A 72,089-nucleotide genomic window follows, 5' to 3' on the forward strand; every position below is an offset into this window, starting at 1 on the left:
GTTTTAAGCCTCATAAAGCATTTAAATAATTATGTTTAAAACAAGAATAACAAACTGCAAATGTGATCAGAAACATAAACGAGAATTGATATTTAGATTTTTTTTTTTATTATTATTTCTTTCCCAAAATATAATACTGTTTAAGCATTTTATTTACAGTGTACTTTTTTTTTTTTTTTTTTGCACTGCTAATAAAAATGGTTGTCAGATGTTATAAGAATGACACATTTGCCATGTGCCATTTGGGGTAAAAACACTAAAATGGATAATAACAATAATAATTTTATTTATAAAATAAATTTATCTTGATTTTAGGATGTTTAGGTTTTTCATCAGGACAATGATGTTTTTATTTTTTTTATTTAGATTTTTTTTATATATTGGGTTACATACACTGTGCACTGCAAATAAAAATTTGACCAAATTGTACTTTTAAATTATACAGCTGGCTTTTTTGCAACCAACCAAAAAAAACTTGCCATTGCAAAAAGTAATTATAAAAAAAAAAAAAAAAAAAAAAAAAAAAAAATGCAATATGAAAAATATAAGTCAGTTGCTAAACCATATGCATTTATAATAATAATAATAATAATAATAATAATAATAATAATAATAAATGCCAGTTGGGGATTTACACCTGGTTAAAAAATAATTAATAATAATAATAATAATAATAATAATAATAATAATGATTAAAAAAAAGGAAAATAAGACTTTATTGGTATGTCTTTCTAATGAAAAATAGTTGCTAAATTGTTTTCAAATGCTGCTTGTTTACATGGCTTATTAAACAGGTAAAAAAACATGTTCTAAATTCAGAAACATATAAGATATTTTAATATTTTCTTTAAGTTTTTATTTATTTATTTTTTCAGGAGAAAGAAAAAAACATTTTTATTTAGAATTTACTTTTTTTTATGTTTTTTTTTTTTAATTAATGAAGAATGTTGTTAAAATTGTTTCAAACTTTATGAGGTGGTGGACTTGTGTGGCAAAACAACATTTCCCACAATTCTCAGTGGCAGCTTGAAATTGCTAAAATAAACAGATTACATTTTAATTACACAACATAATGCATGCTAAAAAGCTATCAGGTAGAAAAACTGATGAAATTGTGAAAGGAATATAACTTTTCCCAATGCATTCAGCCAACATTACTGGAATGCACATACATTTCGGAACATCCCATAAGAACTGGATTGCAGCAACATGCAGCAGAATGATTTTATTGTGTTCTGCAGTCCATGTGTCCAATTAAATCAGCGTTTGTTTGATAGTGAAACCACTTGTGATTGCAGTCCCATAATCCATCTGGCAGACCATCCCACAACACACCGCAAATCAGATACACGTGCATCGATCACTGACAAACAAACATCCCATCATGCCTTACCTGAAGAAAAAAAAAAAAGAGAAACATTACAGAAATAGCTCCCAAATGATTATACTGCAAATCACTCTGTAATGGCTCATGTTTTCATCAGCGAAAGAGCAAAATTAGCTAGGCTTGGAGGATTTCATTAGAAAAACAAAATGTCAAGCCATCCATTATCAGAGGTAATTCAAGCACGTATCATTCAGAAGGCTTGCTACAAGAATGGGGAAAATGTAAGATTTCAGGCACCCCATTTCACATGAATTGAATCAATAGCTCGGATAATAAAGTCGTAAAAGATGATGTGAAATTAGAGTTTTTCTTTTATTGTACTGTAGAGAGGATGTGGAAGTTGATCATTCTTGTATGGCGACAAGAATGAGAGAAAACAATTCATCACTGCTGACAATTAGATATTTAATCATACGTAACGCTACAAACAACTTGCAGATGCGCACAGCATTTACAATTATACGCATTTCGAGAAATTTATTTTTGACAGTCAGATAAAGTGTGTTCAATTTCTAATTGACCATGTGGAGTATGGGGCCATTTGTATGCTGAAGAAATTAATGTAATGTTAATGTATAAACTGAGTGAATCTCAAGAAATAAGTCAAGAAAATATCTGTCTATTTCACTAGTTTGACTAGTTTTGATTTTCACTAACTTAACATGCTATTCTACAAAAAAAAACACATTAGGAAAAAAAAAAAGTTTGCAATGGAACGTATATATTCTTATTTTTGTTGCATTACAATTTTCTATAATTCAATATTGATGAAAGTAAAGAACATTTTCCCTCAGATTCTCAGTACTGCTGTGTGTGTGTGTATATGTGTGTGTGTGTATATGTGTGTACATATGTACATACATATGTACATAAATATATTCATATTGACATCTTGACTAATGATTAATGTTAATTTTAATGTTAAACACAAGTTCAGTTTGGAGTGCTACAAGGTTCAGTACTAGGACCTTTGCTTGTTGCCCTGTTTATGCTTTCTTTGGTAGACTTTATCAGTAAACTTTCAGTTAGCTTTTTATATAAATATATTTATTTTATATATATTTAAGGACAACAGCCAGCTTACTATAGTGTGTGCTTTCATGCCACTGGATTTGCCAATTTAAATTCACTTTTGTGTGATCATATGCTTAGCGTGTTTATTTTGCCAACAGCACACATTTAGTGGATGATGAGCAACATCAGATGTTAACATATACGGTTACGCTGATTATTTCTGTCATTTTCTTTCATTCCACTTTGTCATATCCCACTTATGCTAATTTCTGTCTCAATCGCCACTACACGAAATCCCCCAAAACTCTATATTTATACTAAAGAGCTCATTAGATAGGAAATGACATTTAGAGGGCTTTATGAGAGAGTGACAAGAGGACGCAAGGATTTATGTGACCTGGTAATGAAAAAGATTGCTGAAGTGTCATCCAGTCCGCTACAGCAATGATCCAATAATATGCGTCAAGCAGTCCCAGCAAGAAAGCTGGCATTAACAGCAATGATCACAATTAAAGGGACATTGTGCATGTATCAGGCCTTCATTCATTCTCCCCACCACTGGCAAGATTTACGTTATTGTTTCAACCAGCAAGAGAGGTTTTCTATGAAATCCACATTAAAGACGGAAGCTGGATTTGCTAAACTATTTTGATTAGTGGGACAATGACAGAAAATCGATTGACTAAATACTAATTGACTAATGACTAATAATTTCTTAAAGCAATTGCTTTTAACTTGACCATGTGTCTCAGAAGATTAAGGCCAATTGCTGATAAATTGTACAGCCAATTTCCGTAATAATAATAATAATAATAATAATAATAATAATAATAATAATAATAATAATAATAATAATAATAATAAACTAGGTCGAATGACACATTTATTTGAATGACAATTGATTTATAAAATAACCATTTATTAATTTTATATATATATCTATCTATCTATCTATATATATATATATATATATATATATATATATATATATATATATATATATATATATATATATATATATATATATTCTGATTCATTAATTAATTGCCAAAATAAAAGTATTTGAATGTTTTAAAAATATTCTTAAAAAAACATAAATAAACACATTTATGAATTTAGATATATTTATTTTCATTTTCTTTTGTTTTAAATCACAATTCACAATTCAAAACTTTTTTTTCCATTGAAAAAAAATAAACATCAAATGGGTTTGGAGCAACTTGAGGGTCAAGTGGTAAATAATGAGGAAAACTATCCCTTTAATGTTATAATAATCCCATTACAGTATCTGAATAAAATTTCTTGGATACAAGCAGATTTCAATCACTCGCCATGCATACATGGACATACACGCTAGTAACAAAACGGGGCACTTTGCCCCAAACCTCAATTTGCTTCTCAAGATTAAAAAATGAAGGCTAGCATGAAGCAAATGTGCATCTGTGGTCACATAACAATCCCTTATGGCTAACTAATGGGCCTGAAATAACGGCTTCCACTCAACAAGTACAAAGTAATGAGTTCTAGCTAGCTGGCCAACAAGAGAGGATGGGAGGGAGGGAGCTCGAGAGAGGCCAAATCTCATCATGCATAATAGATTGTGCCAACAGCCTGCGTGGAGCTCTTGAGGCCCAGTGCTTCATCATTCCTGGAACGGCGCAACGAGAGGGGACACCTGGGTTACTGAGGACGAATCTGAATGTGCTCGCAAGAGCGGGAGTGGAGAAGAACATACTCATCTGATGTCCTCTGCTCTTTTATCTTCAAGTCCATCCAAGCTGACCATCTTTTTTCTGGTATAACAACATCTGATCTGCGTTAAAAATAGTGTTCTTAAAGGGATAGTTCACTGCAAAACAAGGTTTTGTTAGAGTTTACTCTCCTTACCTACCTTATGAAACACAAAAGGAGTTAGTTAGTAGAATGCCAGAGCTTCTGTTTTCCATACAGTACACTGACACCATATGTGAACAATTCTTTAGGTCACGGTGTCAAGTTGCATGAAATGCATGATCAAAAAAAAAAAAAAAAAGTTCTGTTACTCCCAAACCTCATTTGTGGGTAAATTTATAGCATGCAACAATCAATCAAAGGTGTCTTCGCCTGGAAAATAGAGGTGTGAAGTCAGAAACATCCTACATCCAATATTTTCTACTTTAATACGCTATGTAGCTTTTTTTAGCACTATTCAGAATTCAGAATTATTTCTGGGTGTATCACCATATGGAGTATTTTTCGCAAGTATTTTATGAATTGGCGACTTCGTATGAATTTGTATGATTTGATTCTAAGAAAGGAAAGAAAATGTATCCAAAAACTTCACCCTCAATGGACTGTAAAAAGATGGTACAAAAATGTAAATGAGATTGTCAACAATTTGCCAAAACGTAAAATACTTTTGCCAAATTGCCACGAGAGAACTTTAAGTTAAATGAGTCAAAAAGTGAATAAATGTGCGTACAATTTGAAACCTTTAGGATGCTTATTAGAGAACATGTTTATAAATTGTGTTATTCTCCTCACACAAAGCTATATTATGGCTTTAGAATATGGTGGCCAAATGATAAGAGCTACTTTTATGGTGGTTTTTGGAGATTGGCAGCATTTATGTTTTTAGAAAATATAATTTAAGACATTCTCTAACAAGTCCCTCCACAGAATACATGGCCTCATACAAATATAAAAAAAATAAAAGTCAGGTGTCCTCCGGCTTTGTAAGGCTGTTGTTTTAAGATTTGTAATCTGAGATATGGCATCAATGGAGGTTTCTCCTCAGATGCTGAGAAATTGCTTGTCATTCTTAATTCTCAAAACAAAAAGAAAGAAAAGGGGGTTAGTTCACCCAAAAAAAAAAAAAAAAAAAAAAACATCTGTCATTAATAACTCACCCTCATGTCGTTCTAAGCCTGTAAGACATTAATTCATCTTCGGAACACAAATTAAGATATGTTTGATGAATTCAGAGAGCTCTCAGACCCTCCATAGACAGCAATGTAATTACCACAATCAAGGTCCAGAAACATAGCAGGAGATCGGTATAAAATAATCCATGTGACATACCGTAATTTTATGAAGCTACAATAATATTTTTGTATGCAAAGAAAACAGACACAGAATAGAATATGTGTGTGTTCGGTGAAAACTCTCCAAAATGGTACCAGGTTGATGCAGAGGAGACAAATTGTTCAATAAAGCCATTATTTTTGTTTTCTTTGCATACAAAAATATTCTCATAGCTTCGTAAAATTACGGTTTAACCCTTGATGTCATATGGATTCTTTTACTGATCTCTTTGCTGTTTTTAGACCTACATTGCTGTCTATCGAGGGTATGAGAGCTCTCAGAAATCATTTAAAATATCTTATGGTCTTATGGGTTTAGAACGACATGAAGGTGAGTAATTAATGACAAAATGTTCATTTTTTTTCGGTGAACTATGCCTTTAAGTAACAGTGGGAAAGAAAAGTTTAAAGCATTTCCCACTGATTAAAGAAGGCAGTCATCTTTCAGAATTCACATATCAAAGAGATAAATGGAAGAGCCTGTTAACTCTACTGGCGTTCCCCGCTCATATGGTGAAGTCCCGAACAGAGAATGTGTTCTGCAAGCAAACAGCCTTGACTTGAAGCAGCTCATGTGGGTTTAAATCACACGTCTGCTCTAAATTGACAACAGACTTGGGTAATTTCTGTCTACGTGGTCCTTGAGATAAGCTCTCCATCACAGTGCATGTCTGATTAGAATTTGCATAGATTTACTTCATGAATATTTCTAACTCATAATGATTTGTCCCTTTAGGTCTAGCAGTACTGTTTTTTTTTTACCAGTGAATATAAAAAATGAAATGGGCAAAAAATTCAAAATTGCGTTTATGCAAGCTGACAACTAATAACAATACTGTAGTATACATTAATGCTAATGAGACAGTTTCATATTCAGAATAATAATTATGATATTTACATGACAATATTAAAGTAGTTCACAGAATATCATGGTATTAACATGATACTAGTACAAAAACAGTAACATTACAGTTTGTTCAAAAACATGACGATATCATAGGAGTTTCAATGGTACTTCACAAAGTTCATTATGGTACTCCAAAAAGACTTGGGGATAACATTTACTTCTATATATATTATTGAAATAAATGATTTTGCATGGTACATCAACAAATACCATGACATTACCACAACCCTTAACAAAATACTGCAGTGGCAATACATATGACAATTCAAATATATAAGGATATCATAAAAGTTAGAAAAAAAAATGTTTACTAACTGATTAAAACATCCATATACTATATTTTTAAAATGGAACTTCATGTAAAAAAAATAAATAAATAAAAAATAAAAAATACTGTATGTTCAAAATGCATGGTATTGTCATGCACTTTTGGTATTTATTATGGTAATTGATTTTGAATGGTACATAAAAAATATATAATGATAGTACCATGGTACTTAAAAAAATGTAGTATGTCTTGGTTATGTATGGTAATCCTTGTTCCATGAAGGAGGGAATGGAGATGTCATGTAGGATGACCAACGAATTGGGATCTCGCTTAGATAGACCAACCTACTTTGAGTGCAATCTAAATGAGCCAATGTACATTGATATATGATTATTGCATCCAGCTGCCTCTGACCAAAGAGTGAGTATAAGTAGACAGAAGGTGCAGTGCATATTCAGGTTTTTGCTGAGGAGCCTTCAGTGGTGGTATAGGAGCTGTGGCAATGGGGAGTGACGTCTCCGTTCCCTCGTTCAGGATATACCATACGCAACTGAGACATTTCCTTTTAGTCGGTCACTTTCAACGTCATTTCGGATGACCAACAAATTGGGATCCCTACCAACAGGCCACAGATACTGCCCCTTCCAGTGTCCTATGAAGTGAAGTGACATACAGCCAAGTATGGTGACCCATACTTGCTCTGCTTGTAACCCATCCAAAGTGCACACACACCGTGAACAAACACCCGGAGCAGTGGGCAGCCATTTATGCTGCTGCCCCCGGGGAGCAGTTGGGGGTTCTGTGCCTTGCTCAAGGGCACCTTAGTCATGGTATTGAGGGTGGGAAGAGCACTGTGGGAGCCTCCTGCACCCCTACTATGGCACTACCCTCTGAGTAAAACTGGGATAACACTGGGAAAACATACCCATTCAATTAGTGCCTGGTTCTGAATGCTCCGCCACATCTGGCTGCAGAGGCGATGGAGGAGCTAATCAGGGTCTACTTTATGGACCCAACCTGAAGCTGGTTCCTCTCAGTGCTTCTACTTGTTTGAGGTGAAAACACAGGAGGATCCACACGAAATGCTATAGAACCTAACGAACATGACAGGGGTCATCCAGCCCACAGCTCCACAGTGAGGTGCCACAAGCCAGTGCCCAGGATGATGCAACACTCCTAGTAGAGTGACCTCGCAACCTGAGTGGGCAGGGCACACCCTGTGACTGAAAAGCCACGGTGATGACATCCACTATCCAGTGGGCCATCCTCAGCTTAGAGATGGCATTCCCCTTATGCTGGCCTCTGTGACAGATAAAGAGCTGGTCTTAAGACCGTAAGCCTTGTGTCCAGTCTACATAGCATCTCAATGCTCAAATGGGACAGAGCAAAGCTAGGGCTGGGTCTGCCTCCTCCGGGGCCAGCGCTTGCTGGCTCACCATCTTATCCCTGAAGGGAATAGTGGGAACCATGGGTACATAATAAGGCCTCAGAATTACCTGAGAGTTAGCCCAAACTCCAGGCATGAATCATTGACCAAAAATGCTTGCAGGTCCCCTACCCTCTTGATGGAGGCCAATGCAAGCAGGAGCAGTATTTTCATTGACAGAAACTTCAGCTAGACTGTCTGCAAAGGCTCAAATGTGACCTGCTGTAGTGCTCTGAGCACTAGAGTCAGGTCCCAAGAGGGTATAGAGGGGGCCGTGGATGATTTAGCCTTCTTGCCCACCTAAGGAATCTGATGATCAGGTCATGCTTCCACAGCAACTTCCCGTCTATGGGGTCGTGGTTAGGAACAATCACAGCCACATAGGCTTTAAGGGTGGAAGGGGAAATCGCGCAGCAGTAGGACATGCTTTTACATCAGTGAAAGGTGAGGTACAGATGTAACTGTGTTAAAAAAAGATGTGCTGTTCTGATCAAGAAGTGCTCTTCATTAACTGCAAGCCGTTCTATACGCCGCGGGAGTATTACTTGTTCATTCTTGTGAGTGTTTACATACCTCCTCAAGCACACTTGAGCTCAGCTTTACAGAAACTCGCTTATCAGATCAACGAGGCAGAACAACAACACCTGGACTCTGTTTCAACTATTCTTGGGGACTAAAGCCCCCCATTACCCCCACTCACCATCATAGACAGAACTGTGGTGGTGGTGGTGGAGTTATTCAGATTCCTGAGAACCACCATCTCTCAAGACATGAAGTGGGACAATCACATTGACACTGCAAAGCCCATCGATCGTGACCCCCCCAACCGGTGGTAGAGACCTGGCCTAGGGCCACTCCTGCCTGGAGAACCCAAAGGTCTGACCATGGGGTGAAGATCTCGTGGCAGGCCGGTGTAACTTGGACCCGGTGAGTGCCACGTTGCCACGCCTACCTCGGGACTCGGCCATAGAGCCAGTGCTGAAGTGGTGTCATATGAAGCAGCTCCAGTGGTGTGACTGCCGCTGCAGCTGCCATATGCCCCAGGAGCCTCTGAAACTGTTTCAGTGGGACCGCCATCTTGCTTTTGAATGTATTGAAACAGTTCAACACTGACTGAGAATGCCTGCATGATGTGAGCAGTCTGTTAGACCGAGTCCAGCTCCAAACCGAAAAAAGAGATCCTCCACATCAGGGGGAGTTTGTTCTTTTCCCAGTTGACCCAAAAGCCCCACTGGCTGAGGTGTGAAAGTACCAAGCCCCTGTGTGCACATAACTGATCCTGAGACTGGGCTAGTATGAGCCAGTCGAATTCTAATAATCTGTTCTCTCAGAGGAACAAGGGGTGCCTCCACAACTTACGTAAAGACAATATTGCACATATAGTGGTTTTAAATGTTACAGTAAAAATACATTATGATACTATGTGTCCAAAAATATGCTGCTTCATCTGATTCTTTTCTGTAAAACAAATGTTTAATGTGTTCAGAAAAGTTATCATAGTTTAGTGACACTGACACAAATTATAAACCAAGTATGAAAACCCACCAACTCTTAATGAATGGTTTTCTTCTGAAGCATCGGCCTTCATTTGAACCTTCTGTAATAGTTGCATATGAGTCCTTCAGTTGTCCTCATTGTGAAAATATGGATCTCAAAATCATACAGTCACTGGAAAACCAAAGAATGTGCGGGAGCTGGGGGATTTTTCTGAAGAACAATGGGCAATTGAACTGCTCAGAACCAATGCAGGACTCATGAACAACTATATCAAAACAGAAAAACAGCCATGGATCATAAAGGAAATGACAGACAGAATTAAGATTCTTTATTAATTAAGGTATGCAAACTTTTGAAAAGGGTCATTTTTATAAATTCAGTTATTGTTTTTTTAGTTGTGGAGTATATATGAACATCTTTTATGTGTAATAGCTTATTCAGGACAGTAAAAAAAAAAAAAAAAAAAAAAAAAAATACATGCAATTTTCATGAGCTCTCTTATTTTGTTAAAATTATTAATATATTTGCATGTTCTGTAAGAAGTATGTAAACTTATTAGCACAACTGTATATACATGTAAAAGATCATCAATGACTTTCCATGCATTAAAGGATGTGGAGGCCAAGAACCAACTGATTATCGGGAGAGCGAGGGAGAGAGAGAGAGAGAGAGAGAGAGAGAGAGAGAGAGAGAATGACAGTTGCGTGTGCTTTACCCGTGTCTCTCTACAAACAATTAATTACTTCAAAAACAGTGATTTTTACGACCTAGCTGTTGAGAAATATCATGTAGCGATCTATTATGTAGGCTATATTATTACTAAAAATCACTGTGAAGCGTTGTGTGTGTATATATATATGGATGTTATGGCATGGATATTATGGCAATGAATAGTTATACATAGCACATCGATGAATACCATGGTATTACCATGATACTTAAACAAAACTCATGGTAATGGTTCATTTAATCCAAAATTATAATACCATTATACTAAATGATACTAAAGTTTTTACAAGGTACTTCTAATATATATATATATATATATATATATATATATATATATATATATATAAACATGGTAAACATGTCAAAATCATGGTTTTACATATCCATATACAGTGGCACATCAACAAAGTTCTATAATCCAGTCAAAATACCATGGTATTGTCATAGGACTTTAAGAGCATGGGTGGTGAATAGCATTCTACCTCAGCAATTTATTAATGAAGGCTTGTACGTCCAACATTTCGACAATCAAATAAATTGTTCCAATCAGTGGAACCATTAATACATTTTATTCAGCTGTACTCGTCATTTTTATTTTTTTTCACAGCAAAGTAAAACTTTTCCTCTTCTCCTACATGATATATACAGTATTGGTGGTACACTCAGTGCAGATGTCGAACTGAGACCCAACGGAACTCCAGTGCAGATTTCAGCACGTTGTGAGCAGATCTTGGGAATAAATCCTGGCTGCATTGACACGTGGAGTCCTAGATGCTGCGTTTGATTTTCACAGCCACATGCTTTTTGATGCTACATCAACGCATATGGATTTATGAATTGCCACTGTCTACCATGTGGCACCTGGATATACTCAAATGAAGAAGACAGAACAATGGGAGGATTCTTAAATTCTTGTCTGGTTTTAAAATGGGAAGATTCTCACTTCAGAAAACAATCATGGATTTTCGGGCTAAAAACTTATATATATATATATATTTTTTAACCAATGATCGATTCAAGAAGTGGTCATAGATGGCAATACAATGATAAAAAAAAAAAAACTGGAGAAATTTTGGTATTATTTTGGCATAATGTTTTGGTAACTGGTAAAGCTTGCAGGCTATTTTCACCACAAAATACAATTTATAAAATTAACAAGTAAACTAACTATATTGTTCATTAAAAAAGGAAGTCTATTTCAGGACCATTATTTTCACATTAATTTCATGGCAATTATGCAAATATTTTCACAAAATTTTAATTACCATAATGTGGTCCAGATGTTTTCCTTCCAATTATTAATTTAAATGGGAGTAATTTTTTTATAAAAACCTTTTTTTTCCCTTTTCTTTTTTATACATAAATCTGCATAAAGCAGCAGTGCAACTTCTTCCATTATGATAAAATAATTATGTTTAAGTTTTTCATTACGGTAATGAGAATTAGAGGCAAGAGTGCTTAAATGTCATCCAAATCTTATTGCTAATCAAGGCTTCATTTTCATTAAGTGCAATATATTTAATTTCTTCAGATTTTGGAGTAAAATATAACCCAGACAATGATACATCTTAAGAGACTGGAAGAGCCACAACCAAACTACACACATAATTATATATATATATATATTAATCCTGAATACCAAAATAACTGTAGTGATGCCCCTAAAGTAATGTGAAGCCCCCAGTTATATCATGTTTAATGTATGCTAATTTTAAACTCGGTAGCACAAAGAAAGAAAGCTTGTGTTTTGTAGGGTATCATTGCAGTATCTGAAAAGCATGAGAGGCTCATCCATCCTAATGCCCATGGTTAAGTAAACACAAGAGCTTGGAGACACAACCATCTGTACGTTTTAACAGGAGTCATCCTCAGAGGCGAATCTTCTTTAATCTTTATATGTAGCCTGTACTTATATTACAATCTGTAAACTGCAACATTGCATCCTATTAGAAACTTCAGAGACATAACGTCGCATTTCAAGGGCAGATGAAAAACCATTGTATACAAGGTGATCTAAACCGTTGAAAGAATTGGGAGAACATTGAATGCTCACAATTTCTGAAAGTATATGTTCTGAATGATTGAGAAAAAAAAAAAATGACTAAGATGAAAAAGGTTAGTTCATGTTTTTTTAAGCCCCACCAATGGTGAAGGACACATTTCTAGGAAAGCTTCAACACAGTGGTATTGATGTGAATCCTGTTTATCTTGAAAATCATACGCATTTGAAATGGGGGCTCGTCCGGGATCTCTAAAGTTTCTCCTACAAGGTTGTGAGAGAAAACAGCTAAATAAAAACATGTTCATCAAACGCTAGACTCACGATGGAAACAGATCTACCATCTTTCATCTTTGCCTTCTCAATTTGTCTGACAAGAGAGACACACTGTCTACTTTGTTCCTTATTCTAAATTAAGACAAAGGGAACATAACAGGTATGGCGTGTGTAATTCATCTAAAAAAACAAAACAAATGAATCTCGTTTGTGATAGACAAGCAGTAAATTAAAAGAAACATTTGGTCTCTCTTCTTGATCTCCAGCTGTCAAGGGGTTTTAAAGGCTGCAATGCCATCGAGGGTGCTTCAGATCCTCAAAAGCAAAAGGGTTTTATGAAGAGTGCTCTACCCAAAAGGTCACTTGCTGGAGGGTTCACATTCTTTGATGGTAATGAGGGGTCTTACAGAGGAGGATCCTTTGACAAAACGCTGTGTGTGTATATATATATTACTGAAAAGGTGCTAACCCCACAATTTCTAGTAAAACAAAAATGAAATCACTGAACATTTATGCTTTTAAAAACTCATCTGAAGTGTATCGCAACAGACTACTACTGTAAATACTGTAAATTTTTTTGTTGGTTTTAAATAGGTGCAATTATTTTCTGTATTAATAAACTGTTCATATATCTTAGTTTAAACCAAGATCGTTCTTTAACCTCCGTAGTTATGAATATTATTGTTACAAGACTTTTACATGCAGTATAATATGAATCAACACCTAATGCACGTGGGTGGTCAGATCGCAATCAGTTTGCGCAAAACTCAAGATTATCAAAGAACCCACACACATTCCCGGTGAGAACACTTTTTAATACAAGATTTAAACATACAGTGTTTGGTGGCATAAATTAACCAACGCTGTGTAATATGAAAGAGAATGAATAGTGTTTTTCGTCATTACGTTGGCGTTGTATTTTCTTTACTAGGTTGCACTTCTTTGCAGCAACTGACCTCTAAGGTGTCTCGCTCAACACATCATTGTCATTTCTAACACCTGGACCCAAGGTCGACCTCAGCACCTTTATAAATGCATTGCTTAAATGTTCAATCTTTTGTCAACTCAGCTTGTCTTTGCAATACAGGTTGCACACTTTGTAACATTGTTAAAACTCAGACAAAATGCTTAAAAAAAAGAAAACAATAATAAAGAAAAGACATACATTTATAAAATTAAAGAAATAAACTCATACACACACATACACACAAAAACTTACTAACGGTTTCCCTCTCTTAAACCATTTTCGTTTTTAAGGATTGGTTATATTCATACAGAAAGTATAATCAAATCGTTTTGTGAAGGCTAAAAATATATGAAAGGCTGAATGATTTGACAAAAAAAAAAAAGAAAAATAGCTGCGCAAAAGAATAAAAAAATAACATTGCAAAATAGATCAAACTCAACATTAGCTCAGGGTTCGTGAAATTAACCAAATAAATTGAATACATACACAGACTAAAATAAATAAAAGGGACGGAGGGGAAACTATCATATTTTTACTTATTCATCATTGCTTTTATTCAAGACTGTACGGAATAAAATGAAAAAGACATCAACTTAAGCAGACATAACGGTAGCAAACGAAAGCCATTTTGTAATCCGCATCTTTGGTTTTTCCACCTAAAATATTTATTTATTCAGTGTTGTGCTAATGAGAACACAGTAGCTTTACACTGTGCCCCCCCACCCCCCCCCCAAAAAGTGTTTTTGTAAAAACAGAAATTTACGTAAAAGGCAAAATTGTGTATGACAATAAATAGCCACTTTTCTTACCCCATTGGCAAACTGTGATTATTTTTGCTTTAATTTCTAGTATAAATCTACCAGATTCGTCAGATTCAGGGTTAAAACAAATACACAACTTTGCTTCTTTGAAAAAATACTGAAAATGATTTTGCACTCTGTCAATGCCGTACCATGATGAAGTGCACTTTGCAATGTTTTTGTACCTAAATCCTACTGCACCATTTCCATCTTCAACCTTGCTTGTACGCACAAATGAAACATCAATCAAACCTCCATGGATTTTGGTTTGCTGATAAATCTATAAAGGCTAAATGGAAGCATAAAAATACAAGTTATGATCACACTCAAAAATAGATCCATACATAACCTCATACATGGCAAAACAATTCTGGGGTTGTGAGACTTAAGGAGGTTCTGCGTCACACAGATCTTGCACAATACTTGTACTGACCAGCCGTGACGACGCCACACCTTTATTATTGCAATTGTCACTTTTGAATTCAAAACCTCAAAACAAATGAGCGTAAAATACAAATCAGAAAAATAATAATACTATTTCATAGGACATTTTCCCTGACAACACAGTCCACCATTTCTATTTTGTAAGCTTAAAGCAAACTTAAAGAAAACCACCTAAGAAAAAGACCCATGAGGGAAAGCTATATAATGAATCAATTACCAGGACTAGAGTTTTACAAATTGCAATACACTATATATTTGTTTTAATAAACAATTTGAGGCTGTATCAAAAACTTTGTAAAAAAGTAGATTGTGATTTTATCAATCTTTTTTCCCCCTTTCATTTTTTCTAGTTTTATGATGCTTTTGTAAATGAAACCAGTTCTTCACTCCTCCTATTCCAGGTCTTGCTCAAGGATTTTTTTTTTCAATAACCATCACTATATATAAAAAATAATCACCCCTCATCTAAAACAAACGGTTAATTTTTTTTTTTTTTTTTACCATATCTGATTTACACACGTTTAGACTATACATTTATATCCACAGGCAGAATATTATGTACAGAAGACACTTGCTGCGATACCACCAAGGCAAAATATGGCATTCAACTGCAAATATATAATTATGACATGACATTTAATAAACAATACCGCTGTGTAGAGGATGGGTCACCATTATTATAATCTTCAGTCTTTATTTTGAATTATTTCGAGTGGATTCAAGGCATATACTCCATGATCATCACTAAGATATATATATATATATATATATATATATATATATATATATATATATATATATATATATATATAAACAAAAGAAAGCAAGAAAAACTACAAATCATCTGAAACCCGAGCTTTTTCTGATTAAATCAAGTCTTTGAAATTGAGCAATCCGTCTCAATGACTCTCGGTAGCTTGAATCTCACTTGTGAACCATTATATTGGCGGTTTTGACTTGAGGGTGCTGAACATGGTTCCTGCTGTCTTATGAGAGAATTAACGATGTCAAGACCCCGTCAACCTGTACAACCAATTAAATCACAAGATTTCTTCATGGCCTATGGGAAATATGATTAAGTGAGATCAGTACCGGGCTCCGGCCTGTCAGGTCAAAGGCAGAATCTGCATAGACGACTCACTCATGAGATTACCGCCTCCAAAAGTTTCACATGGCTGGCAAGAACTTTATAGCACAAATCTCAAGTCAGAACACACACTGTGATGGTCACTCACTGATTTAATATGTTTTTAGCATTTCTGAGAGGTGGAAAATAGTGTTTATCTCAGTGTAATACTTAAACTAAAAAAGAAAAAAAGGAAGTAAAATCTATAATAAAAATTAAAGGTGATCGAGCATAACAACTTTCAAATATACAGTGGATTAAACAAATCTTTCATTTTGGCTACCTCTTCTTGTAGTGATTTAACTAGAAATGTGAAGAACAATAAAAACGGTTTAATTGTGTGTTAAAAGGCAAAACCATAATGAATCGACATCTCACGTAACTGTCTGCATGGCTGTCCAAGTCCCTCAAGGCCATTCTTTTATTCCCCTTCCGTTATTGAATTTCTCAATGAAACCTTTTGCACCTGCAGTCAGCTTTATTGTCCACTTATATTATCCAAGATTAACGAATTCAGAAGATAGAAAGAGTGCTGTTAGGCAAGGAGTTTTGATTCTGAGTCAGAAAATCGTGAAACAAAAAAAAAAAAGAAAATTAAAATCAAAACATAACCAATAATTAGTCAAAAAAGCCCATCGAGACACAAAATGCCAGGACTGGAGGGTACATCCCAACAGTTTAGCAATAACCAGAGTAGTCAGAGGCTGAGGTTGTTTTTGCTGTCCTTTGTAGACTATTCACTTGCCCCACCCTCCCACATCTCCTTAAGAGTTCAGTTTAACAAAATCATCCCATCACATTCAAACCCCAACTTGCAACACCCCCCGCCCCTTCTAAAAATCCCATAATGCAAAGAAACAACGCACTGGTGTGGAACTACAAAAGTTCCCCATCCTCCTGCTCCGGAGGTTTTGGCAAACATTAGGGTGGCACGTAAGGGGGTGGCGATCTGTATGGGGTCATGTTCTTGGGGCGGGATCCTTTCCCCTCCATTGGTGTAGAGAAGGGTGGTGGTGGCTGGTAGGGAGGGGCATTAGGATCCTCATCATGTAGTGGTGTATACTCTCCCAAAAGGTCCTGGTTCAGAGGTGTTGTCTCTGGACTAGCCATGTTGGGATACTCTGGTGGAGGAAGCGGAGGCTTCTCCTCTTGAAGGATAAGGGGCATGCTGGAAGATGGGGGTGGCTTAGAGTCATCAAGCTCATCCGCAAAAATAATGGGCACTCCTTTCTTGATGAAAGTTGCTTGGTCTTCGATTGTCAGCTTGCCCTTGCGCTTCTTGCGATAGCAAATCATGGCAATGATTCCCGCTATCAACAAAATTGCTGCAACCACCACTGCCGGAATGACGGTGTGAAGATACACATCATCATTGCTCTGTCTTCCAGCACCCACAGCGGGAGTAACAGGAGAGGTGGTCGGATCTGGGATCTCACCTAATGGGACAAACATGTAATTGCGACAGCTTGCTGTGCCTCTGACATTGATATTTAAGGCCTTGAAATCTGGTTCCATAACATGTGTGAACTGTGGTGAGGGTCTACCCTCATTATTAGAGATTCTTCTGCTCAGCTGCTGTATTTGCTCTCTTGGGCAGGGGTTTTGCTGAAGGCTGTTATTGGTCCATTCAACTATGATAGATCCCTTCGTGATGTTTTTCAGTGTAACAGTGCTACTGTTGCGATCACCAAAAGACTGGGCCAGTTTCTTGACGAGAAGGATCTTCTTGTGAATGTCATTGGTGACTGAACGTGCATCTCCTTCAAATACAGCAGTAAACAAGACCGGTGACTTAACATTGTTTCCCCATCGATTAACACGGACCTCAAAGGCATCTATTGCATAGAGACCTCCTTTGTCAGTTGCTTGCATGAAATACTCATGTTTTCCTTCATGCCCCTGGTCTGGTAATCCATAGAGCAACTGGCTTGTGCTGTTGAACTGTATCCAAGAATCATCTCCAACCACATCATTGCCCTTGCGCAAGGTGAGTCTCAACTTATCAGTAGTTCCATCCTCTTTGTCGAAAAATGTATCAGGTGGAACCTTCACCTCAAAGTAGGTGCCAACGTAGGCATTCACCTGGTCGATTGGGTTTTGCAGCTGGGGTTTTATATTGCCTTCGATTTGGATAACAGGGGGTGTTGTGCGCCTTGGTGGCTTGGTTGTGGTAGTCTTGGGTTCTCTTGGTATCGGAGTTGTCTTGGGTCTCTTTGTAGGTCTTCTGGTCGGTTTCCTGGTGGTGGGTGTTGCTGGGGTCACAGAGGGCCCAACATACACAGGCCTGGTCATGGTGGGCTGGATGGTGATTGTGCTGGTGGTGTCTATTACTCGTGTTGGCTGAGGGGGGCCTAAAGTTGGAGTGTAAGCAGGGGGATCTTTGTTTCGAATGGTAGGTTTCATAGGAAGTGGCATAGGACCACGAACAGGTGGGGCAGAACTCTCTGAGGTAGGAGCAATAGATGGAGAAGTCGGTGTGGGAACGATACGGGTTGGGGGGTCAGGGTAAGTTGTTGGGGGTGGTAATGATTGCATGGGAGTGGGGGTGTTGTTGAGCTGCCTTCGCACCCTTTTAGGTACATAGGGCTTTTTGTTAGCGATATGCCATCCAACGACCGGATATCCCAACTGTGCAGACATGGTTCCCTCTTTTGCTGGAACCTGAACACTACTGATATCAGGAATGCTGCTTTGATCCAGACTGCAACCAAGTTTCCAGGACAAAAGGGCTCCATTTTCAACCACTTTCTTGGCATTTCCCGGGCCTGCCATGAAAGCAGACATGTCAAACAAACGGTTGTTGACCACAGGCAAAATCTTCATGTGCTGAAGTCCCATGCCAGAGAACTTCTTCATGTTAGCAAGTAGTTCCACCCTCTGCTTCGGGCACATCTTTGTGAGGTCAGCATCCAGAATGACAGTAAGGACAGTAACAGGTTCCTCATTGCCACAGATGAAAGGTTGGACATCATTGCTGGCTGACTGTTGAATTGCAAGCTGAAAAGGGTCAGTATCAGCATGCTCCTCTGGGTGCACCTCAATGGAGAACACATCCGGGCTATGGGAGACTTGGCTCTCATTAGAAACAGAAACAGATATGTAGTGAACACCCTTGTCTGTCTCTAGAGGAAGGCCTTGAAGTGTGCCACTCTCTGCATCCCAGTGCAACCATGCTGGGAGCACATCCTTGCTTGCTTCTGTGATCTGTAAAATAGGAGGAGAAATAACAATTACCACACTTGAATGACTTGAATCTGAAATGTAACAAGACAAATGAGCTTACAGTGATTCCAGATATGCACTGCCAAGTCAAACAACTTAAAACCTGAATGTAAATCCCACTTTATAATATGACTAATATCCAATCACATGAATCAAAGCTGTCTTTGACGCATCATTTGTAGTTTTTGTATTCAGTATTTCCTGGTTGTGAGCAAAGTCAGTATCTTGAAATTCAGTAAGAGGAGTAAAGACTAAAATGAATGAGTGCTCATAGAGTGGCATAGAGCTCCCTGCGGCAGAAGATACTCCACCAGCTGGAGAGATGTTCAACGAGCGCTCAATCAAAAATAACCAATAATGAATCAATGGCATTGAGATGATCCATTAGCAAAAACACGCTTCTTTGCAAATGCAAAAATACATCCTCTGCTTCCAGCCCCTTAATATGATCATTAATAAGTCCTGGTTCATACATTATGTAGAGCCAGAGCTCATGGGTTGGGTCATTAAAACTCAAACCAGTGCACCGCAGTCACTAAGGGAGTGAGGGCATCAGCAGCTGGGCTTTTTATTTAAATTGACAGCCTTCAAAAGGTTTAGACACAAAAATGCACCAGCACCACACCCCTCTCTCTGCCTTTCACAATCTTGATTTTGAATGTTCCCATCAACCAGTCAGTACATGTGTGCGAGTTTGATTGTGAACCTATTTGATCACTTAGAGTCATTAATAATTCAGGTGGGAGTCTAATTATAGGCTAATCTATAGTCTTGTTGATTGATAGTGTGTGTTTGAAACATCAACACAGCTTCACTTCAAAAGGTATGTGGCTTGCACAGAACAGTGGTATTTTAGCAGATGCAAAATAACAATCATTTACACCACTTGAAGCTGTCAAATTTAAATTTGTTTCCACAAAGTCAAACCAATCTGGAATGACATTAGAGAGTATAAAAAAAAGAGAAGAAAATTGGAAACCTTTTATATTTTAGGGTGAATTATTCCTTTAAAACACAGAAATGGGCCACAGCTATCAATTACAGAATGTGTCAAACTACGATCAATTCTGGAATCATCCTTCAATTAGAGAATTGATTCTGCACTGCCACTGAATCTATACTTGCGTTTCGCCTCATTATCTGTAAAAACCACAGCTAATAGATATACAGCATTGGCAAAAATTACCTTACATATTCTGTTTATATTCAAACTGAAACCATCCCTGCAATGAAACATATGGCACAGATGGCATGTGTCTACATTCTGGTGCCTCTTCAGGCCTTGCTTTAGAACAAAACGGAAGGTTAAGGCAAGTCTTCAATGCTGCCTTCTGAAACTAGAGCATCAGTGACAAAACGAACACACACACACACACACACACACACATACACACACACACGTTAACATTCAGGGAACCACATAGTTTCCATAGTGATGATTCATGCAACCCACACTAAAGACAGTATAACTTCTGCCAAAGGCATGTTTCTCTTGACTTAAATGTAGAAAGCAAGTAAAGACAGAAACGAGTGCAGAGAGTACGTCAACAACGAGAATATTTACGAGTTGATTTTTCCTTCCTATTTCAGTTGCTGCGGCAAAGCTGTTGGGATGTTTCCAAATGGCACATGTAGAAAATCACATTCCTTTCCAAAGGTCATGTTAAGCAAAATGAGAGAGCCCACTTGGGTCACCTTTCACTGAATCTTTTTCCATACAAGGAATGGGAATGGCGACTGTCAGTCTTTAACATTCTGCCAAACTTTTAGAGCTGTTGTGCTCTACAGTAGAAAGGGAGTCAAGCAAGTGTGGAGCAACGTAAAAGTGAGCATCTAAATGACAATTTTAATTTTGGATGAACCATCCCTTTAACAACACTTGGGACCTCTGTGATAGGGTTGTAATAGCAAAATCTAAAAGTCCTGATGAGAAGAATAAACTTTTCCCCACTGAAATGAAGGAATTACATGGATAAATCAAAACTCCCTTCGTTGTGGGTCGAATAAAGCCGCCCATTGTTAGGGCACGCTTACAGAAGAGTCTGCAGGAATAAAAGATCCCATTGTTGGGATATGAAGACAGCTGAAAAGATAAGATTCATAGTTCTGAAGGAGTAGGCTCAGGCATGTCTTTGTGATATTAGAGAGAGAAATGGAGACAAAGGAGGCGGTGGGGAGAATTTGAAGTGGGAGAGCCCTTTAGTTTGGCCAAGCAGATGTTTACAAGAAATGACTAACCCATTTATTTTGGTTAAAAATTCATGCAACTCCACTCATCTCTGTCTCTGAACACATTTGCACATGCTTCATCACACATCACATTTTGAGGAGCGAAGTATTTGCACTTCTAATTTCAAGACAGAATGACAAAAAAAGTGATAACCTACTCTAACCTAGTGAAAACGGATGGCCATTTTCAGTGGACTGTGGAACATGACCCATTTTTATGCCGAAAATTACAAATGAAATGTGGGGTGTGTTTAGGTCACTTAAAAGAGGGATTTACAAAGGGGAAGGGATTTTCAGCCGTCTAGCAGAAATCAAAACAGGCTTCAAGTGGCTGATGGCATTCCATTTCTTCAACCTTCATCTGGGTAAATGAAAGTTATCATATGAATGCCGATTCTGCATGCTGACATTTTTCTAGACAGGGAATGAAATGGAAACAGAATAAAAGGCTCACCGGGAGAGCAGCTGTTTGTTTATAATAAAACTTTAAATTGCTATTCGGTGAGGAGGGAATGTCAGCTTTTGATCCTAGCGGCGAAACAAGCATGAACAAAGGAGAAAACTGTTAACGTGTAGAGGGGGGAAAAATGCAGTGAAGATAAATCTCATGAATGGCAAGGAGTATTCTTTATCGTGGATTGGTATCGAAACACTGACATGTTATGAAAGAGTGAAAATTACAGCTCTTCTGGCCTTGTCATTCATGGCTGACTGGTGGAGATGGGCATATGCAGTAACTCGACATTTGAATTCAACATAGGACCTATTTGATAGGACATCTGCAAAATAAGGAGCCTGAAGAAAGAGGGATAAATTCTAAAAGTGGGGCTTATTTATGGTGTAAATCCACAGAGCTCCATTTCCTGAAACAATCACAAGGAGAACGGTCAAGGACACTTAACTAGTTAACCCCTAACTGCCCTCTAGTGGACATAACAGGCACCGCAGTGTTGTTTCATTCACACAAGCCAAAGGCTGTGTTCTGTTCCCTTTGTTTTCAATCCCACCTAAAATGAGAAATTACAGGACCTCGTTTCTGAAAATGAGAAGGCTGCATAAAGACTGCTGAAAGGCCAGTGGTGCGGCAGAGTAATTCTAGTCTGCTATGACACCGGCACCGCAAAAGCTGGTTGCTATGCAGAGAGCATCATAACAAAAAGGCGAATATGCATCCACGAGACCCAGACGGAGCAATCTTGAGTTACATACGTCTCCCCTTCGACATACAGTGACTCATATTTCCAAAGCCATTTTATTATCAGCTGCAGGAATACAACTTTTCCACTGCCTCACTGCTGAGGCTAATTAGGTTTCAGTGCCAGTCTTTGTGCTGAAAAAGGGAGGGGCTGGAGAGAAGATGAAGGATCCTGCCGTCACGGACGAGTGTGAAGGAGCAGGAGGAGAGGAATTCAGAGAAATGAAAGGATGAGGGAGAGAGAAGCTCGCTGAGTCGTTCAAACAGGATCGACATTAGCATCTGCCTCCATATCTCAAAATGATTGAGCAATTGTCAATTGGCTTTGACATTTAAGACTAGAGCTTTGTGCTGTTTTATTTATGTTCAAAACAGGACAAGCGGATGTTAAGTTCTCTCTTTTTAAGCCTGTCCCCTTGGTTCCTTTTGATAAAATGGAGGCAAGAAATGTAAAAGCATGAAGTAGGTCAGTGACTTCAAAAGGATCTTTTGCACAGTAGGTTATTTATGAATATCTGAGGGTCCGAGCATTTCGTGGAAACCATACAGATGGGTCTGGTGTGAACAAAGGTCTTTGGACTTTACTGACTCAAGATATTACTGAGTGGTATTTTATTAGAATTCAAATAAAATCAAAATTCAACTGAAATATTAAGTGTAAACAAGATTATAGTTTGTGTCGTAAGTTAATGTAAACTTTTATTTTTATTTTTTAAATTCAGGTTTATGCATTTATATTGTAGGAAAATTACCTATGTTATCTATGTATCTTTCTATATACTGAGGCCATATTTACGAATGACAGTATGATCATAATCACCTTTACCACTCTGCTAGGTTTTTTTGTGCAACCAATCCAAGTTTTTAAACACTGCAGTTGACCAATATATCGCCAAGGCCGATATATTGGCCATTATTTGTCATTTTTCCAATATCGGAATCGGCAGTTACGTTTTTCTGTTTGGCTGACGTGTTCGCGGCGGGACTTTTATTTTGACGATGCTGAGAAAGGCAACGCATAAGCACACAGTGCTCACATTCTCCATCTTGTTCGATGTCGTCATTAACATTTCTGTCTAATACAGATATAAGTTTGTCTAATAATCAGATATAATTAATCTATGCAAAAAGTATTATAATGGTTGCTTTTATATTGTAAGTAATTGAAAGACAAAAATAATACTTTCTTGTTTGCAATCAGGATTAAAAAAATGCGCATTTATATAATTTAAACAAATCTTTGAATGGCTAATGACCATTTAATTTCACAAACCTTGCAAACTCAAGTTTTGAGATCTTGTGAAGTGTGCATTTTTATCTGGCATGATCGCGTGTTCTCTGTGTGATGGTCGGTCCATGTGAACTGAATGCTTTAAATTTTAATTTTAAATAAGCTACATATCAGCCATATATAGACCCCCTTGCTTTCCAAGATATCGGCAGTCAAAAAAAAAAAAAATATCAGTCAACCACTAGATTCAATTCATTTTTTCATGACACCAGAAAATTATTTATCATTTGCAAAGATGATTCTAAATGCTGTTAAGGAACGAGAGGGGAAGTTCACTGTGGGCTATTAGTCTGGACAGGTCTGAATGGCTATGCAAAGGAACAGCTGTAGGCAGCTTTAACTGTTGGGCGGTGGATTCTTTGGCACAGCTGTCAAGACAGATTTTCCGAAAGTGCACAAAGGGGCTTGTGGTTTCAACTTAAAAATGCGCTTGACAGGGCAGAAATGATCCAGTGAATGTAGGATTACAAAGAAACTCTGGGAGAGCCACCCAACATTCTGATGGGACGGAGAAACACAATGAACAGATACGGACAGGGTCACGCTTTTAACAACAGTTGACATGGACGGGGTGGTTAAAAATGTCTCATAAATGGCTGGGTGGTCAACAAAAGATGCCTGGTCAGGGCTGCATTGTGTCTGCACCATTAGTGCACTGCTCGGTTTTCAGAATGAAAGAAATGCAAGCTGACAAGCTGCTAGAAGCACACACCTTGTTGGGCTTTATACAAATAGCCGATTGTAGCATCAGCTACACAAAAGCAGAAAATAAATTCCATGCCCTCACAGAAATTTTGGAAAACAAACAGATTTGTTTATGCTGTTGATCTAAATGTAAAGCACCTCCCATGCATCAGCCCACAGTTTTCTGAAAGCTCTCTGCCATCCAGAATACGGACCACGTGTTTGCAAGTAGTATTGCGTTATTACAGGGACCAACACATTTTATGGTCCATCAGTCATAAGGAAAGCGTAGAATAAGATTTGAGCAGCGCTTGGGGCAAAGTCACGTATTTTGCACTGACTGAGTACATTGGCTGAGGAGTGTGGTGCTATCTGATAGACCAGGGACGATCCACTGAGCACTAAAGGACAAATATGTTTGCATGCATTTGCAACGCATTTTGAAGGATGCCATGTGCACTGAAGGAACACCCTCTCACCTTTACTGTGCTCCTGGAGTTCTTCGCTTTGATGGGCACCAACATTTGGAACACCCGGCCCACCACCGCTGAGGAGTCTGGGAAGCCAACGGGCTGCGACACCGCAGCTACTGCCGCTTCCACCTCATGTAGGTCTGACAGCACCGCCGAGTGCATAGATGCCTCCAACTGCCCTACATCACCTAGAACTTCCATTGGGTTCTGATCCCAGGAAGCCCGCACTTCTGTTACTGTCAGCACCATTGCGATCAGCAGCACCAGAAAAGTCCTGTCCCTCTGCCCCATCATGGGGCATCCCCCATCCCGGGACTTTCTCAGTTTATTGCGCATGTCTGCTTTTATTTTTTCTTGCTCGCACAAAAGAGGACGTCCAGTTGAGGGGGCAGCATGCACCCCACTGAGTCTGAAAGAACTGATCCTCTTTTCAAAAGCTCAATCCTCTCCTTTTGTTCCCGTTGCCGGCCCCTTTTCCCTCCTTTTGTGGAAGTTCCCTCAGTAGTTCTGAAATCCCATAGTTAAGGGGCTGCCTCTGAGACCTGCACTGAGAAAGAGAAAGAGAGGAATTAATTAACAAGCATTTCAATAGCAAAAGACTACTCTGATTTGTCCGACCAATGCACCTTCAGAGTGATCCGTCATGTTGGCACTGTAAAATGGGGAAAAAATAAAGCTGTTGGTATTAGCTTATGTACTTGTTCAGGTTTACCCAACCATCTACAGGGTCATAGTATCGGAAGTGGGTCTTTATACAAGACATGTTAGCTGGGTTTCCATCCAAAATTGCTGATTTAATTTATATTCAAAATTGGAATTTCGCATGAAACATTTGTGAATAAGCACCGATTCGATCCTACGAGTCAAAGATAACTATTTTCACTTCCTGATAAACTGGAACGAAATATCTCTAAGACAAGTAGGAGAAGCAACTGGTTATAATAATTTTCATTTTTAATAAATTAGTCACACAATAAATGCAGTCATTGCTTTCGGAGCAGATGCCTGCTGTTTGGGAATGCAGTCATGTTATTAAAAAGGCAATACAGAAAGACTTTGACGACAGACATTGCTCGGGCATTTAAGAATGACCATAACAACATTTCACATGCTGTGCAACGAGATCAGTCAACCGTTTAGTCAGGTTATGTTGTCCCATAGTGCAAAGTCACATGACTTTTTAGATGTTTCCATCTTCCATTATTTGCATTCAAAAACCTCAAGGGAGCTTAAAAACCGTTTTGCAAGTTATGGTTTATTTTTATTTATTTTTTTATTGACATTTCCGTCACTTGTTTTCAATGGAATAATTAAATGCGCATGAAAACGATGATGGAAAGATAGATATGTTTGTATTCAAAAATAGTTAGATGCAGCTGACTAAAACAAATCTTGAGATGCATAAAATATATTTTTATACCTAGTAATAGTTTTTAGATATTTAAAACACAATGCTCATGGTATACACATGCACACACAAATAACATGCAAACTTGTTGGCCTGACTAGTTGTTTGTTACATTACAATTACATTAGTCAATTAGGTCAAAACCCAATTCAAATACCATCCAAGGTATCAAATAAGTTACGTATCATTAAGTTGCCGTAAATCACTTTAGGTTAATGGTATAAGCCAGATCTTCAGTCTCTGCCAGCACTGATGTTTCGCAGTGCTTGCTTACCCACATGCACGCATACACAGGTGGATCAAGACTAATCTGATTACCATTCACAGCTCTCTCTCCTTTTTCTCCTCTCACACTGTGCCTTTCATTCGCTCCCTGCCTCATTCGTCACCGAACATGTCCCTGAAAAAAAAACACCCTGCACTAGAAGAGTAACCCGCTCCATGAGCGTTGAAAGAAATGGACGGAGACAGGGGGTCAGTCCATAGCGACCAACTGGTTCAAACACTTCAGAGGAATGCACACCATCTGAATTGTCTCTTGGGGGGAGAGCTCTACACTCTAGAAGTTTGTTATTCATGCAGGTCTTTCATTCAGAAAGGAAGACGAAAAAGCCTGCAGTGAAAAGAGGGATGGGTTTAGTGCAGGCTGGGCCGCAGATTTTATGCATTTGAAGAGGGAGCTGCTCTGCACAATGCAGCTCATTTCCCCTGAGAACTGCTCTTAAGCCCTTGTATCCAACCTATGAACGAGAGAAGCGGATACGAGACGGGTGAGGCGGTCTCTCACGCTCCCTGTGTTCGGTAGGAAGGGAGCTTCTTCAGAAGACTCCCAAACAGCAACACTGTAGGTCCAATTCACCTTGCTATCTTTCGGAGATTCATTCTGAAAGCCAGTAGGGAAGTTACTCCTATAACAAAGTCCAAATAATCAACAATCATTTTCAAAGTCAGGTTTATTTGCGGTCTCAGCCAGACGCCGACAAAACACAGTCTGAGAATGTTTAGATTATCCTTTGGTGTCTTTCTAAGACATATGGTGGAAGGAAAAACAAAACAAAAACACGAATACTACCGAGAGCAATAATATTGTGATACTGTGATAGAACATAAGGTGTGTTTGCAGGTTAAGAGTAGGAATTTCAGAGAAATGTTTAACAAAACATTAGATTTACTCAAACTGTGTGCGAGCCAAGGCTCATCAACTCCCGACAAACTGCTGGGAAGCTTCCGCCATAGGTTTTTAAATAAAAATAAATTCAAATCAGATTCCTTCAGTTCGATAAGCTATTCATTTCAAGTCACCACCGACTGAATCATTGGGATTTAGTGTCTGACTAATCTTGCGAAGGCTCTAAAGTTTCGAGTCATTTGGAACGGGTCACTGAAGTCCAGAGTCTCTTACATTTTTGTTTCCAATAGGAGCTTAGTGGAGAATTTATAATAACTGCTGATGTACCTCACAGGCCAACAAATAAATCTGCTAGAAATGTGTTATTCAGATTTTGCACGGAGTGAAGACAGTACCATTTTCGATTTTCACACAGCAAAACAAGTCTTTGAAATGTCACCATAAACAATAGCTACTTCAGTTTTTTTTATTTCCCCTAATTTCCTAATACTTGTGGTTTTAAAGTGAAATTTGTGCATGTTGCTCCAAAGACATGTTTCCTGATAAAAAAGTGAACAACCTGCCACTTGAACTCAGTTTACTTTCTGGCAAGTCCTGTTATTGTTCAACCCCTCCCCTTCAATCAATCCTCAGTCAATTCCTGACAGACAAGTCTTGTTGGATAGTTAGAAAAGTCATGCAAGTACAAACGAGATGTGAACACTTTTTATGTTCACATATAAAGATTACAGAACTGTTGTTCATGAATATGTTACTACTGAGACACCTGCACCCACGACTTCCTTCTGCAAGGCTCTATCACAAAAACACTCACTCTTTAAACATTCAACACCTCAGACATCAGATTATCATGCTGTTTTGTAATACCTGCCAAACACGTGCTTTAAACACCGCCAGTGCTCTAGTTTTAAACTTGTTAAGTCAATCTTTTTTGACACGCACTGTAGACTTAAGACGAGAACTCCACCTCCTGCTGAAAACCATGTCACCCTTTTTTAAGGTTTTTTTTAAATCTGTAGAATGCCTGAAGTCTTATCACACATCATTGACGCTGACAGGTATGACTGGAGGTACAGTCAGTAGCATGACCCTTTTCAGCTTTCTGCACTTTTCCACTACAGTCCCACCATTGAGCATTCACAAAGAGCCTGATGGAATTGGCAGGTACATGAAAGAACTTAAACCTCATCTCCGGTTACGGATAAAGACGCCCATTCATTTCTCAGGAATGGCGGGCTGCTTTCAAAAAGGTGGAAAAAGGGGACCTATCACAGCATTCCTCCCTTGATCAGCCCGGCATAAGAATCTGCATTGGTCGCAAGAACCCTGCCGCCAGTCTCACCGGCAGTAGACTCGGACTCTTTCAGTAGTCAAACTTGACCCAAGAAGCCTTTGAAATGGACCTTTCTGCTCTAAAGACAAAATGGAAATCATTTCATGTGTGGGGAAAAAAAAAGAGAATCCTGAAGGCTAGTCTCCACATGCCAGCACAACTACAGAGGGCCATTGTGTTGGAGGCCTGAAACAGTCCAGTGGACGCTCCGGGAGATTAGGATTTGACAGGGATGTATGTAGGTTGGGGGAGAGGGTAAGCAGTAATAGGTTTGCCGACAGTGCAGTTGGCAAAGGGGAAGAGCGCCCTTTGCCCTGGTACCATGGTGACACCCCTTGTCCATCACCCCCCTGGGCCCCATGCTATTGGACAAGCTTATAAAAGGCATTGAGTCACGCATTCCAGCTGGAGCAAGTCACCGATGTTTACTCACAGCCTCTAACTTTGAAAAAAAAAAAAGAGAGCCAAGGTGGCTAAGTCCAAAGTGATTAAGTCCAATAACAAAAAGAATCGCCACCTTAATTTAGTTGTTTAATATGCCAAAAGAGTTGACAAAATGTATTTCCCATTAAATCACAATGCATAGTTGATGATCCTTAGGAAAAATATTTCACTCATCTGTAACTGGAAGGACTAGTCTTGTGCACTTACCTCAGAGCAAATACTGTTGATGCCATAAAAACACATTTACCAAAGCTCACAGCTGTAATATAAATGCGCCCGCAAGAGAGATCTGAAGAATATGATATAAATAAACATCAGCAACTGAAAACCCAGTAACCCGATGTACGCAGGGTGATGTCAAGTTTATTTTTAAGGATTCTGAAACTAGAGCCTGGCAAAATACAAATTTTTTGCAATATTCTGCTATTAAAATGCTTCAAGCTGAGAACTGAGAATATGACCACAGGCAAGGTGATCTCAAACAGGAATTTTATTCTAGCTAAACAAACTTGATTTTTTTAAACAAGCAGGGAGAGTAAACTGCCTTGGAGCTTCTTGTTTGTGCAAAAATGCAGTTATGCAACATTATAGGAAGGAACGGAGCAGAACATGAGGAGAAAGGTGTATACCAGGCACACTCTTTTTCTTTATTACCTTCCGATTTGAGACCAAAGTATTCATGAATTATTAAACAGAGAGAGATCCCACATTTCATTAGAAGTCATCGGCAACTGCTCACTTTGGTCATTTCATATTGCATGTCTGTATTTCCCTCACTGGTGTTGGCAAGGCACTTGACGCCAAGACTTTAAATAGCTACCAACCCAAAGTACTGCCAAAACAGTAAAACCCTGCGATGCTCTCACTGTCATAGTATTAGTTCAGAGAGTCCCTCAGTGGTAGTCTGAAGTCCTTCCCATTATAGTGAGGTATGCACCATCAGCAGGGTCAAGGGTTAGAACCACACTCCTCATTTGGTGAGTGTGTAACGGAGAGCGGGCCTCTCCCCAAAGAGACTGACAGTGGTGATTAATGACTCCGATACGGTGCCATCAATAGCACGCTGTACGCGTGAGCAGTCAGCCTGGATGTCCGCTGCCCCTGGAAAACCTCCAGTAGCCAATCAGAACGGTCGCTTTTGCCTAAGCCCCGGTCAGCTCAAAGCTGACCTTCTCCACTTCACACTGTACTCCTTCCCCACCCTCCTCTGACATAGCTGAGCCTTCTATTAATGGCAACTGCAGGGCATGAGCAAAATAAGATAGAGGCTGGCTAAAGAAGTCATTCACGACTGGAAAACCAAGCCGACCCTGGCAACAGGATGAAAGTCACCAATGCAGGCCAGACTCTGGCCAGTTTACTTGACAGTGAAATATATAAATAGAAAGAATTCATCCTCTCATTTTACTGAGACCAAAATAATTAATGTTTCCATTTGAAACAATAGTCTAGGTTTTCATGGCTTTAAAACAAGTCAAATAACAGCAATCACTGTCATTAGAGCATAATGATGTTTCAAATATTTTATAGGGATTTGCAACTACAAAAGGAGAATTATTGTATTGTTTTTGCACTGATAGGTATTATTTATAATATTTTAGAGAGCGAAGCATATATAGATTTAAAGAAGCAATATTTACTCAAATAAAAAAAATGTTAAAAATTTTTAGCCTAAAACCTTAGAGACGAAATCACACTATTAACTAGTTGTTTATTAGCATGCATATTGGCTGTTTATTGGCCTTAGTCTGGTTGACCATATTTAGAATACTTAATCTTATCTCATAGCTAAATTTAATCTAACTCAAACTATTAAAGGGATAAGCTAGTTCACCAAAAATGAGAATTTGGTCGTTCCAAACCTATGTCCTTTGTTCATCTTCAGATATTTTTAATGAAATCTGAGAGCTTTCTGACTCTTCAGGGCTCCAGACTAACATTTGATAGCAGTGGCACCAGAGCAACTAAATTCTACAGATGGTGGCGCCAGTAGCAGATTTGGTAACACTGGGGGTGGTGTTTTGGAGTATTAAAATATACATCATTTAATCATAAAATATTATTTTGCATTAATAAGGTGTCGTTTCTAGTAAAATTACATGTTCATTTCTTGTTTATGTTCCTTTTGTGCATGGTTTATACAGATTTGACAGTAAAGCACCAAGCTTTAGTTAAGATACATACAAAAATGTACTTTTAACAAAGCAGTAAAAAAAAAATATATATATATATATATATATATATATATATATATATATATATATATATATATTCCCCTCTTAATAAATGAACCATTATTCTTCTAGTATATGGACCTGACCAACTTCAGTGATTATATTTTGTTACTTTTAATGGGATGAACATTCAAACTGGATCATCTTACTGATTTAAAGTGCTGGAAATAGTTGTGTGAAATGCTTAAGTCATTGAAAAGTGCTTGAAATTTTCTCTTAAAAGGTTGTAAAAACCTTGAAATGAATAATGTAATGCAATTAGCGTTACCGTTTCTGGTTTCCTGATGTGTGTCAACACTGTTTATAACAGATTCATGTGCAGAAATTGAATGATTCTCAGTACATCTCACAGCAACCTTATCATTGTGCAGCGAATTCAAATGCTTCTCACTGGATCTCACAGCACGTTCACATCTGTGCAGTAACAGTGTCACAAAATCAGATGTTCTGAGCCCAGACAAGATTGTTTGTGTAGCTATCCAAGCTGATAAATAGCTGATAAATAGCTGAAACGTAGCGCGGTTTAGCTTCGCTTTTGTTTCGTTTGCGGTTTGATGTTTCTCAAATGCAACAGAAATGGCAGAGCCTGTGAATTGGACAACGCGTTGGTCACGCCAGTGCGCATGCTCACAAAAATTTGGTGCACCAACAGAACAAATGGTCGCAGTCTGGAGCCTGGAGATTTCATCAAATATATCTTATATTTTGTTTAGAAGATTGTGAATGAAGGTCTCATGGATTTGGAATGACATGAGGGTGAGTGATTAACCTAATCACATAATTTTCATTTTTGGGCAAACTAGCCCTTTAATAAGCAGCAAATTAGGAGTTTGAGGCAAAACTCATGGTTAATAGTTAGGCTACTTAATATTGAGAGTTGGTACCCAAACTAAAGTGTGAACAAACTATTTAGAAAAAATAAGTATTCATTGTATTATTTCATCATTTCTCCAATTCATTTCTGGGTCTGAAAAACTACAATGTTAAAATTCCATGACAGTTCAAGGTCTGATCCTTTGACAGTAGAGAAATTATTTGAAGAAAAGGAGCACTGGCCCAGGAAGCGTCACTGACCCAAAACCTGTCTTTTCTGACTTTAGCGTCATAGCCTAAAGTGTTTGGAGCATGTGCGCTAACCGTTACACCATGACTCTGACAATAACTTCTTTCATCACGGAATAAGTTACTTTGGTAAGAAAGCATTAGTAGAGGAAAGCTAAATTTGTAAATTAAAGTTGTGGAAAGACAGCAGTACCAAATCAAACAGAAGTACAGCACCCTGCTCTGAAATTTCCATTTGATGGTTGTTTACATCAAAGCACATTGCATAGTTAAAATTCACAACTTCTATTTACATTATGTCATATTGCGTTGTTCTTCTATGTCCTTGTGACTCACTATCCCCTGAAATTGAATTTGCTCTCTGACGCAGAGTAAACTCCAGTGTGCAAGCACGCCAAGAACAGCGACCATGTTATGTCCCTTAACAATTCAATTCATGAGATGCATGAGTGAATCTGGGTGAGCCTTTGTGGACCACAACAGGAAAGAACGGCATGAGGTAAATCCATATTAAAACAACAGAGTGAAACAAAACATATAAAAGCCACCAGCAGGCATACTGCAGCTAGGGGCTGAAACCATCACACCCAGGGTCCTTTTTAAAAGAAAGTGCCCTGGCAAACACACAGGTCCAAACATGCCTGTAGAGCAAACATGAACTGAAGGACCTGTCAGCATCCCGATACTTGAGAATGGAGTGTGGAGAACATATTGACCCCACATGCATGCCTACAACAATGGGAGTCTTTAGCCCCTCCGGCTTATTACAGTGACTCCATCTCGAGTTCCAACGCCCACCTGTAGGCCACTGCAAAATTTGTTTTTAAAAACAAGATAAATAGATTATTTCACAATAATAAACACCCCTGCTTTCCCATATCACGTTAATAAGCAATGAATGTATTAGAGTCATTGGAAACAAAGCTACCGGATAACAGCTACAAGCAGGAATGACGTGATGTGATTTTTCTGCTTGGAAATTAGCGTTTGATGCTGCTGTGCTTTAAGATATGAAAAAAGCTAGGGAAGTGGTGCTGTACACCTCTCCGATGCGTTTTTAATTTGATGACAAGCTAAAATGAATTGTGAGAAACAATTTAGGGAATTGTGCAGCTTTCCCAAACGAGAAGGAACGCATGTTCACTTTGATTAAAACTCGGTAAAGTCAGACGTCAGCTCTTTCTCTCAAGATGGCAGTATGGCTTGTGAAGAGTCTGACTGTGCTCAGTTTTAGAGCTTCCTTGGTTGCCTGTAATTATGTGACGGCAACAAAAAGATTACGAGATTATGAAAAAAAGCTCATTCTCGTTAAATCCTCTGATTTTGTAGGTAGCATGATAATGCTTGTTAGCATAAAGCGCTACTTACAAACCAGGTTTAAAAACGCCTTGCCTAGTTTAGGACAATATTAATAAATGAGAAGGCACTGCACTTCAAGTTGCGATTAACAGCAATAGCCTACATCATAGCTATAGAGTGCAATCTCAGAATGTTAATAGTCAGTCAGTTTGATTGATTATATTACCTAAATGACTGTCCTGGGGCAATCCAGGCAGTCATTTCAGAGCAGAACTTCACACTTTCCTTAAATCTTCTTAAATTCTGCTTAAATTATCCAATATGGCTGCAACTTGAAATCGGTCTTTGAATTTGGTAAATAAATGACACCGGTTTCTTCAAATAAAAGTCACATAGGTCAAAAGGGGCCTCTGTAAAAACACCTTTGTAATCTCGTCTGATGGGCTTTGATCATCTGAAACAACCATCTTGAGAGAATAACCACTTTTCTCACAAAAAAAAAGAGAAAAAAGGGTAAACCGTGCAGGGCTCATGAAGGCTGCTTCTCTGGCAGGTGCTTTTTAGGGGCGTATCAGATTCTTTTCAAAGACCACCAGTAAAACCACAATCTTGGAGCAGATAGACAATTGAGGCCAGTTGGTAGAGGATACCAGGGACAGCTGGCAACCCCCAGGCTCTTAACATGTACCAGGACACCATCCTGACCCCAAAAAACACCCCAGAGATACACCCCAACTGCTAGAGGAGCAGCACTCACAGTTCCTGGCAGAATATGTGGTTGCAGGGATTGATTTCATGTCCGAATCTTGGGGGGATAAAACGGTAGATGATATATACATCTCTCACCATGAACCTATGTTTGTGAACCATTTTACTAATATTCTTCAGTGATTTGACATCCTTGGAAACAACTATCTATAAGGCATAGTGTGGGCCTTGATTTAATCTGTTGGGATTTGATTAAGATTGCAAAGTAGTAAACAATATCCTGAACTTTTCACTTTTAAAAGTTTCTGTGATTTTTGGAATCTTTCAGAAAATTTGAGGAAAATTTTGGACTGTTTTTGGATATGCGCCACTCCATCGCAACCCTACATTTGATTGGATTACGAGATTGGATTTGCTTTTTGTATTTATTCACTTTTTAAAGCCATGCCAGATTCAAAGCTATTTTCCTGGCAATCTCTGAATAAATTATGTATACATTTAACCAAAGTTTATAAAAGACATTTTAGATGTACATTAGACGAAAATTCTAAAATACAATTTTTAATAAATCAGACACCTATGAATAAACATTGTCCATTTACATTAAAAACCGCGGAGGACTTAAGTGGCTTTGTTGACATATTTCAAAAGGAATAGGCTACTTTTTCGGTGGAAGATTAAAGATTACAACTATTCTTTCCATTTATTTCTATTCTTTTGTGCACAAATGAATTATTCATAGTAAGACCAGTAATGTGCATTATGAAATTAAAAAGGGTCAATTTTTTTTTTAATGCTGTCTGTAAGTCATACTGAAAAGTGGGTTCCCCTAGAGGAACCTCTTTTGGAATATTTATATACAGTGTATAAACACATAGCATATTGTCTCTGGCCACCCAGACAAAAGGTTATTGTTTCTAAGCTGTTACTTTTTTTGTGGTTTTTTTTATTTTTTTTAAATCGCCAAGGCGTCTGTAAACAACAAACGCACATACAGAAAAATACTTTTCACAAGGTCAAATCAAGAGTGTGCAAGACACCACTAAAATAAGAAAAAAAGAGACTTGGCCAACAACATAAAATGGATAAAACATCTCGGTGACTTATCAACCACAACGTAGGAGAACCAAATCACTTGCCCTAATGGCAAACCCAAAACAAACACATATCCTGCCCTATGAATTCATCAGCACTAAAAAATCTCATTCAGGTTTCAGAATATCACGGTTGAAACCGTAAGATGGCCAGATGGCCCTCCTTCACACATACTTGCCCTAACGCCGCTTGGCAGCAAAGGGAGGGAGTGAATCTGCAATATCTGTGAATGAGCTACAAGGTCTCGAGGTGCTGGGCTGGAGCAGTGCGATGCTGGGACTGTCACATTCGGTACACAGCTACGGATGGCCAGGGAGGGCAGGAGGGATGGCGGGATGGCAGACGTGAGGAATACGAGAAGTGGGGGTGCTGGAGTTTGCTAATTTGCAGAAATGAAGGACAAGCCACAAGGGGCCAACAATGGCATTCAGTGCCTAAACAAAAATCAGCATTTCTGTTCTCTTGTGTCTACAAACCCATTGCACAAGAGCATGCTTCACCATACAACTAAACTGTGCATATTTTTCTTGCATAAGATGCAACCAAAAGTGAGCTCTTCAAAGAAGATCGATGTTTGTTCAAAACAAACAACTGTATGGTGACATCTGAGTTGCATGTTTTCATTTGCTGCAACTTTGATGGCAAGAACTGATCAAAGCCATCGTTTTCCCAAACAGTAAACGGACTCAGTGTGGTGTGAACGGTAAGTAGTGTCCTTAACCCAAAACAGGGGGGCAACAGATGGCCTGAGAGACATAACCACCGACTTGTTTAACAGAAACACAACTGTTAAGTCTGTCCTAGATCAATGGTCTGTGTCAATAAAAACCCAACAATCCAACTGTGTATTTAACATAGATGCGGAGATACATTTGGGTTCGGGATAGACAATAACACAACCTCTCAAGGATATCTGTTTGTTATGAAACCAGGAAGGCAGGAACTGTACCCCGCGGACACAGACACAAAACAGTGCAAATCACTGATAACACTGTGCCGAGATATCTGTGATACTTCAGAAGCCTACACCAGTCGAAGAGCTCATAGCTTTTTGTTCAGGAAAACATTTCCTGAAATACAAGTCACATAAATCAAACACACTGAGATATTAGAAAAACAACCAAGAAGCCAAATGTGAGCGCAAACTAAAAATAATCACATTCACAGACTCTTTTTGGATGACAACCCCAGGTGATCCTATTCGTTTTGTAGTATGCTTAAAGAGAGCTGCAATTTTGACCTGAAAGAGGCTAAAAATTTGCAGAAAATAACTTCTATACTGTACCAAAAGACCTTTCTTCTTCACAGTGATGGCAGCAGGGCACCACTATACCTCTTCACACAAGTTTCTTTTTCATGAAAGTTTCTGCAATGAATTCAGCCCAATCCTCTTACAGACTCATTCATTCACTGTGTTGCTAATTTCAGTCCTGGGTGTGATTTAGAGTTTTATAAACTTACATTTTTATACGTAACATTGAAATTCGAGAATGTTCTGTTGTAAATTGTGCATATTATCAGACTAAATGAAAATTGAGAAGTATAAATTATCAGACTAGGATTTTTTTTTTTTTTTGATTAATGTGCGATTCAGTTAGAAGTTTTACTGAAAATAGGCCTAAATCAGTACTGCCGTGAATTCATACCATTGCTTTCCAGCAAAAGTATTTCTAGGAAGGGATGAGACGTTATTTTATATTAACATCTAGAAACAATTTATTTATAACTATTATTTGTGCAGCTGTAATAATTTAATATTAACTGAGAGCATACATGGAATAGCCTATTTGTACTTAGAATTATTTAAAATGCACTAGTGGTGATTACACAGTGGAGGTGATACAGCCTACACATTTTCTTGAATATTCAAACATTATTTTACCTAAAATATCTACTCTTTACCTAGTGTTGACAAAAAATTTTAAAAAATAAAATTAGTATTAATTAGTTAAACCTACCATAATGTGAAGAAAACTTGTTTCATGAAAAACATAAATAGCTTTTTTCTGTCATATCTAGCAGTATCTTGTAATAAAATTGACAATTTTAGTATCATCTTTATGTGGGCAGTGAAAATGTTGGCAGGGAAAGTTAGATCTAAAAGAATAAATAAATAAATAAATAAATCAACTACTGATCTTATCAAGCAAGCAAAAAGGAAAAAGAAGATAGAAGAACGCTCCTTTTTGTTGAACCCTGTAACCAAACAAACAAATTCTAAAGACTACAGCCAATGTAAGTGGTTAGTTGGTGGAAAAACTTAACATGACTGATGTTTGGAAACCTGAAAACCTTGAACTAGATACTTACCTAAATAAATAAATATAAAAATCAATGATGTGCATGAGAAAAAAACTAATTCTTTATCTTCTTTATATGGGGCTACAGAACATCATTTTAGTTCCACCTTTCTTTCCTAGCCTGCATTTCTATGCCGTTCCTACCACCCACTTACTGCATTTCATTCATAAACAAGATAATACTACCGTCTTTCTCTTTGCGGACATGCATTCCTGAAGCGGTCTCACCTTACCAAGGTGACTACCTTCCCACACACACACGAAAATCTGAACAATGTGGAAACACCCTTCTCCATTGCAGGCTATCTATTTGACAAAATGAATGCTACTGGAATCGCAATCTGCTGGGGTTTTAGTTTACACTATGGAAGGGACCACTTACATGCACTAACGTAAAATAACTCAAGTACCTGGTGGTCTCGCATAATGAGGAAAATGTCTGGCTCCTCAGACACCAGGAAGTGTGAAGACACGTAGTGGTGTGGACTTGTAAGAAATAACATGCTCGCGTTCCTCAGGTTCCACAGCGGATCTGATGTATTTACTTGGTCAGCACTACAAGTTACGAACCAGTTGGTAGGTTAGTCTGTTTGTCAGCGTCAAACACACCTGGTCTGGCCCATTTCCCCCACCTCCATGTGCCTCTTTAAAGCACACATTATCTGAGGCTAAGATCTCGAAACCAAAGCCAGCGTGAAAAGCGCATTCTAGTCAGCGTGATCTTTGCTGTCCGAGTTGTTTAATGATTTAAGGACTGCTGGGTTAGATGAGGCCTAACTAATTATTAGTGTGGGCACATATGTGCTAGATCCAACCTCGAAATGAAATTCTTGGAGTTAAGTATAATAATGAGCAATAATAGTGATTCTTGTTTTAACAAACATCCCTAATGAGTTATAAAATGCAGTTATTTTAAACTGGTAGTTTCTGGGATTTACTGTAAAATCCACTAGGTACTCTGTACGATTCCTTCAAGTAAAATATCCCGCAAGTTGACAAGTCGTGCAGCATGAGGACACCCCCGTCCTCTACACCAGTGCCATTCAAAGAAAATTAAATTGACGGATTTAAGATTCACAAGGAGTGGACGGAGCGCAGCCCGGCACATGCCCTGAATATTAAACTCTAATCAGACCCCCTGCTTATTGCCCACACTGATTTCAATTGGTGGTGGAAACGGCGTAGCTGAACACAGACTCTGGAAAGATATCAGGAGAAATGTTCTTAGAATTGTCCGCTTTATGGTGTCGCATTCTTCTAGGATTTATTATAGACAGGGGGGTAAAAGGAGAAGATTAAGGAAACCTCTCTAAATGTGAGAAGAAAGAGCAAATGGCCTAGACCAAGGACGTACGAATGTTACAACCTGTGATCAATAACAAGCATAAAACCATAGAGGAATATTCCAGAGTGGGCTCTGCTGAAAGAGTGTTAAGATTGTATGACGGCGGTGAAGGGTGCTATTTTTGCACGTCTTAAAGACTACCCACTGAAAATGGTGGGCTAAGAGTTTACACAATTTTTAACAACCCCCAACCCGTCCACAACAATACTTAAAGGGATAGATCACCCAGAAATGACAATTGTGGAGAGTCCGAAAATTTTCAGATATCATAAAAAATATCTGTGTGTTCCAGAGATGAACAAAGGTCTTATCGGTTTGGAATGACACAATGGTGAATAATTAGTGACAAATTTAATTTCTGGGTGAACTATCCCTTTAAAGACTTTTCTTGTTATTTGTCAATTTCCGGATAAGAATGTTTAATATTTTTTACTCAATTTCCATTTCCAAATATTTTTGAAAAATAAAAAATATAATAATAATAATAATAATATATTAATAATAATATTTTTAAAAATAAAAATATTATATATATATATATATATATATATATATATATATATATATATAAAATATTCATTCATACACACATACATATATATATATATATAGCATCAAGTATAAAAATGCCCACAAAGTTTTAAAATGTTAATACTTTCCATGACTTCTCAAGGTCTAGATGTCAAACTTTTATAATCCTTGTTCTTCAATGGAATAGAATAGTTGTTATGGAGGGGTGATGAAAACAAGAAACATCTTGATTTTGTAATCTAATTTTAAATGTTTTTAAGTCACCTTGAGGCCTTCAGGTTGATAACCACTAATCTATAGAAAAAGCAGACCTTCAGTCCATATAACAGTGAACACCAGAAGCAAGAACATGCTTGACATACTTAAACTGACGCCTAGATTTATGTTTCAACCTAAATTTGCTTTCCAGTGCAATAAGTAGCTGAAGATGGAAAGAAAACATCCGGGCCAAATCATAAAAGGTTAATATATCATTGTTTAAACAGCACACTGTAAATCACTAACTCCAAGTAGATGTTTTTTAAAAAGCCTAAGGCGTTCATGTGCAGGTGGCCAGAGAACAACTGGCACTCTAGTCCAAACCAAGCTCACTCTTTACGGTTTACCGGGCTAATCTGTTAACAAACGGTGACTGATTTCTTCCCATCTTGGCGTAGTTCTGGAGGTAGTAGCAGCTCTAGGCTCACTCAAGACAACTCCACAATTACCCTCCTAAAGCATTCTCGCAAAGATCACGACAGACAGAGTCGCACTTCGGTAAACAGCAGGCAATTTGTGTGGGAGTCAAAGATCAACTCAAAGCGGCGGCTCAGGAGGGGTAAACAGAGAGCCTCCCTTCATCCAAAAGGCTGCTGGACACAAATTGGTGCTTGCAAACATTAAACAGGCCCAATGTTTAATTTTCCTCTCAAATCCTTAAACGCAACCCCCAACTGTTATCGATCGGCCAGACACAACATCAGGCATGGTAATATGTAAACAACATCTTTAAAAATCAATATTATTGCATTTGTAAGCAGGTAATTTAAGTGTGTCTGTGAGAGGTGGCCTTTATCTGCCCAGTTTCTCCCATCCAGTGCTGACAACATGTCTGAGTCTCCAGGCCATCGCGTTAACATCCTATGCTACATTAAACTCGCATTTCTACAGCGTGCTGAGCTAGTGAATCATGCCGTCTTCTCTGTAAGACAGATCTTCCCTCCTGTTTTCCCTCTGCTGAGACCACAGGCCAGGACACCTCCATTGAGCCCATAGAAATCCACCTGAAAAACACCGTAGCGAGAGCTCGGCATGTCGAGCGCCGATGAAAAGCTGCTATTTTTTAATCGCCGCTTTGTGTTCGAGGTGCATGGAGGAAAAGGTTGCACGATGTACTCAAAGCTGTTTTCCCTCCAAAATGTCAAAGTGCAGCTTTGGTCTTAAGGCCTCTGACAGCGCAGAAAGTCTTGACCCGAGTTGTGCAGCAGCGTTACAGCTACACGAAACAACATGTTGGGTCATTTTTATTTTTTCTTCCTTACACTGTACTATTTTTGCTTTATCTCTCCAATCTCTCCAAAAAAAAGTGTTAAGAACTGCTAACAATTACAAATTACAAGCTGAACCTTGCCAAATAAAACTTTAAACGCAGAGCTTGTAGACGTGAAAACCATTTATATAAAAGGAAATATGTTTTCTTGGCATGCAAATTATTTTACTCTTTAAACATACAGTATTGCTGACATGAGACTTTAAGGGATAAAACAATTGGTTCGCACTTTACAACATAACATACACAGATAAATTAGGGTAGCTGACATAGACATGAAAAAAATGGTAGAAACTTCATTGAAATCATCTCTATTGTGGTTATGCTCAACATGAAGCAAAATTAATATTATGCTTCATATGTTTTTAAATGGTGCCACTTTACAAATACAACATGAGGGTAAGTAAATAACAATTGTAATTTTTGGATGAAATACTACAAATATGCAAGATATTTAATGTAAAAAGTCTAAATTGAACACAAACGGATATAAAAAATGTAATAAAAAAATAAAAAAACATTAAAAAACAATGGTTTAGTAACATCAGCTGAAAAATATAATGTGCACAGCTAAATCGTTGACTATAAAGCCAAGAGCATGTAAAAAGGGTCACGTCTGATTTCCTGTCAATGCTAAACCTCAATTGGTCAATTCTGGCATTATGGCACACTAGGAGATTGCAAACTAAGCTCGGGCCACATGGGTAAAGCAACGTGGCAGAACATTAACTCATTAAGCAAACGCACGTCTCCTTGGCGGGAATGCATGTTATTGCATATTACAAAAGTGCACAGTATTCGACAGAAATACTCTTCGCTTGGTGCCAGTCAGTAACGCGGAGATTTCTCGGTTATCTTCCTCTCAGCTCCACACCTTTGCTGATGATGCAAGTCTTATCACAGTACCGATAGTACGCAGCCTTGCATTAGAGCCGTTTCCCACTGCCTTTAAAGCCCCTCCCTCTGAACAGAGCCCCAGGGTTATTTACAAGCAGTGCTACAGAAATCTAGGTTAGGCTGCAATTGAAGTGTGAACTATAGCACACTGCAGCAGACAGTGCCTCCAAAGACTGAAACAGCTTACTGGAAAATAAACAAGAGATCTGCATGTGTATGAATGCGCGAAAAAAGACATGCTCGTGGTAAGAGCAGCCAGTCACCAACTCGGGCTGCGGCATCCGCTCAAATCCAATCAGCCTGCAAGATTACGTGTCTGATTACGAAAGCACGGAAGTTATGAGAGGTCCGGTGAATGACTCTACACAAGCTGGGAATTTTCTCCTGGGCGCACCTTTTGTGTGCCGTAATCCAAGTTTAAGTCTTTATTTGTGCGGAGAGATCTGTGCAAAACCCAAAGAGGCACTTTGCAGACTCGACCGTGCAATCATCTACAATAAACTTTTTGGCACCTGCATGCCGGGGTAGAGGGTGGAGCATCTCATACTTTGTCTATTTTTAAAACCCGACAACAACGGAGTCACGTGTGCTGGAAGTAAATCAATACCGTCACCCTCTGCTAATGTTTTCTCAGCACTCCTTCAGAAGGACTGCACCGTAAAAGGACGTTTTGCAAGGTACACCAGGAATAAATATCTCGGTGGACTGGTTAGCTCAAACAAATTAAGGCATAAATGAACATGCAATTACAGAGCCAAGAGAGTTCTGCTCAGGGGCAAGTGAATCAATAACACTTGACAAGTGCAACAGTACAACAGGCCAGAACATCTTCTGCAAGACGATCAGCCCAAAGGGTATTGCAATACCTGCAATCGCAATTAAATTAAGGGCACCTGAGAAAAAAATTGGACTAAATGAGTCTCCCACCTCAGAATTTCAACAGAGATCCTGGACTGAGTTAGTAACAATATGAAACTCGCAGAAGACGTGAAACACAACACGTTAGAGAACTTACACAAGAAATAAAAAAGGGCAGGAAGGAAACTTATACCTGTCCTCTAATTTTAGCCCCCTTTACTCACTGGATTTTCCCTTGGGACGAAATGAGGGGGTTGCAGAAAATAGACTCAACTACATGCCAAGACAGAGATATGGCCTTATTCCAGAACAACTTTAAACCTTGTTCATATGAGACATTCGGTGACTAAACGTCCAACCGACTCAACACTGAGAAAGTGATGTGGGTGTTTTTTTGTATTTAAAATCTGTCTTTGACAGACTGAACATGACTAAAAACTGGACGTACAGTTATGCTCAGCTTTGGGTTAAATAGGAAGTATTATTATTTTTATTTTTTTTTAGTTAGAAGATCTTCAATATTGGTTTTACTGTCTCCTTAATGCTAAAGTAACTTACATATTGTGTTGACTGCATACAATTGCGCACATTTTACACATCATCCATTAGTTTGCAGATGCATAACATTTTAAACGCAACTCTTTGCTACCATCGTTGACATTACGAACATGTAAGCAAAAACGAATCAAAAACGACTTAGAATAAATATCATGGCATATCATTATTAAGAACATTCATAAATCATGTCATGTTTCTATGTTGGAAACTAATGATTGTTCGGTCGTTAGTAAAACTCATTTAAAATACATTTAAGTATCAGTACTTGCGTCCAAGACTATTTTAGTTTTCTTTAGATTAAACAAGGAAACATGCAACCCAAGAGTGGCTGGATACTAAAGATTCAGAATTCTTTTAATTATAATCATCGTAAACAAAATGTATAAACTATGTATTTTATTTTATTTTTTTCCACAAGTTCACCACTGCCTTCTATTGGAGTGAGTCTCTCGTGTTTAGTTAAAACCGACAACACATGAAAAGCATTTGCTTCTTTACTGAGGAGCATAAGATGAAAAAGTCCAATACTGAAGGGTAGCGTGGAAACCAAATGCCTGGCAAGCTCATAGAGGTCTTCATGTCCCTTGACAAGTAGGGAAAAAAACCCTCACACAGCTGAAAGGTTTAAAAACGTCTCCATGGAGAGGCCGACGTGATGGACATGCTAAAAAGCCAAACAAGCCAATAAGATATTATATATATATATATATATATATATATATATATATATATATATATATATATATATATATATATATATATATATGGTTCATTAGTACTACACACTGAGGTTATAAGGTTGAAGAGACAAAAACTAATTCACAAACCCCACGAGCTACACTTTAAATTAAACCCAAATGTAAACCTCTTTTATCAACATCTTTAAGCTAAAGCGTCAGACAAAACAATACTATATTTATTTACATCGTGCAACGACAACTCAAAGTCAAACCTGAGGTGTAAACACCATGAATGAGACAGTGTATTAAAATAACACAAATCTTCATAAGCCCAAGCACCAGAATAGGTTATAAACTCAAAAAAAAAGAATCCAAATTATACGCGGAAATTAAAGTCGGCTGCACTGTATTTGTACATAACATGTACAATAACAGATCTAAACCTTTTCCCGCTTGGACTGACGTTATTTGTTATCTGTTGTTGATCGATGACATCTAAAACGACCCGATAATGTCGTTTAAAATAGCAATAAGCGGAATGAATCACCAGATAATGACAACAACGACAATTCTACACCAGAAACGAGTTATCTATATCGCTTTTTCAGCACATAATTTAAAAAGTCAGGTTATCGATTTCAAATGATAAACAACTTGACACATTAATTAATCAATTAATCGTCTGAGACCTTTATTTAGCTAAACCTACAAAAATATTTTTTTACCGATAGACAACTAAACCAAACCTGAGCTCGCTATACGGTTATTTAAAAAAAAAAAAAAAAAAAAAAAAAAGAACGAACAAAAGCGACGTTGATTCGAATCTAATCTGAATTCTGGTTCAAAATATGAGCGTTACAGCTTTCGCAGAAGCCCAGTTCGTGACGCGATGCGTTTTTTTTGGAGCGACGCGAAAAACTAAACGAAGCTTATTCGATTCCAAATAAAGCATTGTGGTTTATCGCGTCGCGTCGGCGCTCGGGGGGTCTTACACCTGTTTGCATTTGGTTTGCTTTAGGAGCGTCAGTCGCTCTGCAGCACAAAAACAGCCAAGCCTAAAAATATCGCTATAATTCAGCCCAACTGTCTCCAGTGTCCTCTACGCGATGTCTTACCTCTGTCGAAGAAGATTGGCGTCACATCGCAGCTATCATCATGTCTGGATGTCACGCTTATAAACGCATCCGAGCGCAAGGATGAGAAGAAATCTCGCCCTTCTAGCTCTCTTCTCTCTCCATCTACACGAATAAATCTGCACACACACACTTTCACTGTCCAGCCTCGAGACCCGGCCAGCCGAGCCCAGAGTCACCTACATCGATTGAACAATTCACTGTGCAACCTCAAGACGCGACCAGACGAGCCCAGATGAACACACACCAATCTGCAATTTTTTACTGTCCAACCCCCCCAAAAAACCTTCAGTCTACATATGTATATATGTATATATATATATATATATATATATATGTATATATATATATATATATATATATATATATATTATTCAATTGCTCAATTTTTTTATCTTTTTAGGCTGTGCTTAATGTGCTTATAAACCCTTTCAAAAATCAGAATATAAAACAAGAAACTTATAAAGAGAAAAACTGTATTGATTTTAAAGGTTTTCAAATGTATGCAACTGCACACATTTTGTATTCATTCATTACTGTTATTTTTTTTACATATATATTATTACTTTGTATTTTGATGTTGCTCACCTTATTTTTATTTTTTTGTTTTTCACGTATTCTGAACTGTACAGCTTTTTTCTTTGACTTGAAATAAATGCATATAAGGAGAATATATATATATAAGTTCACAAGAGAGAGAAAGATAGCGTTTTTTTTTTTTTTTTTTTTTTTTGTTACATGTACTTCTAAAAACATTTTAGCCTCTCTGAAATTAATTGCCTGCTTCCCATTTCTATATTTTACTCCTTCCATTTTAAGCATTTTTAAGAAAATAAACAACTAAATTGTTGTTATTATTAGCGGTAGTAGTAGTTTTTTGTCTTACAACACAATTAAAGTTGTGAGACCTGATTTGTACCGTTAAAAACTGTCACTGTCCAGTTTGAAGACTCGATCCCAGAGTCATTTAACATAAAGATGATTCACCAATCATTTCCCACACCGCAGCAAAAACAAGCTGATTTACCTGTCCACACTGAGATGAACCGACTTGACTCCGAAAGTGATAAAAAATCCCTTTCAACGCTTCTCCAGTGGCGAAAAATAAATAAATAGTGCTGTTGAAGCACAGGTGTCGTCGTGGGTTGGCGCTGGTTATTGCTGGAGGTCAGTGAGACGCTTTTATTCTCTTGTGTACACACTCGCTCCTCGTCCTTCAGCAGGTTCGTCCGAGAAACGAGCGAGGATTGCCAAACGAGGATGAATTATTCCTGATGAAATCCACGGGACGACTGCGCGGCGCTTGATTACGAGTCCTGCCTGGAGTCTTTAGGACGAAGGAAATCAAATTGGAAAAGAAAGATAAAATGAAAGTACGTGTCGACAGTCAGCAGCGGTCACATGTCGAGGGTTTCTCCAGCCTCGCAGTGTGGGGTGTGTATGAGCTGCTCTGCACTTGCTGTCTAATAACTCACTGTCTGAGCTGTGAAGAAGAAGAAGAAGAAGAAGAAGAAGAAGAGCTGCTCCTTCAGATGGAGGAGGAGCAGTGAGTACCTTCACACTCCACCCCTAACACGACTCCACCTCGGCGCTACTGTACACAGACCTGACGAGAGAGAGGGAGGGAGAGAGAGACACAGAGAGAGAGAGGGAGAGGGAGAAGGAGGGAGAGAAAGTGCGAGAGATTGTGTAGCAATAGCTACATTTAATATAATGTAATGATTTATAATAATAGATAAAAATATGATTATTATTATATACTGAACCAAACCTCTTTGTTATATTAGGCTATATAAAACTGTATTCGCAAACTGTAATTAATAAAATTAGCATAAATGCTTGGCATGCATGTTATTATTGAGGTATTATGTAGATTATAGGAAGGTTTTATATAAGATTTTAATATATGATATTAACAACAATAAAAATAATTTATAATAATGTATTGTATGTATAAATTAACGATTATTATGTTAATAATATTATTACTAATTAAACTTTTTTATATTTGATATGATATGATATTATATAAAACTCTTAAAAAGGCTTAGCATTAACATTTTTATTGACACATTTTATTAAACTATAATAATAAGGCTTTATAAAACATAACTTTATAAATGCTTATAAATATAATTTTTATATGTATGTATTTTTGTTTTTAAAAATATGAATACATATCCAAATTTGTACATAATATTAAATATTTATATTTATTAAATAAAACTGATTAATAACATTAGAAACTGTTACATGATAAAAAAATGTTCAACCTGCCTATTATTATTATTATTATTATTATTATTATTATTATTATTATTAGCCTATTAGTTATTATCTAATAGAAAACATTATTATTTATATTATTAATGTTAATATTAGCCATTAGATTATACAAATGCTTAGTGTGTTGTTACATTATTCAATTTCAATATTTAATGTAATAAATGTTATATGTAATACAATATACACTATATACAGTATATATATATATATATATATATATATATATATATATATATATATATACATATAGATAGATAGATAGATAGATAGATAGATAGATAGATAGATAGATAGATAGATAGATAGATATTATATCCTATATCCCACCTATAACGTTTGATATTGTGAGTTTCTATATATTGTTTCCACGCATTCATAACCTCTTCACCCATGTTAAGGCTTAACCTTACATCTTCCCTGACTTTGACACTACATGTCTTACTAGGACGGAGTAAGATAAGGTTTCTCATTCCTCAGAAGGTCTCCAGGCCCCTGTATGTCTCACACAGGTCACATAATCCCCTTAGACACAGAGATGCAGTCGTGCACAGTGTTTGTCTCAGGACCAGCTCGGATGTCATCAGTAGTACAGCAGTAGTTTTATACTGTATCAGCCAGACTTGGAGTTGGACAGCGAATACCCAGATTTGAGGGGAAACGAGGAGACCTTTGGTCCCTGGTGTTTCTCTGTATTTCTGCAGAGGATAAGATTAGCAACATCTCCACAGTTTCTCATTCTGCAATCAATATCCAGCCATTTCTGGATATAAAGGGTGCTCATCTGAGAGACAACCTGGGGTGGCTATCTCAGATCAATAAAGGCCATCTTTAATAAGGGCGAATGTCCCCGCAGTACCTGCGATCACATTTAAAGGAAACAGTCCAGAAACAACCAGACATTTGATTGATGGGGAAACGCCTGGGAGCTTCCAGAAAGCTTGATTGGAAATATAAAGCTGAGTAGAAAGCAACCATATTGTGTGGTTCATACCTGGATGTGTGGTGCTGAAAACTATACAAAATAACATCTAAGTGCAGAAGAGAAACAAGTATAAAGAGACCAACATTGTCATAATTCAAGTGTTTTAGCCATGCCTTTTTTTTTTGGGGGGGGGGGGATTTTAGATCAAACACAGGCCATTTTTGTACAGAAAACTGAATTTGAATCTAGAATTGCTCCAACTGCAGGTCATTAGTGGTACTGCAGAAAAGCATATTGGATATTCATTTAAACATCTGCTTTTATGTGTGCAACAAAAAAAAAAAAATCACACAGAATATATGGTTGTATTCCACAATGTTTAAAAAAATAAATTAATAAACGGCTGATGTGGTTGACAGAATTTTACCGTAAAACATACTGTAGCAACATTTTAGGTTTTACCTTTTAACTTAAATTTACAGTAAAATATCATAATTTAATGAACTGATAAAATGTTAATACAGCAACCTGCTGAAGTACTGAAATCTGTTTTGTACCTTTGTAATACACTGATAACCATGAAAAGCAGATGGTGATGAGAAAGTCACATGATGTATCAAAGCCCATGCAACTTAGTACATGCATTACTCCGGGATATTGGTTTGTTTGAACTCAGAGGGAGTGTCAGCCACATTAAAAAAGTTAACAGCTTAAGTAATTTGTGGATTAATGCGCATTAGAGACGCGAACCGTTTAAAACGATTCAGTTTGATTTGGTGAACTGAATGAATCGTTCGCGAACCGGATATCCAGACTGCTTTGATTTGAACTCTCTCTCACACAGAAACAGAAGAGAAGACAATGCTGAATAAAGTCGTCGTTTTTGCTATTTTTGGACCAAAATGTATTTTCGATGCTTCAAAAAATGAATGATTAATGACATAATTTTAATTTTTGGGCGAACTAACCCTTTAACATACAGAAGGTGCACAGAGTGCATTTCACACAAACACTAAACACCATCATGGTAACCTATGGAACTGAATAAACGCAATAAACATTATTTTTTCAACATTAGATGCAACACACAACCCCAATGTACAAAAGTGATAAGAAAACTTACGAAACATGGACTCAGTTTTATCAACAATTTACACGAGTGAAAACTATCTTTCGGTGTTAAAATAATATTGTGAGGTTTTACTAAAGATGGGCAGTGACGAATTAGCGCTGAAAAGTTGTGGACAGTTATTTTTGCACTAAATCAAAAAAAAAAGAGTGTTTCATACAAACACTTTTAGCCTAATGGTATTTATTATGTTTATTTTTAGATAAATATTATTATAATTATTATTACATGTTTACACAATTTTCATAGTATATATTTTATATTGTAGAATTATACAATCAGCAAAAAAATAATATAATATAATATAATATAATATAATATAATATAATATAATATAATATAATATAATATAATTGACATGGGCTGTCTCAAAGCATATCTTAAAACTCATGATATAAATATATATAAATAAATGTTTTCATACATTATCTTATCATTTATATTTTATATTGTTATTTAATACACATTTTACTCATTTTTACATCATGGCAGCACCGTACGTTTTGCCTATCTTTAATTTATGCTGAATTTAATATTTTATTATAATGAATGAAACACATTTAATTGTGCTGCAGTAATGAGAATCCAAAGAGAATCATCAAAGCAAATGATTACATTTACAAGCAAACTCAAACGTAAATCATCCGGAAACACTACAGTAATACGAAGTGTTGGAGAAAATGGGCTTAATTATCAAAACAATTATGTTTTATGAAAATAAATGTGTGACATCTTTATTCCCATTTATCATCATATCAATATCATTTATATTTATGTTAAATAAAAAAACAATTATATATATATATATATATATATATATATATATATAAATCAGTTTTACATCAGATTTGAGATAAACTGAGTGTGAGTGTTTGTAAGGATTGAGTTTGTTCACAGTAGGAAGCACCAGCACTCAGCATTAAGCGTGCTTACCCGGGTTATAGAGCATCATGAATATTTAATACAGAGGTTATGCTTACTTCTCAGGTTGTGTTAAAGTGCGTCGGCTAAAAAATGACATCTACAGGCTTTGATGCATGAGCACTTGCTCATAACGCATGTGTCTGCTTTAGTTTTGCTTCTATAGTTCAGCAAACACCGAGATGCAGACGGGCAAAATGTCTGCGCTGATTTTGCACATGCCTACCTGCGCCGGCCCGTTTAGTTTTCCGCTCCAGAGGCGATTAACCCAGTCACACCAGGACATCTCGGTGAACACGGTGTCTTTCTGATTAATAATTTATTGCCTCCACAAATGGGCTGCATGAGGGAAGCTAGCAGACAGACAGCTGAATGCCCAAAAACTTGGCATCTTTGCTCTGTAGCAACTGTGTGTATATATATAAAAAGGCAGCTCTGTTGGTCAATTTATTTGTAAAGTGGCCAAAAATGTCTCAATTACTAGGTTAAATGAGTTCAGCAGAGCATACGAGGACATGGCTTTGTTCATCCATGTCTGAAAAATAAAAAACAGCTGCAATATGAATGCTGACATATGCGATGTGGCATGCCCATAATGCATAGTGTCAATCTCTCAGACTAGAACATTGTAGACACACACAAACACACACACACACACACACAAACACACACACAAAAAAACACAGACACACACACATCCAGATTCATAAATGAAATTATCATATCTTTGCGGGTGGCCCGTCCTGACATGCAGTATTTTTCACATTCGGTTGCGAAAATGCAGAGCTTGGCATCAATTATTAACTTGATAAGATAAGTTATGTGAACATAAACATTGTGGCCACAAATATTATGATTTCTTAACCCAGTGATCATATATTTCAAGGGAAAGTTACTTTTAAAAGTGATGCATTACAATATTGTGGTACTCAATGAAAAAAAGTAACTAATTTCATTACTTAGTTACTTTTTATGGTAAGAAATGCATTTTGTTACATTTAAAAAAATAAAAAATAAAAAAAATAAAATAAAAAAAAACTACAAAAAAGCACCTTCACCATTAAATGAACTGAACAAATAAATAAAATAAATGAACACATTTATTAATTCATTTATTCATTCATCCATTCATTCAATTGTAATTTATTGAAATGATTAATGATGACTTTGATACTTTGAGCAGTTGACTTGACCTGTGTTCTTCCATTGCAGCTAAAAACATTTGATGGAAAATGAGAGACAGAATCACATTATCATCTAAATAGTGTGTCAGAGGGTGAGAAATTACATAAATATTTAATCTATATCGTTTTATATATCCTATTAGACCGCACCCATCATAGTGTTAGAGAAGCTGCATCCGGTGCGGGCCAAACTGACCCTAATTTGTTTCAATATAATTTCCAAGAAATCACACAATAAAGAAAGAAAAAGAAAGAAAACAAAGAAAAGAAAAAAGCATGTAAAAAGTAAACCCTTTAACATTAATAGTTCTCACACATAACAAATATATATGTAATATATTTACATTACTTTTTTGACCCATATAATATCAATTGTATTAAAAAAAATGTTGAATCAAAACTGATGAGACTTTGTATGCTTGATCATTATTCTAAATGAGCAAAAATAATATCAAGAAGAAAAAGAAAACATCGCTTAACTAGTATTTTTAACAACTCAAAACTGGACAAGGTCAAATTGACCTGCACTAAATGCAGGGGTTACCATACCTGGTATCTGCCCCAGACACCTAAGATTGGTGGACCCCAATCTAATATTATCCCCACTATGAGTAGGATACATCCAGCCCCATACGGACACTATCATTTGGGAATTAAATATCTCTAGTGTCCAGCGAACCTGCTGTGCTGCAGTACCAGACACGACTCTGTTACTGAGCAGATAAAATTCCCCACTGCTGCATTGATTAAACTAATAATTATAAGAATTTCCATATTTCTTAAAATACTTTATCACCAGTCTTTTAAAGAATACATTTCATTCTCCATCAAAAATCTCCACCACAGTGGGCCTGTTTAACTTTGACACAATTACATTCCAATTTTACTAAAGCAAATATAATGTTTTTTTTTTTTATATAATATATAAATATAAGGTTAATCCTATTATTTATATTCAGATAAATAATGTAGTTGTGTTGCTTAAGCCATTTCATTAAATTTTGATACAGATGTTTAAAATGATGATGCTGGCATCAAGCATGCATCAAAAGTGCATTGGTTGAAATGGTTTGATCTGATCAAACAAGCTGGAATCTTTATTATAGGAATTAAATAATGGCAATAATGATAATTATATTCATTATATCCATTTGTTGACTTGATTCTAAAACATGGGTGAAGCTTTATCTTATTGTCTTAAAACAACATCACAAAACGATCACAATTTTAAAACTTTGTTACACAATTTGATGAATTCGAATCAATGTCAGCAACTCTAAACATAAATAAGAGGAGTATGAAAAAAATTAAACACAATATAACATCACAGTCCATTGCATTAAACTGATTCTGAAACATGGGGGAAGTTTCACACTTACTACATAAATAAAACACAACGAAACAAAACACAAAAAAATCAAAGCAGAATAAAAATAATTAAATAAAACAAAAAATAACAAAGTCAAAGAAAAAACAACTAAATAAATAAATACAATTATTAAACAAACACACAAACTTAAAGCACAAACTATTTTAAATAGAAAAAAAGGTAAGCAAAGTAAGCAAAATAGAACTGAACCGAACAAAACACAAATCTAAGTAAAAGAAAACAGAACAAAATAGCATAATATATTAAAAATGAGGTAGGTTGTTTTTTATTTATATATATATATATATATATATATATATATATATATATATATATATATATATATATATATATATATATATATATATATATATATATATATATATATTTATTTATTTATTTATTTTTTGATACAGTAGGTACACAAACCAGAAATATGACAAAATAAAATGTGTGATTACTGCACAATTGCAATGAAATAAATGAGTTAATGCTGACTAACTTTCATTTTAGAAACAATATTGCCAGCATGTCACTTGTCCACATTGTTCAGATTAGTGGATCATAACTAAATGTTGTGTAAGTATTTAGCAAGAGAAAAGCAATTGGTCTTCAAGTTACAGTTTTTCAGTAATTTTAAGTAAACATAACTCATAAAACATTGTCTTTATTATTTTGAAATGTCCTTAAAGATCAATTATTTATAAATAGAAACACTGATGCTTACTTTTTAAAAAACAAAAACAAAAAAAAACATTGCTTTCCTTTTAAAATCTTTAGACAAATTTGCTTTGATTTAATTTTCTGTTATCTCAATCTTTAAAAGGTGTTGTAGGCATCAGCAGCCAGGCTCAGAAAATGCATCGAAAAGCATACATTCAAGCAGCTGAGCAAACAACAAGGGAACAATGAGAACTAATCACTCTGATTATGCCCGGGAAGCAGAGACTCATGCACAAAAACACACTTTCACACCCACGTTCCTCACGTCTCTTCGCAACGCAACCCGAGCACACAAAAGATGACATTTAATGGGAGGGTCACCCTCAGGTAGCTGGAAGGCTCTGATATCATATGACACAGGACCAAGATAAACATCTGAGAGGACGTGTTGACTCGTATAAGAGATGCTGGTTTGGAAGGAGGCTTTAAAGGGCAGCACCTGTCTCCTTACAAAATTAAAGACTCAGGGGTTTGAGGACATCTTTATTGCTCAGGAAACTCAAAAGGGCTCAGTTACGTTTTGTTTCAAGAGACAGTTTAACTTAAAATGGAAATGTTGTTCCAAATTGGTTTGATCTTTCTTCTGTGCAATGGAAACGCACATGTTGTGTTACCATAGGCGTAATGGTTTTTAATAATGTACAAACTGTATTTTCTATCTCTGCCCCTCATACAGAACATTCTGCTATTTTAGATTTTCAAAAAAGACCATTCTGTTGTATTATCCATACAATGAGGATGAGTAAATAATTCATGTTCATGTGTTCTCTATTTCAGGTCCTTGATAGAACTTTATCCACTGTAAAGAAAATTTGGTAGCACTTTATTTTACAGTCCTGTTCCTCATGTACATACTATGTACTTATTATAGTAATTACAATAACTATGTAATAACTAGGTACTAACCCTAAACCTACCCCTAAACCTAACCCTACCCCATGTAGTTACCTTGTGTTACCAGAACTTTCTTAGATAAATACACTGTAAGTGCACTATAAGTGCATGTTAGTACACGTACTGTAAAATAAAGTGTGATCGGAATTTTTTATGAAAAATAGTGTTTCCATTGATTTTAAGGTTCTTCATGGAACCAAGGAAGACAATAAAGTATGTTTATTTTTAAGAATGAAGTGTCTGTTTCTCAGGAGACAAATCTGAGAATCCAGAGACATAGAAAAAAACAAACGACATATCAAAGAGATCTTATTTGTGATCCTTCTTTTCAATGGGATCTATTTTGTATGGTCCTTCTTAACACTATTAGTTCCCATTGAAATACATCTGTACCTGTACTAGTAAATAACTACCTGGGGGTAACAGGATCCACCCTTAATTGCGTACCTTCAGAAATGGCGAAGTTGGTAAGAACCTGATTATCCTACAAGTAACACCCCTCTTCATCTTCTCCTTTTCGTTCCCTTGGGGCGTAAGGACGGGTCACTAAAATTTCTGAGTGGGGCAACATGTGGAGCCGAGCCATTGATCTTTTGTCTTGGAGATTCCTACAGAAGCCCTGACCTGACATTGGTATTTTCAGGCAATCTGAGGAATTCCCGCCTTTTGTTGGAAGCATGTATGTCCTCGTCTCACCTTGCTTATCAGTTGTTCTTTCATTAAGAAGCTTGTTTATCCCCAAACATTCCCCTGCATTTAGTAGACACCAAGGGAATGCTTGTTTGGCGCCAGGAGATCCCTTCAGAGAAACCTCAGAAACAGCATCCTAAATCCTCCAGGCCATGGAGGCATCCCACAGTCATTTCAATCCCAGACGGTGTTGCAAAATACAGTCACCTCCCTGAGCCACATCTGAAAGGGGTTAGAGTTTTCGTAGCTGCGCATCTCATTATTCAGCCTGGAAATTACTGTCATTGTGCACTGGAGTGGGTTGCAAAAGCAGAGCCCTTAACTCTGTTCTGCATTATATGATGTCACTATCTTTGTAAAGCGGAAAAAAAGACACTCATGGGACTCTCTGGGTGTTGGGCGTATTCAATGAGCCATAAAGTAAATAGTAAGTAATTGGCTCTTTTGAATCCTTTATGGGAATTCTTGGCCGTAAATGCATTTTCAAGCAGATTGTGAGCGAGACACTTTGGAGTGGAGGAGTGGTACAGATACCATTCTTTGTATCCAAGCGTATGATCCATCAATTGGAGAGTAAACAAGTGCATCTTGGATCCGTGATTTGCATTTTGTTAAACCAACATTTGCAGCGCTCCTGTCCAATGGCGAGACAAAAATCAGTTACTTTGGATCCCGGCTATCTCACAGTGACATTTCTCTGAAGCCCGGGGCTGTTTGTGCGTATCAAGCTTCTGATCAATTCCCAAGTCATGGTTCCATTCAATAGGAAAGGACTTATTACTTGCCTGAGACCACAATAAAGCCTGGGCTCTAGATGCACCGGAGCGCTACGGATGACGCAAAGTGCTGAAACTGGCTGTCTGGGAATGTCAACTCGGCCCATACTTACAGTCCGTAAACAAGCCCGAGCGTAACGTCTCTGTTTCTATGCTGATGGTTTTCTAGGACAGTAATTACATTAGATTGTGATAATTGAAAAGAATAGGTTGAATTGCATTGCTGTTTCACTGATATTAAATCTAACCCAGCGTTAAGGGTATTTCTTGCTGTACACTTGTACGTTATTATGAATAATAAATACGTATTCAAATCAATTATGCAAAATCACTTACCTTATTATTAAAGATTCCCAAATGCCTGTTCAAGAGCTCCAGGATGTTGACGCCACACCCCTTGTACAATACACGACTCGGTTTGTACTTGAGGGATTCAATTGAATTGAATTTAATTCAATTTAATATATCTGGGATTCATTTGCAATGCAAATCTTGTGGGATAGCAGCACTGCTCTAGGGGTGAGGAAAGGACCAAGAGTGAACATTAGAGGTTAAAACGGTGGAATGTTGCTAGGCAACATGTAATTTGGCTCTGTTATCTCGCATGCATGTCATTACCCAAAATGATGGCTCTACATTCTAATTATATGTTTAATTTGTACATGTGGATGCAGAATCATGTAAGGCCAAAAGTGCATGTTTTATGAATAGGGTCATGGAGGATAATGGCCAGAGACAGTAGAATAATACTGCTGAATAGAAGAGAAAGTAATTTTATTTATTTTAATTGTTTTTTTCAAACATTCATTTTTATTTATTGGCATAAATGCATAAGAAACCATAAAAAACTATTAAACTAAATCTAGAAAGTAATTTTACTGTTGCTAGTATTCTTTTTATGCATAACCAAAAAATATATATATATATATATTATTATTATTTTCACCAAATGCTTACCGCCATTTTTATCCATGTAACCCACATAACCCAAGTATTTGCATTTGGATGGAATGCATCTCTAGTTGATATTGTGCAATATATACTACAGTTATAATAGCAGTACTGTAAATACATAAATAAATAATAATAGTTACAACTGAATTGAATTAATAAAAACGTTATTGATTTTACAGCTATGCCTTTTAAACTTTTTACAAAAATTACTAAAATCGAAAAACTAGGAAAACAAAAGCATATATGTAAATGTAAAAATTAAAAACTTAATAAAATGACAAAAGCACATACAAAATTACTAAAACAAAAACTGAAAATATAAATAAGAGTTAAATGAAAATATTTATAAATAGTATACAAATAATACTAACATAAAAGTGATTCTAAGAAATGGTGTGCACTGCTAGTGAAAAAAAAAATTATAAATTGAAAGATTCCAACATGACTTTATTCAAATAGGTGAAAGGTGGAAATCCTTAAGGTAATGAATGCAATTCAGTTTTGACATAGTGAACATCTTCGAAAAACATTCAAATTCATAAATGCTCAACATGTGCTACTGTTGTTGTACTCAATTCCCATTTCAAACATGGCCGGTGAAGAAAGAAGCCGGAGCAACTTAAACAACTGTGTAATTTAGAATTACTGACAAATATAGTATACCGTCTTTAAAAGCACTCACAAAGGCAAATTTCCTTTCTTCCTTCCCATCAGTCATGTGGGTTTAAAAGCAAAGACAGGAACCTATTTCTCAGAAATTAATCCGTTTGCATGACTTGCTTATATGGGCAATTTTCTGGGCAAGATCAAAATGCAAAGATTTCACATTGCGTCCATGTGCATTCTCATGGTTGTGGTAATCCATTGACCAGCTGTTCACCCCCTCCACGGTGCTGAGGCCTAAGTAACTCAGTCACGGCTGCTTAAAACTTATCGAACCATGGAGGAAAGGTCAACCCCCACTGAAACCTCGCCTACCATCCAACCCAATGAATTCCACATACTCCTACAGCCAAGTGGGAGTGAGGCCTTGAACAGACTGCAGACTTTCATACCAGATACAAAGATGCAGAATTCTAAATGAGTACACCTCAAAGTGTTATTTTAGAATCTCCCAGAACTGGGGCCAGTTGCATAAACTTGACAGTGACTTAAGAACTAGTCTGACCAACTAGCAGTTTTCCAGAGGGTAATCAGTCTTATTTTTGAATTCAACTCAGACTAATCTACCTTTTTAATTAACTTAATAAAAATTAAAAGATATATGACCAGAATTAAAGAAAAAAAATAAGCTAACCAACTTTTAAGACTAGTCTTAACCTTTTATGCACCAGCCCCAGATCAATGAAATTTGGACGTTCTGAAGTAGATCAATGGTGATTACTTGAAACCTTCTGCTCTTTGTAATTGCAAAGTGAGAAGAGATTGGCCCTATGCCACCAGGCCGCTTCTGTTCCAGACTGTTATTGGGTGGTCATTGTTATTTAGATGTGCTGACAGGTTTGCACTCCCCCACCCTTTCATGCCACAGTCCCGATTGTGTTGCTTTGACCAAACAGATGCGCCTGAGCAACAGTTAATATATATATTTTTTCACAGAACAATGCTTTCAAGCCTTCCTCGGCTGACCAAGACTCACAAATCTCAGCTTTCTTTTAAATGCCCAGTTGTGAAAAGCAGTAAATTTTCAATTTGAATAGGAGTTTGTGCTCAACTCAGTGAGACCAGTAAGTCTATTCTGGTGTTGCTAGGCAGAGTTTTGTTTATATGGGGTTTTGTGAAGAACAAGTGGGACTAATAACACCAAGGTTAGATCCATCTTTGGGCTCTGACGTCCATATATAATTTGCTGCTCACCAAACACTGCTGTATTACTTTGAGCTAGAATAACTCACATGGGGCTTTGAAAACACCTGCAAGAGATACAGAAGAACAATTTAACCAGAGTTCGCTGTCTGTTTTGATTCTTGACAAGGAGAAAACATGGATCCCAGCACATAAATCTTGAATGCAGGGTTTGTCAAACTGAGCATGTTACATTCCTGTTATACCCACACATCAGCAATCTGTCCATGGAAATCGTGGAATGTGTAAAACATGAAAACAACCTGTACACACCAATTCAAAAACGAATCAGGATTCTGGTGCTAATCTACAACGTACAGAACAGTTGGGTACTTTCCAAATATCTGCAGAGATTTGCCTCAGAATTAAGTTAATTTTCTTTGGCTTTTCGTTAATTGAACTCAGAGGATTTGATTTAGAATATTTGCTCATACTTACTGGCTTTGGTTAAAATTAAGTATGCAGGTCCAGTGCCAAATTTGACTCTATGCCTAAAGCTGTAATGATCTGGAAGGGAAGTCTGGATTTGCACCGAGAAGCTGGAAGCTAACTGGAGGTACCTTTTTTGCTAGTGAGAAACATTAGTCAAGACACCTCTTGTGCTTTTTCACCACTCTCTGGCTTGCAGAAGAAGGCAGAGACTTGGCGCCTAAAGCGGGGACAGCGGCACATATTAATTACCGCTAAAGGAGACATTTGCTCATCTCACGTGGCGTTCCAGTTAAATGACACGGAAGTGGACCGGACCTCTGATCAATCATTGCTCAATCTGTACAGAATTATTGCTTGTAACAGTGGTGGGCCTGGAGAGGTTGACTAGACGAGATAGGCATATGGTACACTCTATCATGCAATATGAATTTAATAAAACAAGTACCGTAAGCAGCTGTTTAAGGGTCTGATCTGTCACGATCACCACTCAGATTAAATTCCCGCCAGTCCTTGAGGGAAATGTCCTTGGTTTTATGCGTTTTCAATCTGGTACACAGTAAGCATTTGTGATTTCTTTCTGAAACAACATTGCGGAGCATTCTAATGGTCCCAGTTCCAAATCCACAGGATTAAACACCCAAGTGTTCCATTTCAAACAACTCATTCGACAGACGTGAGTGTGTTAACAGAAGAAGGTGCTGAGCTGCTGATGCGTACAGGTGACAACTTTCAATGTCAGTAGGACAGACACGCTTATGAATCTGAATGAAAAAGAACTCTGACTCGACAGTAAACCAATGCAACTCCCCCTACTTAATGATTTCTGCTATTCTCTGCTATTTGTGCCATTATTCTCGCTTCTGAGAACATCTGTACTGGAAACAAGGAAATATTTGTCAGCAGCTAGTCCTGATTGTGCTTTCATGGCAGCATTGTTAAGGTCATCTCCCGAGTCTCATTGTCATCTCTGCTGTAAAATAAGTCTTTGAACTTCCACCATTAAGTAAATTCGAGCCCTTCAGTAGTAATGACACGGTCTCATTATCGAGGCTTCAGTGTGTAGCGCCAGATGCACTGACCCTTGGGGGTGTTTGGTGACAAGGTTGTGGAGATGATGTATATCTCACTGTGTGATCTGCTCTCATTTTCCCACCTTATTACAGACTAGAGTCGTTCAACTTTGCAAAGAATTTCTTGTGGAAAGGAGGACTGTGAACACTCTAACCAAACCGTTCTCAAGGGAATATATTATTTTCTTGTGAATCATCTATGTTTATTGACCCTTTCATTTGTTCACCCCTGCCAGTAACACATACTGTTGAGTTTGTTCACTATTTATGTATATTATTTACAGCCTGGTCACATCAGACACAAGTAAAATGCTAGAAAGTGTGAAAATGCTATTTAACCAAGACTACTCTCACCAAGGTCACATATTTGTCATGCTAGGAATGATGGTTGTGACGCATACACACACACACACACACACACACACTGGATTCCATGTTTCATGGGGTCATCCCAAAGACAAAATGGTTGTTATGCTGTACAAACTATATTTTCTTTTCCCTTACCCTTAAAACTACCCCTCACACAAAATGTTCAGCATTTTAAGATTTTCTAAAAATTTATTCTGTATGATTTATAAGCTGTTTTCCTCATGAGAATAAAAAAAAATGCACTAATTAGTACAAGACTTTAATATTTAAATGAATGCAAAAAGTCCGAGGGTTACAATTGGCCACAGCCTCTACTATACCTGAACCATACTCAACATCTCGCAAAAAGAAAAGGTGGACTGTTATGAGCTGTTTTGTTTGACATTTATGGGTTTGAACACTAGGAAATACAGTGTTACGCCAATGCATTTTATCTGGGCTGTTTTTCAAGCCATGTAGACATCAAGAGGAATATCAGTTTTTTCCAGTAATCCTGTACCTTGTTTCAGAGAGCAGACCTTTTATTTAGCTTGGTTTAAAGGAACACTTTTGCTTTTGTCTTTTCATATGGGGTTATATCTTCCTCCAAGATGTCAATATGTTGGGAAGTATCTTTGAGCACACTGTGAGCCTATTGTACTTTGTATCTCTGGGTTGGCATTCCCTACGAGCCAATTGATTTTAGCTTCAGCGAACAGCCAATGGAAAAAAAAATTAAAAAAAATAAACACAATGTCTGGTGGAACTTTAATGGGCTCCGTGACGATTCATTCAAGACCTCACAAGTGATTTTCACTGAAGTTATGAAATTACTATGGAAAAAGAAAAAAAAATGCAATAGTTGTCGATTGAAAGTAATGAAACAAAACCTCAAATCTTAATCTACACAAGCGTGTGCATGTACCTTCACCTGAGCTTTCTCGAAGCGAGAAATCAAAATATGTTTCGATAATGCTAAGGTATAGGTGGGCCATTTCAAGAATGCATGGCTGAGATCCAGCTTACCTCACAGGTGATTTCAGGTTAAGCCCTGCTGAGCCCACCAAAGCAATCTTCATGAAATAACTATAAACCTCCTACTGCTTGATAAGAAGCCCTGGAACACGAATGAGTCCCAAAGCTTTCTTGCTTATTCCAGTCGTGTTAATCTAAAAATCCAAAAAACATGGAATTATTTATTCTCCCAGATTTTAATCTGCCCAATGAGGTGCAATTAGTCTAGAAACAGGTCTGTTTTTGTACGGTTTCCTGCATCTCTTTTAATTGTTTCTCATTATTCTTAGACACCAATATGTTGACATTGATCTGAATATATTTAAAAGGGGCATTTAGTTTTTCTATGTGTACACTAAATCCTTTAAGCATTTTCCAAAAGTTTTCCCATCCACATGTCAGAAAAGTCTTAAAGCTGATGCATAGATGATCATGAACGCCCAGTATGTTTCCATCTATGTATATTTATGCAAATTTTGGAATATTCAATTATGTTAAAATTCTTAATTGAAACACAAAAATGTGTGTAAGATCTTATGTGCATTCAAACTCAACTGTATGGAGCCCCACACAAAAAAGAAATTGTGTGCACAATTCACTAATTCATTCTCTATAATTACCTCCCAATCTCATATGATTGCATTCCGAAACATCATCTGCTTCAGAGCGGTTACAAGCTAACATGACAGCATTTGTCATTTTGTTTTGTTTAAGGCACAAGTAACTTATTATGTAGGAAAAAAAAAAAGTTTCCCAGGTTTCAAAATTTTCATTTTTATAGTTAATTCTTTGTACCAGTTTCCCAGGAAGCGACAATTTTGTTCTCTTGAACAGATCGGATAGTAACTCAAATATTCACATTTTTATTTATGCAATGTTCTAATTTACTGCTCATTTTATTAGCAAATATCCGGTCACTTGCTGGTACGCCCAGGTCACACTAAAAATTTCCATTACTGTTAGACAGCAATTGTGAGTCAATGTTCATCCATATTTGCAGAAATGCAGTAGAAAACTGTACAAAGTAACATTTACTGTATCTTTAGCAACATGTTTAGTGAATAGTGGGCATAACAATGCCAGTTCGATCATACACTGTAAAAAAATACTGTGATTTTACAGTAAAAGACTGTAAAACTATACAGTAAAAACCTATTTATTGGTTAACTAAAGTTTTCCATGTATATACAGTGAAAAACTGGTTTGGACAGTACATTTAATTTTACAGTAGTATACCATTTTTGGAAGGGAAAAACAGTGAATAACTGTTACATTGACATTCCCAGAATTCCCTGTGTTACATCACATATTGGATGCTTTTTCGTTGAATTAACTATGTTTTGTAAATTGATGTAAATTTAAGTTAAATCTGTAAAACCTAAAATGTTACTACCATATTTTTTACACAAAAATTCTGGCAATCAGAGCTGCCAGTGTTTTTATCATAAATTTTACAGATTGTAAATATATATGGATACAATATGCGCCACATGATTAAACATACATCATTGCTTTCGAATATTGCTGTTTTCAAATATTCAGGATAAAATTCCACTCAGTGTTAACAAAAAGCCAAAAAGAGAAAAAGATGTGCTTTCAAATGTATCTGGATTAATGTGGATATAGCCTAAGTCGTTAACGTTCTTTTATGTTCTCAATTGATGGGTTGCGACTGAAAATGGCACGCAGATCTGTTGTGTTTGGGTAATGGAGAAAATGAATAAAAAGCAATGACAAAAGATAATAATAAAGCAAGACTTGCTGAGAACCGCTGATCTTGGGCGCAGGTCAGTTCATGGCAGTCCAGTCAAGGACTATTCACAGTGGGAACAATATATAATAACCAATCAAATGTTGCAAGCACTGCAACGGTATCTCATTTTGCTGAATTGTAAGCTATCTTTGCAATAATAAATGGGTTTTCTTGTTAGCAAACATTAAATGGCGTTTGCTGTTGCAATTCAGCAATCACAAAAATGAAATCACAGTCATTTTTTAACTATGTGGAACTATACGTGTCTTTTAGATTCAGATGTCATTCTTAAATGTGCAACAACCGAGCTTTGGCCTGGAGCACATGCTATTAGCTTAGCCATGTGTTACTGTAGCTCCACTCCTCTCTAACAAGGTCTATTTATATTCCTCACACAAACACTAACAGTTTTATCCTTAGTTAGTGCTCCTGTCAACTGAAGCTATCTGTACTTTGCCTCACAAAAGACAAATTTGGAGGGAGAAAACAGGTCTCTCTGCGGCCAAAAATACATCATCACATGAAAAAATGACGGCTGATAACGTGAGACATGGGAGTTCAAAGGGGAAAGATTATCAAGCATTTAGACGCAGGGAATGCAAAGAGCCAATTGCGTAGTGTTAATACTGCTAACCAATGATATCGTCCTGAGACTCCCACGACTCCACGCTATCAGGACGACTACATTCGGGGCAATTATCAGCAGTACGGCATGATAAGAAATAAATAAAGTAAGAGGAGCTTATTTTCCTCTGCCTCAATTTACCTGACAAATATTAATCAATTTAATTTCAGGTTCAGAAGCATAGTCTTTAGCATACTAATCGTATTACAGATATGACTAGAGACAAAAAAATAAATAAAAATAAAATCTACTATGTCAAAGTTGGAGTATAAGACTGCATTATGTGTGAATGTCCACTACAGTAAATGTACAGTACCTTGTGTAGATTTATGAAGTAGACGGTTGTTCAATAACATGGTAAGAAAATGTCTAAAACAAATGTCTTTGAAATATTTTCATCGGGGGGCTTTCTCAGCAAATACTAAAATTATTAACTGTTATAAACTTAAGTAATTGGCATAATGTGTGTGTGTTTGTTTATATATATATATATATATATATATATATATATATATATAATATGTCATTTTTTCTGTTCAGGTGTTGTATTTCATTGTTTTAATTTTAAAATTAGATAAATTATTTGAATTAGATTTTTTGATTGACTATATTATTAGCTTTTTTTTCAACTCATGAAACCTCTGCAGTTTTCCATGAACCCCAGTTTGAAAGACCCTGGATTATTGTAACAAACATTTAATACACATAACGATGTTGATAAATGAATGCAATACATTTTAAGGTTAAGTCAAAAGTAATCTAAAAGTAGTCAGAATACATTACTTCATGTATACTCAATAGATTACATTACTAACTACAATTTTCATCATGACATCAATAACAGACTACAAAAACCTACCCTATATAGACATGCAGTATGATGCAATATGTAATAGGACAGTGATAATGAAAGTTTAGTCTGCTAGACACAAAAAAATCTGCAACCCCAGATCCTGCTAAAACTGAAACTTGTCCACGAATAGTCTTTTTCTTCAGGCACAACTGGTTTGCTTTGGGCCCAGAGTCTCTACCTGTAGGAAGGTCATTGGGATGGAAGGGAGGGAATGAGTGCATACGACCTGAGAGAGCAAGATAAACAAAGGTAGCTTCGCTCCACTTAACTGAGCAAATAGTCAGGATATTACAGCAAAGGGGAGAACTGTCACCCGTGGCTCACTAACCAGCTGTTTGGAATTAGGCACAAATAAAGGGACTAATTGATTTCCATTTTCACACAGAACCTTTTGCAACAAGCTAATTGGTGTAGGATCAACCAGATTGTGATGAATTGTTGCAGCTTAGATGGTCTAGTGAGAAACAAAGGAAAACAAAGAACTTTAAATGAGTGAATCTTACATGTTTCAACACGAATGGCTTGTTGTCAGGCTTTCTTAATTTGAAATGCAATCGTCACATGCTAAAGTGGCATGTACTTCTCTATCTCACTAACGCTTACACACAAACACATTGCTCTTTTGTCTACAGCTAAAGCCTGACCTTGGAGTTCCTCAAACTTCACTGTCAGTGTGGCATTCAGAGACAAACTCAGCTTACCAGCTGCTGTGCACTCTGAATTTTGTACACTGTTAAAGGTGAAGTGTGTCATTTCTAAGCCAATGTCATCATAAAACTTGTTTCCATTGGAAGGACAAATAGATAGTCCCGTCTCCAAATTTTATCTTATGACAGTGGTTATTTAATCACAACCTTGAAACCTGTCTGTCAACTGATATTGCAATGCAAGTCGGCTTGATTTTGGATGAAAAACAAAATATAACAGAATAAAAGGAGAAAACCCACGTGTGAAGAATTCAGACAGTCAATGTCATACACTGTAAAAAAGAAAAGAAAAAGAAAACAAAAGTTTTTACTTACATTTACAGTTAAATACCGTATTTTCATTAACCGATATAATATTTACATTGACAACCTATTTAAGTATGAAATCTGTTTTGTACCTTTGTAACACATTGATAACCACCAAAAGCAGGTGGTGATAAGAAAGTCACATGATGAATCAAAGCCTATCAATAGCAGCTTTTAAATAGTAACATTTATAGAAGGTACACAGGGTCATTCACACAAACAATAAACACCATCACAGTAACACACATGAAACTGAAATGACGCAATAAACATTAATTTAACAACCTTAGGTATAACTTAGAACCCTAATGTACAAAACTGATAAGAAAAAAACTAAGAAGAAACGTAGTTATTAAAAAATAAACAAAATTGAAATGTAAGGCAGGGAATTCTGGAAATGTAAATTTACAGTTATTCACTGTAAATTATTTGTTCTTTTTCACTTCCAAAAATAGTATACTACCGTACAAATTACATGTAATGTCCACTGTTTATTCACTCTATAAAGGAGGACAATTTACCATTAACCATTTAACAGGTTTATACTGTAGCTTTTTTACAGTCTTTTATTGTTAAATTCACAGTCATTTTTTACAGTGTATGCATGTTTGTGGGGCATTCTTATAAACTTTTTAATATTTAATATATGCAGTCAGAAAACGTACTTCTCTGAATTCTCAAAACGTACTTATGCTATTTCTACTAGATGAACATTCTTAGAAATGTTTTGCTTTTTGTAACCTATAAATATTATTATAATCACAACAATAAAACTGGACATTTCAATAGTTTAGAAGCATTTCAAAACGATATTCCCACAATGTTTTTATGACCTAAATTTGCTAACTGGGTATTGACCTTGAACAACTTCCTAATGCTAATTATTAAACACTATCATGAGTAAATACCACTACAAGTAACATTATGTCCAATCACATACTGTATGTTTTTGCGGAAAAGTGTGCATTTTACAAATACAATAAAATCGTCAAAGAAAAAAAAATAACTCTTTACACCCTGACCTAGCAAGCCTCGGCGTGATGAAAGTCACCTCACATTTGCTAATCTGAATTTTTGTTTCCTAACTAGAAGTGACAGCAACAATTGACACCCCTTGCACACTGAACGTCGGACCCGGCAAATTGCCGGAACATTGCGGGGTCGCCTTCTGTGTGAAAGCAAACACGTCCCGGGATTGATTCCGGCATTGAACCCGGGTCAGGGACCTAGTAACATTGCCGGGTTCAATCCTGGGATGTGCGCTGTGTGAACAAAAGCCAGATCTAATGCCATGTCGTAGTGATGACGCCAATAACACGCAACTCTTTTACCGGCTGTTCTGAAAGAAGATCAACGTTCCCGACAAAAACATATGTGCAAATGAAGCAGAGATCAGTTAGTTCCTCACTTTCCGCGATGACGCCAAGATTGTTCACTAGCTTCAGTCAAAGTATAACGTGCCTAACGTTTTCGACTCGTACATCACACGTCACGCCCTGATGTCACGTGTCATTACGGGACCTTTACAGGTTGTGTGTGAAAGCGCAAAATCTAGCGACCTGGGAACAATTGCCGGAACACTTTACCTGTGCATTTGCCGGAATCGCAGTGTGAAACGGGCTTAGGTGTGTTCAAACGAAACTGGATTAAGTGTTTCGATTTTAAAATGAAGGCATTATGGAAGGAAATGCTGGATTCTGAGAACCTTCACATTCAAGAAAAATCTGTTGTTTTCTTACAGTTTTACACAACTCCAGGTGCCATGCCTTCAGAAAGAGCATACAAACATAGAAAACCCGACTCACACTGTTCTGAGGAAAAAAAAAACTGCTTGGCTCATGACTTGTTAGGACTTGCTGTTAGACTTACATTAGAAGGTTCCAAGTCATGTCTAGGGACAAAATAAAAGAGATTTTGAGGCAAAAACATTTGGACCAGCAATGAAACTTACTCACAGCACCTTGCAACTGCATTACAACACCCTGGCAACTATCCACAACACCCTGGCATCATGATGTTCAGGCATGGCCAACCACTCATATTTTCTTCACAAATCTAACCACAGTTTAACACTCACAAAAGCAAATGCAGTACCCACAGAACCATTCGAACCAAAACGATCTGAAAAGAGCCTTTGTCCTTTATCTACTGAGTAGGAACAGATTCCCTTTCTTAATTATCTTATCTACTTCTTCTAGCCAAGGAGAAAAAGTAAAAGCAACACTTATTGACATCGTCCAAAAACTATTTTATCTTTCCACTGACAGTCCTTACAGAATCAGTGACTGGCTTCTTGAGTTGGTGATTCAATCGTTACAATAAAGACAGCCAATGACGTAGCCTTGTCGAGTCAATAGACGGTAGTGAGTCATGTCGCGCACACACATTTCACAAGCGGCACACAGAGAAGCTATTCAGAAACGCCACCGTCCAATATTCTCTACCCCAGTGAACCAAAGATACAGTGACAGCATCAAATGTCACCGAATCTAAGAAGGAAATTAAACAGCCTCTGAGGTCTATTTAGGATATTAAACTAAGCCAAGCATGACATCTTCAAGAGAATTTCACTAATGATAGGAAGCGCTTTTGCGAGTTCTAAAGCGCCTACTTAACAATATTGAGCAGCTTTAGTCTTGGAAACAAATCTGAGTGAAGGCTTTTCGAAAAGAGAAGGACTTAAATATTGTATCAAATAAGAGATCTCAGAAATTCTGTGGTAAGCATTTCGACATGATTTGAAAGGAGAAAGTGAAATTGAATTGAAATCCCAGTCTATCAGCTTCTTAAAAATGTTATTTGTTTAATGAATGGCTCAAGGAAAAGTCATTTCCAGTCAACTGAAAATTGGCTCAGCAAACTTTGGAAAATCCAGTGGAAAGTACTTCTTTTAAAGCATGCATTGTCGGTACATCAAACACAACTTACAGACAGTTTACAGACAAGTTTTCAGATGAATTGCCGTACCCTCATTTCTGGAGGTTTTGTAGATGCCAGTCAATCAAATTAGAGCTTGCCACATTAAGAAATTGCTTCCTAGATCTTATTTTCTTAGAAAACCCTGCACAACTTTTTGTCACATTGCTTAAACTTATTAAAAAAACATTGGAGAAAACTGTCTCAAATTTGGCCAAGTCATGGCTGTAATTAAACTAATTTCTCACTTTGTTATTTTAAAGGAATAGTTCAGCCAAAAATGAAAAATTTGCTGAATATTTACTTACCCTCAGGCCATCCAAGATGTAGATCAGTTTGCTACTTAATTACATCACTTGCTCAGCAATGGATTCTCTGCAGTGAATGGGTGCCATCAGAACAAGAGTCTAAACAGTGGATAAAAACATCACAATAAACCACACCAATCCAGTTAATCAGTTAACATACTGTGAAGTGAAAAAGCTGCATGTCTTCATGCATCATTTAGTTTTCTCCAGTGAAACATCACCTTGCCTGAATCAGATGAGAAAAATGCACAACTTAAGCACCATTTACAAGCAAAAACAATGCAACAGTCCCTTGACTAATACATCTGTGGATCTTGATGTTACACAATAACAAGTGACTTTTTTTTCAGTTGTATTTTGGCCAGAAAGGACAGTTTAAAGTTTCTTACAAACATGCAGCTTTTCACTTCACAAGATGTCAAACTGGAGTGTTGTGAAATATTGTGATGTTTTTATCAGCTGTTTGGACTCTCATTCTGATGGCACCCATTCACTGCAAAGGATCCATTGGTGAGCAAAATATGGAATTCTACATTGCTCCAAAGCTGATGTAGAAACAAACTCCTGGTTCTGAAACTCCTGTTTGGGCCTGAAGATAAGCAAATGGGATTTGGGGTGTCGCGATGATTTACCGATATTATTTGAAACTGAATGAAATTCCATCTTATCAGTCAGACTAACACTGCTTTCTTTGTTGTTCACAAAGTCTCATTTCCTTTACATGCAGACGTGAGGGGATGAGGATATTTCCAATTCACCATACTTCCCGTGGCTTGCCTTGCAATAGCTGTTTTCCATAGCAAAGTGTGACTTTCCTCTCTGACAGATATGAGGACCGTATCCAAACACATTGCACATTATTTATAGCACACAAACTGACCCACATCCATGCATGAGCAATGCAGTCATCACTAATGATCTCTTTCTACCCAAGATAGAAATGTATGATCGCTTGCGGGATGGCGCTTTAGGGCATTAGACTATCCTTTCACTGACCTGACAAAACAGTGCCTGCATGGATGCATTTCAGATGGAAATTCATGGATGAAAGTCCAAAGCGTGGTGGCTAAGAAATGTTATGCTGCATGCATTAAGTCAGATAAGATTCAGACATCTTAACACATCCCAGAGTTCACTAGCTTGCCAGTGCGCCGGTTGAAAGATGTATAATTTACGCACCGAACATGTCATTTCCAATGCACTTAAACTGCTTGAAGGAATGCGGCTGGTGTTTTGAGGAGCCAAAAGTCCTTTTCATTTTCGGGACGATGTCTGTCTTAGTCCTTTTTAATTTCATGCATGCCTGTCGTGTTATACTTCATCATTAAAAGCGTGTTGAGCAAACATAATGCGTGGTATGTACACTGATTTCAAAGCTGTTCTCTTTAGAGCGGATGTCAACAGATCGGCAGTTTAAGCACAAAACAGAATGAGGATTAATAGATAAAGCCAAAGCAAAGAAAAGCCAAGGATGACAGTGCTCTAGCAGAATATAGTGGATCGAAACAGGGCGAATTACACAATGACCTTCTGGTAGGTTGTTGGGCTTTGGCTGAGGTGCGCCGGGCCAGAACTTCTGTGCAATTTTTGCATACCAGCAGGTCTGATAAACCATCGGTAATCTCTGTTCCTGTCACTCTCACTAGACAAACGCTGTTAGTCGTGCAAGCCAAAGTTTTGAAAAATACTACCAATCACACTTTGCTTAGTTTTACGCATACATATATTAATTACAACAGAATTGGGTGGATTCAATCAATTATATATTAGTAATATTCCAATATTATTATTGGAATATAATAATATGGGGGGGGGGGGGGACTTTAATTGGGGCCCAAACTCCCCTGAATTAATGATGAAGAAAACAAAACAAAAAGTGTAGGACAGCTTTTGTCTGCAGTCTGGTAAACGTTCAAAAGAAAAAAAAAACAGAGTTTGCTCTGAGGGGAAATTGGAATTACTGTGCTTCTGTAACATGACAGCATGACTCAGTAAAAGGCGAGCGAGGAGTTAGCCGTACACCTGGAGATTAGGTTGAGTTGGACTGCAGAGCGGAGAATAAACTGTCTCCGGCTGGCGGAGCTTCTCAGTCCTTGCGTTTATGAGACCATCTCCGCTCTGTCACCGTCAACACCATTGTAGCAATTCCAGCGGGTCTTGATCTCAATTTTTTACCACATTCAACACGTTTAAAATCCAATTTTTAAACAAAATTAAATTTTTGAACTGTGACTAATTGTGACTACCAGCCACTCTTTACAGAGAGCAATTTCCACTTTTCCCTACATCCTGCCTCTCTCCTCTATTTTAAGCGCTAAAAGGTTGGCATGTACCTGAATGCTATTTTAATGCTAATGCCGCATGCAAGACTCGTTTGCAAATTTTACCATTTATTAACTTCTTGTGGGTTGCTTTTCTTTGGATAGCTGCCACTGCTGCAGAGAAGATGGATCCAGCAAGGGATGTCTGATGGGAAACATACACTAACAATGCTAAAATGCTTGATAGTAGCATAGCCTGAGGCTA

At 37.2% G+C, this 72,089-nt stretch overlaps 1 protein-coding gene across 4 annotated transcripts; it reads right to left on the minus strand.

Moving 5' to 3' along the window:
* Positions 1 to 16,116: 16,116 nt before the first annotated feature.
* dag1 (dystroglycan 1) lies at positions 16,117 to 47,004 on the minus strand. 4 transcript variants are annotated; one of them, XM_026197915.1, is made up of 3 exons: positions 46,566 to 47,004; positions 25,003 to 25,538; positions 16,117 to 19,106 (listed from the first exon to the last, which is right to left on the minus strand). In XM_026197915.1, exons 2-3 carry the CDS (start codon positions 25,330 to 25,332, stop codon positions 16,824 to 16,826), a joined length of 2,613 nt encoding a protein of 870 aa, XP_026053700.1. In that variant the 5' UTR covers positions 25,333 to 25,538; positions 46,566 to 47,004; the 3' UTR covers positions 16,117 to 16,823. The 4 variants fall into 4 exon arrangements, with proteins under 4 accessions (XP_026053700.1, XP_026053699.1, XP_026053698.1 ...); XM_026197914.1 differs by having other exon boundaries at positions 25,003 to 25,543; XM_026197913.1 differs by lacking the exon at positions 46,566 to 47,004 and adding an exon at positions 45,521 to 45,730 and having other exon boundaries at positions 25,003 to 25,543.
* Positions 47,005 to 72,089: the final 25,085 nt, after the last annotated feature.

Source organism: Carassius auratus, chromosome 22 (genome assembly GCF_003368295.1).
Source record: "Carassius auratus strain Wakin chromosome 22, ASM336829v1, whole genome shotgun sequence".
Lineage (NCBI taxonomy): Eukaryota > Metazoa > Chordata > Actinopteri > Cypriniformes > Cyprinidae > Carassius > Carassius auratus.

Bases quoted from the DNA above. Each gene is read 5' to 3' on its own strand.
- dag1 (XM_026197915.1), bottom strand. From the start codon at position 25,332: ATGCGCAATAAACTGAGAAAGTCCCGGGATGGGGGATGCCCCATGATG. The intron at 19,107-25,002 runs GTGAGAGGGTGT...CCTATTTTACAG, and splicing joins ACTCCAGGAGCACAGTAAAG to ATCACAGAAGCAAGCAAGGA.